At 39.9% G+C, this 72,089-nt stretch overlaps 1 protein-coding gene and 1 long non-coding RNA gene across 2 annotated transcripts; both read right to left on the bottom strand.

The window, feature by feature from the left end:
• Positions 1–30,499: 30,499 nt before the first annotated feature.
• ETNPPL (ethanolamine-phosphate phospho-lyase) lies at positions 30,500–45,029 on the bottom strand. Its single transcript, XM_065690389.1, has 13 exons — positions 44,922–45,029; positions 42,943–43,061; positions 42,623–42,782; positions 41,709–41,783; positions 39,872–39,965; positions 38,766–38,882; positions 36,907–36,989; positions 36,149–36,374; positions 35,101–35,255; positions 34,242–34,331; positions 33,917–34,047; positions 32,966–33,033; positions 30,500–32,096 (listed from the first exon to the last, which is right to left on the bottom strand). Exons 1-13 carry the CDS (start codon positions 44,975–44,977, stop codon positions 31,965–31,967), a joined length of 1,506 nt encoding a protein of 501 aa, XP_065546461.1. The 5' UTR covers positions 44,978–45,029; the 3' UTR covers positions 30,500–31,964.
• A 14,630-nt stretch (positions 45,030–59,659) lies between these two features.
• On the bottom strand, positions 59,660–64,867 carry LOC136007313 (uncharacterized). The gene is made up of 3 exons (XR_010609610.1): positions 64,851–64,867; positions 64,096–64,149; positions 59,660–59,743 (listed from the first exon to the last, which is right to left on the bottom strand). It is a non-coding gene; the product is annotated as an uncharacterized LOC136007313 (long non-coding RNA).
• Positions 64,868–72,089: the final 7,222 nt, after the last annotated feature.

Here is a 72,089-nt window from a genome sequence, read left to right as displayed (position 1 = left end):
GTTGAGTGATCCCGTATGTTTCTTCGGTCACAGGCTATGAACTGAATCTGGTATGATCCTCTGCCAAAGCATGACGCACAGAGAGAACTGGGAAAACAAATGCAGAGCAGAGGACGGACCACCCAGAAATTAGGTGTATGCTGGGTATCAAGATGTAAGAATGCACAACTGGAAATTGTTTCATTTTGGATATGGGTTGCAGGTTTCTTTATTACCCAAGAGAAAATTCTTGCTGAGCACTGTCAAATAAGCTGCAGAGGTACTGTTGTGCATTATAGGAATCCCATCTCCAGTTAAAGAAAGGCTGGTATTTTCTGTAAATGTCTGCTATTCTTTATAGGTAACAGCAGGTGGCCTCTGCTGTAGGGGTTTAGGAATATTTCAGTGAACGAAAGAAAAGTTCCTGTAACTAGTGACAATGCCCATCTGCATTTGGTGCTCCTGTCTTCTAGGGTGAACTGAACTAGATTGTATGGTGGGAGATTAAAACCAAGATCGAAACACTGTGATAAGGGTAAAGCAGAGTTTATAAGAGCACATCTTTCCATGATTAAAAACAGAAGTTTGACCTACTTCCAAATGTAACAAAAAGCATCAGGCTGAAGTGTGGAGGTCTTGATTTTTTCTGTCTGTCTTGCTAGAGAAAACACTGAATCTGTTGCTTCTCTGTAGGCTTCAGTATAATCTGAGTGATGGTGCCTAGTCAGTGTAGTCAAGAAGAGATATATAACCTGTGCAGCTTTTGAAAATAGTATATACATATGTGAACCCTTAACAATCTAAGTAAGCTTATACTTACATGAGTTAAGCTGAAAAATACCTCTAGGTAAAAAACCCCAGACATTCTGGTTTCCTTTTTTTTCCCCTCAGTAGTTTTTCCAGACTGCTGCCAATTGTGGAACAGTAACATAGAATCATAGAATCATTTAGGTGAGAAAAGACCTTTAAGATCATTGAGTCCAACTTACTACTGCTGTAGTTCACCACTAAACTGTCTTGGACTGTGTTGGCTTATGGGGACAGGCTGCTCTTGCACCTTAAGAATGTACAGCCTTCTGAGACCTCTTTGCCTCCCAAGGGGCTCTCTCAACCAGGCTCCTAAGCAGAACAAAATGCCATCCAGAAGCCCAGGGTGCCAATTCTGCTGACCTCTATCCTGACATCACTGAGAATTGAGATATGTCTGGAATATCTGTGCCACCGAAACAATTTTTGGAAGCAGGAGGACATTTCAGCCGTTTTGAGGAGATACACATAAATGCTCTTGCTGGTAAAGATAAGTGTGGTGTTGTACATCCAAATATCAACTTTTAAAAAGGTGTGCAAAACCTGTAATGTTTTTTACAGGTAGTTCTATTTACTGGTATGAAGTAGTCCACACTGATGCCTGAAATAAAACTGACACCTTATATATTCTCTATGTAAGAATTACTTACATATTCTCTATATAAGAATATTCTAAATATATTGTGTTTAATGGAATTTTGCTTAGGAGTCTAAAAGTGCTTCAGTGAACTACTTACAAAGCTGGGTACTTAAAAAACACTGCTTGTTATGGTTACTGTAATCTACTGTGTATTTTATATGCCTAAATATATGTTCTTAATTAGGAAGCACTAGATATTGGACATCTTCAAAGTCACAGTCTTAGAAACTGAGGCAATCCTGTATTTCTTCTGTTGCTCCCAATACAGGGGTCCAGTGTGGGTATGGGGAAGACAGAAATTTTCATTTATTTCCCTGACATGCATAGAAATACCGATACAATGGAAGCTTCCTACAGCATAGCAATGTCTATGAGAATGTAATTGGTATTGCACATTTGTGAATGTGATGACTTTATTTTTCCTTCAGTTTTCCTCACAAAAGGGTTGCAGCTCTGGCCTATTTTTAGAATTTCTAATTGTCTCTTCTCAACTGTGCAGTTACTTTAGAATATTTTTCTTCCAGAACATGGTTAAACCTGTTTGAAGCCATTACAAGAATGGAATTGAACAATTGTAAGAATCTCAGGAGAACATTCTGTAATGCTCTGCAGTCGCATTGAGGCCTTTCAGCTATAGTGATGATTGGAGAAATCTGCTTTTCAGTGACAGCAAAAAAATACAACTAATGTGTCGAACTGTTCTTAAAGGGTAGTGTTTCATGGGAAGCAGCTACTAGGAATATGAGAGTTTCTAGGTGATTTGGTTTTTTTGGTAAGAAATAATATCCTTTTTGTTTGACATGGAAACCCGTCAGCTAAGAACTGGACTGAGACCATGGGCTCATTTTAGAGCAACAGCTGTGGCACTGTAATGGGAGTCAAGCATGTCTGACTTGCCCCACATTTTAATTGGTAATATAGATGTGAAGCTCTTCATTCTGATATCTAGTATCTTGAATCTGCTGAGCTCCTGTTTAATGATATCAGTTTAGTTACTAATGTTCTTTGGGTATAAGATGGAATTTCACTTCATCATGTCACTAACCCGTATGGGTTCTATAAATGCCAAAGGTCTGAGAGTGTTCTACCTGCAGGCTGCAAGAAACAGTATTTAGCTGTGAGTAAATCAGATCAATATGGTATCATCTGCTGCCTTATGCATACGAAAGACTGACATTTGTAATTTCATTCTTTCTTTTGTATTCACTACAACGATCAGCGTTGAGGTGGGGACTGGTATCCCTTTGTTGTTGTTGGAAATCGTACACTCTTAGCTGGAAACAGGAAAAAAAAAAAAGAAAAATTTGGAAAAGACTCAGACTGGTTGTGTTATTCTGGGGGAAACCACAAAAGTGAAACATTTTCTATGTGCCTAAGAACAGGCTGAAACAATTTCAAACTTTTTGCTATTCCTGACAGCTCCTGGATGATAGGTAATATGTTCACTATAGTCAGCCTTCCAGTACCTCATCTGTCTTTAAATGTGGATGGAGAGTGTGAGGGATGGGGGATGATAAAAAATAAGCTTGACTTTAGTCTGAAGAAAAAGCTGGCGTTTGAGAGCAGGGTGAGAATTTTAAGCACCTGGAAGAAAATGGCAAAAAGATGAGTAGCCAACTTGGATTTTTAAAGAACAAGTCATAGGAAGAAAAAAACATACATGGAGAGTTATGGGCCCCATCGACAGGAGAAAAGCAGATGTTTGGGCTGTAGCTTTTGATACTCTTTTGAATGTTATGGAACTCAGTTTAATCGAAGGAACTATAAGATGGATGCTGAACTACTTTGAAAGCCATTTTCAGAGAATGCTTATTGATCAGTGGATGTCCTTTCATAAAAGTGGAAGTATATTTTAACTTTGAAGTCTTTCCTGTGGGTAGTTTTGTTCAACACCCAGTGACCTGGATTGAGTAGGGAGTCCTTACTAAATTAGTAGAAATCATAAAAATGAGAGACTGGAGGGTGAAATAAGGATATATAGTGGTCTTAACAAATCAAAAAGAATGTCCCCCCCCAAAAGTAGACTGGTTTATTCTTCCTAGGAATGTGTACAAAATACCAATGTAACTCAAGTAAAATAACTGATGGAAAGCAGGATTCCTCAGAGTAAATACTTGGGTTCTCCTGCACTGCAAGCTGGAGAGTTTGCCTTTTGTGCATCAATACAACATTACACTGAGATGTTTACAAAACTTTTAACTACAAAGTGTATGAGGCATAAAAGTAAGGAAAGGAGTAATTTTGTTTCTGTGTCAGTAGTAGGTAGAGCTTAAGTAGCAGCAAGGAAGAGTTGGGATAATACTAGAAAAATGTTTTTGAGGGTAAAATAGTTGATTGCTGGAAAGCTGGTCTGTGGTGGTGATGGAATTTCTGCTGTGTGCAGCTTGAAGAACAGGCTAGGCAAATACCTGTTAAAATCCGCAGATACGTCTGGCCTTGTTTTGGGGTGAGTGATTAGCTTCTTGAGGCATCTTCCAGCAGCTGCTCATCTTCATTATTCCATGGCTGAGAACAAAACTTTGGACATTCCAAACACTGATGTACTCTGTCTTTAAAAACAGTTATGGAAAGATCTTTATAAGTAGCTAAATCTGTCCTTTAAAATTATGCCTGCAGTGTAGTTGTAGCAGTCTGAAAAAGTCAAATAGTTATATGACCTGGGCATGTGAGCAAGAAGTAGCTCCATTAACTCCCTTCTGCCAGAACAGAAAATGAATTAGCTCTTGGGGGTAAGGAAAATAGAAACGCATTGGTGAATGCTTAAGGCCTTTTACTTTCCTAATTTCCGTGTTAGTCTTTCACCTAAAACATGTTACAATTAGATGGCTATCAGTATCACAGAATCACAGAATCCCAAGGGTTGGAAGGGACCTAAAAAGATCATCTAGTCCAACCCCCCTGCAAGAGCAGGGTAACCTACAGTACATCACACAGGAACTTGTCCAGGCGGGCCTTGAATATCTCCAGTGTAGGAGACTCCACAACCCCCCTGGGCAACCTGTTCCAGTGCTCTGTCACTCTTACAGTAAAGAAGTTCTTCCTGATGTTAACGTGGAACTTCCTATGCTCCAGTTTACACCCATTGCCCCTTGTCCTATCACTGGATATCACTGAAAAAAGCCTAGCTCCATCATCCTGACACCTACCCTTTACATATTTGTAAACATTGATGAGGTCACCCCTCAGTCTCCTCTTCTCCAAGCTAAAGAGACCCAGCTCCCTCAGCCTCTCCTCATAAGGGAGATGTTCCACTCCCTTAATCATCTTTGTGGCTCTGCGCTGGACTCCTTCAAGCAATTCCCTGTCCTTCTTGAATTGAGGGGCCCAGAACTGGACACAATATTCCAGATGCGGCCTCACCAAGGCTGAGTAGAGGGGGAGGAGAACCTCTCTTGACCTACTAACCACTCCCTTTCTAATGCACCCTAAGATGCCATTTGCCTTCTTGGCCACAAGAGCACATTGCTGGCTCATGGTCATCCTCCTATCCACCAGGACCCCCAGGTCCCTTTCCCCTTCACTACTTTCCAGCAGGTCAACCCCCAACCTGTACTGGTACATGGGGTTGTTCTTCCCCAGATGCAAGACTCTACACTTGCCCTTGTTAAATTTCATCAAGATTGTTAAATTTCATCAGTATAGCTGCTATATTAGAAAAAGAACAATTGGAACAGGAAGGAGCTTGTGATATTTTTAGGGAGTCTTTTGCTGATGAAACTTTCTCTCCGTTTCTCCCTTTACCGAGTTGGAGCAGCAGTAAGACACTAATACACTTTTCAATTACACGTGCTTCTCCAGACCCCTCCTTTCAGGAACTGTACTTCACTGACCCATAGAATTTAACTTCTTTCATGTTTTACCCAAACATGTCTGCCTCCCTCTGCTCCAGTCAGTTGTTAAACCAACTCTGAACTACTGTGTTTCATCTCCTTTTTGCTGTCCTCCTGGCCTGCTCTCTTTTTGAGGGTTTTATACTATTGTCTTTCAGCAGCTACCATCCCTCATTTCTTCGCTGTCATTCTAGTCTTCTGAGTTTCAGGATATCACTGCTGGTTTTGATTGCTCTCTTTCTAACTGCTGTGGTGTTTCTGCCTTCAAAGGGTATTATTTATCAGTCTCCTCAGCTCTTCCACTTCCTTATTCCTCCAATAGTATTTTCTCTTTTATCACATCGAAATCCATCACTTAGTCCCACCAGGCACTTGCTATCCATCAGCCTTGCTCCTCTTGGCTTACCTACCTTTGTTCCTTCTACTCTGACTACAGGTCCTTTTATTTTCCCTGCTGACCACTGTCTGAGCTACTTCACCCTGCACTGACTCCACACTTCATTAGCTCCTGCTATCTGTGACAAAGCTCAACCTCCTGGCTTCTCTCATCCTTTCAGCCACTCTTATCCTCTGGTTGTTCCTTTGACTGTTCCAGTTTTCTCTTAGCTGTCTCATATCTTTTTGTCTTTATTGTTCTACACTCCACACCATCTGTTGTGCTGCTGCCTGCATGAGTCATCCTGAAAACAATAAAAATCCTACTGCATCCCCAGGCATTACACTGGGGAGCCAACAAAGGCACTCCTGTATCCAAAATCTACATCAGCAGCAGTCAAGCAAAGATCCTCCTGGAATTCAGGTACATAATTTTTGTTTAAATCAATGGAAGTTAACTGCCAAATATATCTGAGAATCCTGCCAAAGTTTCATCACAACTCGAAGAAAAGGAGGCAATTGTTTCCTGGGGCTGGATTTAAAAACACCTCTGCAGGGATAACCTGAAAGTTCTTAAGTTTCCTAGTGAATAACTGTTTTTTTTTTCCCCTGCAAACACAATTACTGAGTGTTTTATGAGCACAGGCAACATATGGTCCGTACACAATAGAACAAACTAAGAAAAGTCTGTCACAAATACCAAGATTCATATACACAGTAGACAAGGCAATAAATATGAAATCTCATAAAACCAGGGAAGTGGAATATTTTGTCAGACCTTTTTTAAAGGTACACAAGGCACCCAATGCTTAAAACCACTGCCACTTAACAAAATGATTAACTATATTTAAATCATCATAGCCTAGGCAGGAATAATTTTAGGTATATGAGGAAGGTTTTTCCTTCGAATGTTTCAGAAAGCAGTAGGGACATATAGTGACCTTAAATATTCTCTTGTCTCATCTGAGACCTAGATAAATCCAGTCTATACTTTGATGAAATCGATGGAGACAGACAGGTGCAAAGAGAGAAATCAGGCTGGTAACATTTTGGATGAGTCTAAGAGTTGTGTTTAACTGCAGCTTGTTTACTAGGCTGTGACTGAACAAGCCTCATTTTACCTACTTTGTATGGGCAGTATAAAGTACTGTCTTTGCACAGCTACATTTGGAAAACAAATGTTGTAAATAATACCTGAAGCTAAGTAAAAAAATTCTTTCTAGCTTTAGTATTTCCAGCATCATTATTATTCATTACTCTTAATCTTTTTCAGCCTTGACGCCTTTTAATTTTACGTATCTGCAGTTTCAATCATCATTTAAGCCCTTGGTTCACCACTGGATGGCAGTCCCTACAACGCTATTCACTTTGGGAAGGAAAGTCTTTAAAAGTAGAATGCTGAAATCTCATGCTGCTTTGTACCTGAATATGTACATGATATATTACAGTGGTGAGTATATTTGGATCCATTTTTCTGTTGCTAAAGTATGTGAAAGACTGTTCTGTAGATTTCTTTCACTTAAACTTACTTTCTAACTGAAACCTCAGGGCTTAAAAGCATACAAGAGGATACAAAAGTGCACTTCTATGGCAACATCCTGCCAAAAAAAATCAAAGAACTTTATACAGACTAGGTCAATTAAGAAATCAGTGTATGTTTATATATATAAATATATCTTTACATGCTGACTTTGTACGTACCTCACAAACTGGAAAGAAGATCTGTATTATTGCACAGTTGTATGGGTTACTCAGAATTGTAGTGTTTACATAGAGAGGTGAAAAATAAAGCCTCAGTCTTTTGATTTAACATCCACTGTATGTCTGATGGTGGGGAAGGGATTAAATGGCTAAAAGGAGCTGACTATTTAAATGGATAAAATGCAACAAATGTACAGATAAGAACTAGGTAATATTGAAATTATGACTGATGTCCATAAATTAAAAGTCAGAAATAGATTACAGAGATAGGGAAATCTATGTGTATGGTTACATATAACCATACACCAGAATTCCTCTTGTGTATGGTTATAAAGTGGGGTGAGTTTCTTACTACAAGGTTTTGAAAAAGTTTTCCCCAAAACCTGGAGCTCTCCCTGCCTGCACCTGTGTTGAAGCATAATGTGACAAAGTGTTGATACAGCCCACATAAAATACTGCAAGCTATAAGATGCATTTACCTAAGTTAGGAGGGATTTCACCCGAGTGTAGCTAAAGGCAATGAGAGTCTCTTTTTTTTTTTTTTTGCTTGGATAGAAATTTAAATGACAGTTCATTACAAATAAGTCCTGTAGATGTCTCTTCAACAGTGAAAGGGAGATAAGTAAAATAGGAGGAAGAACGTGTGCATTATTGCCTGTAGAAAAGGCCCCTTTCAACACCCTTTACAGTTGCCCGCATCTAATCATTTCAAAGCATGAATGTCTGTCACACAGATGGCTGGGTTTATGCCCCTTTTACAGGTGGGCTGTTGAGACAGTAATGTGACTAGCTTAAAGTTATGTAGCAGTTTCATAGCAGAGCTAGGAACAAAATTTAGCTCTAATTGTCAGTTCTGCATCCTACCCACAGCATTAGGCACTGTCAGTTCAGCAGCAAGCATTCACTAGAGGTTTCACAGTAATTTTTTTATTCTTGATATTTTCAGGATAACAATGACCTTTTAAATGTTTTTGTCAAAGGGCCCTTTCTATAGAAATGCTTTTGTTTTTTACAGCAGCATTTTATTGTAACTTTCAGCACAGTACTTCCTCTCTTACTCACTAGTCTGTTGGCAAGCACTCTCTTCCATTTCCTGAGTGTAGAGTGTTTCACTGCAGGATCATTCCTGGTGTCTCCTTCACCCTCCTTTACATTTCATATATTATTGAAACAGTTACTCCCAGCTCTCTCCAATTAGTCCTCCGTGCTAAATTTTCTCCCTTGATAAATTTTCGAAGGACCCCTGTCATATTTCCACTTCCATTAGTCCTTCACTTGTGCCCCGTAAACATCTGCTGAAATACGACATTATTCTTTGCTAAGTACACTCTCATTTAAAATTGCCTCAGATCCTGTGGGGCCTCCAAAATCAGAGGACCAGAGTTTTCAGGTCTGGTGCTGAGACCAGCCCAGTAGTGCCTCTCCATCTCCTCTTGCTGCTCATCTGCTTGCAGCTGTCTGCCCAAGTGTAATTTGTAAGCTCCTTGGGGCAAAGGCATCCTCTGTTTCTACCACACTTTGTCCTTGTAAAGGACTCCTTGGTGCTCCAATTACACCCATAGTAGATTATACATTAATTAAACTTTATCAAGAGGAGCCCTACCACCAAATTCCCAACCAGCTGTACTGTTTATCTCCTTCAGATTGAGGTTTCTGATTACTTTCTTTCTAAAGCTCGCTTTGCAAATCTTCCAGTTTTCCATGCCCAGCTTTCCTTTCCCTCCACCCTCCTCGCCAGCTTTCTGCTTGCAGGGAAGTGCTGGTGCCCTCATTAGTGTGGCCCATTTCTTTGCATTTCTGAGGCCTTTATTCAAACCCCCCCCAGCCAGCGACTCTCTCCCTGTTTATTCTGAGCTTTTTTCAGTCTGGCAGCATGCCCCAACACACCCTCCATTTCTGCCCAATCCTTTCCCATGCTGACTCAATCTGGTTTTTGGCCTGCTGCTTGTCCTGAGGTAACCTCACTCACTGTTCTCGCACAGTCACATCCTCTTGCTTAGGAAGAGAGTTTTCCCCTCAGCTGGACGGACTTGATTTGGCAGACTACCATAGTAGCACGCTGAGTATGGGTAGATAATCTGGGAGACAAAGCACGTTCCTTTTTACTGCGCGTTGTGCTAACGCCACAGGCAGAGGTAAATTCTGCACAGAGTAATGCAAATGGCCACATGGCAATGAAGTTACAACAGCTCCAGTGCAGTTGGACACATACATACACTCATCTTTTCTGAGTCCCTGTCCCATCAGAGATGGTGAAGACAAGGAAAATTTGCAGGAATGTAATGATTTAGTACTTAATTGCAGGGAAGGCAGGATGTCCAGTTATTGTTCACTTCCTAGGCTGAACAAAATATCCCTGAAGAAAAACTGCCCCACAGGGTTAGAAAGACCAGTCATTCATGAGGGATTGATTTGGAGTACAGTCCAATGCTTTGCTCCTGACTGAGATACAAGCTTCTTTATGGCGTGAATGCACATGAGCCCAGGGTTTTGCTTTAGCTCACTGTACAGATAACCATGGCCCAGCTGTGACTGGCATCCAGAAACATTTGGGCACATCTGCACAAGGTTTGGAGATGTTGCTTAAGGTTTTGCTGTTGTATAGGGAGCTTTTGTAGAGTGTTTGTATGTCCCCAGTGCACATAATGGAACCATGATTGTGCTTTGAAATTTAGGTGGTGATCTATGAGATGCTGCATTGCTCTAGTAATTTCAGACCAAATTATATCTGCCCGAAAAGCCTCCTGTATTCTACTGTGTTCATTTATAAAATGTAATTGCATGTAGATTAAGTATTAGTGGATGAAATGAGGTTGCTGTAACTCTTGCCTGCTTAGCCATAATGTAATATGCTTGTAAAGCATTTTATTAAAGTCTTATAGAAACTGAGACTCCCTTGCCCTGTACATGTTACCTGTCTCATGGGAGGGCTTGGAAGAGACTTTTTATAGGCAGATATGTGCTATGTCTGTGCTGAAGGAAACATCCTTTGGTCTTAAGGAGCACACTGAAGTTTCACATATGAGCTTTAAGCAGCTCCATGCTAATTGCCCTCCACATAACTCCTGACACTAGTGGCCTTTGGTGATTCCCACTTCAGATTTGTATTTTCTTATTGATTACAGAGTATACTTTTTGAAGTTATTATTCAAAATATATGGTTATTGTTTGTTCTGTGGAAATGCTTAGAGGAGTAAACTCACGTTGGCTTTTTTTGCATTGGCTATACAAACCCATGGATGGCATTGCTGCTGAGCTCACAGTATTTTGGATAGGAAGGGGAGCCTGGTGATTAGAGAGCTCTTCTTCCAGAGATACTGCCTGCTCCACCCCTACAACCTGAAGTATCAGGTGGACTTTCATACACAGTGGAATGAAACTTTTTGGTTGCTGCCAGAAGGTTGTTTGACACATTTCAGGGAGTTCCTTGCCCTGTGCATTTGGCATACTTTCTTATTACCTTGAGGAATATCTGCCAAGGTTAATTCTTACCTTGTTTTGCAGTCTGGGAGGATCTCTCGTTGCTTGTTTTCTCCAGGAACCTCATTGCTCTGCATTTTACTTAGCTACATTGCCCTCTAGGGACCTGTGAATAGATTCCCTGGTGGGAATTGCTTCTGGGCGAGCTGTTGGTATTTATGTCTGTGAAAGTTGGCTGTTTTGTGCCTTGTGAACACAGGCTTCTTTCAAAGCTGGCAGTCTTTATTTTTTGCACTACTCTTATTTGATGACTGCAAGGATTCATGGTTTTGGCTTTTCTTATTAATGCAGTACTTTTTTTGCTGATGAAAGGAAAGACGTGGGGAGTGTACAAGATCTTTCATATGATTACAGTAGAGCTGTAGTAAAACGCAAGAGTGGCCACCAGGCTAGCAGAGGATGTGCGTTATTTTGAATAGCTTCTGTATGTATCATTTGTCTATGTGACTGTTGATATTGTGCATGCAAAGGGTTAATCCAGTCCTAAAAGAATTACACATCTGCAGGAAGGCAGACATTACTTATCTAATTACTGAAATACATAGTCAGTTCAAGCACTAAAACATACTTTACTCTTGAGCCCAAAAGAGGACATCCAGTATAGGACAGAAGCAGAACTATAGCTGCATGAGCAAAAAAGTCTGCTGACTGGCTGAATCAGCCTTATCTGTTGTAACTAACAAGACAGGAGAATGATAAAACCCCAGGGGAAGGGCAGGTGGAGACCAAGATATTTACCTTCTGCTCCTTAAAAAGAAAGCTCTTTTCAGCAAGGGGCGTCAATAACTAGAGGTGATACTCAAAGAGATGTGCACTCTGTGTTGCTGTGGAAGGCGCAAAAGACGCAAGAGATTTAGACAACTGAGATGGAGTCCCACGCTTGTGTTTCAGATGCATGGAGCAGCAATGATAGGTATGTCTCACATGGTGGAGAGCTGCCAGTTGGATGCTGACATGAGTCAAGTTATCCACATGCCACAAGACAGGGACATGCAGAGATGTTAGCTGGAGTGCTGGAAGCGGCACAACTGTATTAGTTTGGCGCCATAGAGATATAAAAACTTGTTTGGTATTATATGTTCACTGTACTGTGCTGTTTCAGGGCCTGAAAATAAGTCACATGGTGATACTTAGGTCTTCACTATGCAGTGTAGACATAACCTGTATCTTTCATTTCATTTGTGAGTAAAGCACTTTAGGTTGAGAATTTCTTTTTGACAAATTTGGAAATAGGAAAGTGGAGCTCTGGAAATAGCAAGTATGGACTGTGGGGGAGTCTTGGAAAGTTGTGCCTTCAGACCTTGAAGACCCTGACAGGAGGAAAGAGCATCATTGCTAGAGTCTGGAGAATGTTTTCAGGCCAGATGTAGTGCCCCTGTATGAAAAGTCCTCCCAGCCAGAGCAGTAGGAAGCAGAATTGAGGTCCAATACCAAAATACGATGACTGTTCACAGAATGACCTCTGCCAGTGTTGTAACAGTTTTCTTCTAGATTTTTATAAGCTTCATTTTGTTGTTATCTCCTTGCCATGTTTTGAGCTTTGCAAGAGAAGTTATATCCTTATGCAGTTTCCCAGTGGTACCAATAAAAATCAGCAGTGTGTGTCAGTGAAATCCTGACCAAATGTGCATTTTCCCTGCAGCTTCATCCATCTCAGGATTTCCTGAGAAACTCACTCTTTCCTTCTTTTATTTTATAAAAAGAGGAGTTACTTTCAGTTGCCTGCACTTAGTAGCATGATGATAATGAGCCATCAAAAGAAGGATAGGGACTTTGCAAATGAGCTCAGGAAACTTTCTGCTCATCAGGGACTCAGCGGCAGTGATTGTGAGGGAAGCTGACAGGAGCTTTGGCAGAGCAGGTGGGGTGAGGAAATGTGGAGCTAGACATGGAGGGATAAATAGAAGGGAGAGAGGAAAGGCAGTTGTACCCTGGGATTTGTAGGTGGTGACAAGAAAAACTATATTTGCTGTGGCAGTCAATAGTGAGCTCGTACATCTGTCATCTTTACTTTTCAGCTCTATGGAAAATAGTGCTAGGACTTCAAAGACATATTGCCTTTTCAAAATGAAATTATCAAGTAGCATGTTTCAGGGAGGATCACTGTCTGCCTTAAACTCATGCATGATCTTTGCCTTTTGCCCTTGGTTTGTTAATTCACTCAGCTGTTTTGTGCACACTTATCAGACATATAAGAGCCAGGCCAGCATTTCCCATTGTTATCAAGGATGATACTTTGAGCTCTAAAGAAGTCACATACATGCGGTAGAGGCTTGTAATTTGTACAATATATTAGCTACTGTTTTCCAAAGCATGAAAATTGGTTGAGCTTTATAACACTTGTAAATAGGGAAAGGCAGTCTTTTAACTGACGGAGACTGCACCTGCAATGAATTATGCATTATGAAAACATGAGGATGTTCCTTTATCACAGAACACTGTTGGGAAATGCATTAACTGTTAACCACCAGTTAACTGGCAGGTCAGGCAGACAAACCAAGGATTGAATGTAAAGGTCTATTACCTCTTACAGCAACCCTAGGTATGACAGCTCAACTGAGAAGCTAGCATAAATCAGCAAGGTCTTGTCAGTATGCTTCCCTTGCTGCTATTTTCTAGTGACTTGGGAAAGAACGTGTTTTGGTCTCTGGAAATCCTAGACTGGCCAGCAGTTACTCTCATGAATACTCAATCAAAGCAAAGAAGTCTTCTCTATGAATAAGTATAAACTCTGGGTCTGCTTATCCACAATAAAAAAAAAAAGTGTGCTATAAAATATGACTATAATATGCAGGGAAAATAGCAGTTGATTGCATTTTAAGTATCTACTGGTAGGCTGTGGCTTTATGAAAAAGAACTTTAATCCCCCAAAGAAGGTCTGAATAAAAAAGAAGGCTAATGATTAAAAGAAAAGAATGCTGCTTGGGAAAAGTATCAGCAACTTATTAAAATACCTGAAAGGCCAAACAAGTCTGTTTTGCTTCTTAGTAAATTTTATGTAAAAGCTTTCAAAATTTGTGTTGCTTTGAGTATAATTGAATGCGATTTGGAGATGAGAGAAAGTAAGTTGTGGAGATATGTGCTAAAAGGAATCCAAGTCTTGTCCACCGAGCTTTCCAGAACTGTCAAAATCCGGAGGTAATATGAGAGATCACAGTCTGGAAAAGTGGCAAGATAGAAGGGTTTCTAGTCACACCGGATGAAGTTCTGCTTTTGGCAAACGGTAAAAGCAAAGTTTCAGAAAATGCTTGAGCCAATGTAACAGTGCGCTGCTTTTTGTTTGCTTGCTTGTTTAATTCTGAATTTTTCTGAACTTTCAGGGAGTTTGTTCAAATCAAACCAGCAAAAAACTAAACCAGGAAAAGAGTGATTAATTTTTTGCCAGCTAGGTTTCCTGACCTGGCTCTCCATAACATCAGCTGAGTGCCCATGTTGGCCAAGGCGGGGGGGGTTGGGAAGACACAGAGAGGGATCAGAGGAGGTGGAACTGCCCTTTTGAGCAGTAACTAGCTATTTAGTGAGGCACCATTTTACAGTATGCCAAAGCCAAAATTGACTCAAGTGCTATGCAAAGAGGAGATTTAAGATGATACTTTTTTTAGCTAGGTGATAAGAATATTCTATTGATCTTTTTCTGAGAACTGCGTTCACCCCTCTGAGTTGTTACATATAGAAAGGAACACAAAGTTTAACATTCCTGTTTGGAATAGTCACAGAAAATTGAAATAGAAAATAAAACCTTTTTGGAGGTGAAGCGAGTGGGATATGGAAACACAGATTCACTCACACACCAGAAATCAGGAGATAGGCTAAAAGATTAAATAAAAAACCAAACCCAAACCCACAACGCTGCTAACAAGTGGCAGCAATGGTCCAGCTTCCACCAAGTCTTTCTTATTCTGCAAAACAGGCCACCAAACACTGGCAGTCAATGCTTTGGTTCCATTTTGATTTCACGGTTGGCACACAGCTAAAACTCCCAGGGAGTTTAGGTGGAGACCCTCCAGATGGGAATGATAAAATAATTCAAACATCTTCCCATTTATCCCATCATTCTTTCTCTGGGTATCTTTTTGGGATTGGGTTTGTATGTGGGGTGATGTACTATGGCACTGTGAATAAGGAATTGCTTTTTCTTGTTAAATATATGTGATGGATTCCACAAGTGGTTTGATCATTCTGTCTTCACCGGGCAAGATATCTGAGAAGTTCACTAAGTATTTTGCCTAAATAAGGGCTGGAGGAAAGGGGCCCAGAATGTGAATTTGGTCCCTGGGTCACCTGTGGATCAGTCACCCAAAGGCTTAAATGGTAAGTTCCTTCATGGCCCTGTGTGTATATAGGGGAGTTTCAGAAAGATCTGCCACCATCCCAGCCTAACAGGGACCCAAGTTTTAATTGCTTCTATCTGAACTGAGGTAAGCCATGGTTTTTTCCTGTTTCTGCTGGGAAGTTCATCAGGCATGTCACGAAAGGTTATCTGTGTAACCCAACCAGCAGCCATCGCGGGATAAAACCAGCCAATTTCACGTAGAGGGACAAAAGGTCAGAGCACTGCAAACCCAATACTGCTTCCAGCAGCTTGGATTACAAGGTTATGGTACAGGGGAAGGAGGAGGATGAAGCGTAGCCTAGTAAACAGTCAGCTCTCAAAAATAGAAAGTGACATGGATCCCAATGGGAGAAACGTGACGCTACAGTATAGTACATATTCACCTGCCATTATCACTTACATATGCTGAGAGAGAGGGAGGGCAGCTGGCTCCAAACTCCTCTCCAAAGCAGAGATGTTTTTAAAGTTAATGTACTAAATTTAAATTTGGCAGCAGGAGAGACTCTGGAACTGTATGAACATTTTGGAAATGCTTAGCTCTAGATAACAATATTTCATGGTCTCCTGGGTTCAATCAGTGTTCCAGCATTTTACACTTGGGTGAAACTGAGTATAGAAATGATAAAGCTCTCTTTCTAATACAGTCTTAATGCATTTGAACATCCTTTTGGTTAAACCAATGCATGCTTTCTTTTCATTTGGTGTATGACAGAAAGCAGGTCTTTGAAGGACTGTCTTCAATCTATATTTGTACATCCTTAAGAAACCTCTAAGTGGAACATGGTTCACTGCAAGAGAAACCCACTTTATGCCACCTTTGATTCATGGGTATCTACCTCCTCTACTGCACCATTTGCAAAATCTTATATAAGACAACAGCTTATGTACTGTTGTCTGATACAAGGATAGGGGAAAGATCCTAGATATGAGATTTACATTACTATTATAAATTGTATTGAAAAGAAATAATGCAGGCATAGATAGTAATGCAGTGTTAATAAGGTTGGCTAGGAAGTCTCAATTTGTTTGACAAGAAAATACAAGACATCAAAGCAAGGAGGCTAGCCAATAGACTATCAACTCTCAGTCTGTGTAAGCAGAGATGTATTTGTCTCCAGGTACATTTCTGTGATAGCACAGTGTGCTGGAGTGCCAGGTCCTGCTCTGCCTCTCACTGCATGTCAACATTGGAACAAGCTATAAAAAAACCAGGTTCTGTTTCACAAATACCTCCAAGGCTTTCAAAACTTTTGAAATCTCCTGAAATCTCTAATCAGACATGACTTTGTTGAAATGTCTACTTGCAGAGCGAAAAGGTCAGTCTCTGTGTTTAAGTTTTTCTTTCTTATGTACACTGGACTTGCAAAATCTAGTAAAAAACGTTGAAACTGATAGTTCAAACAAATGGCTTTGGTTTGACAAAACAATTTCTGAAGCAAAATCTATTAATTAAACAGGTCCAGTGTAGTTCCAGCCTAGTAATACAGAATAAGGCAGCTAGAGGGATGGGTCTCTTACTCAAAGCCCCCTGCACAGAACAGCATTTTTATAGTCACTCCTCCTCACTACATTCCAATCTTACATGTCTCTCCATGGCCCTGGAAATAGTTGTATGGTTTTGGAACTGTTTTGATCTGAAACTTTATCGGCAGTTTGTTCTTGCATAACGACTGTTGATGAGCCTCTGTCCTGTGCTGTGTGGAACTATTTGACTCTTTTCAGGCAAGCCATGGACTCTCCTGACAGGTACATTCCTAGTACCTGGAAACAGTCTAGTGTCCTGCAGCTACCAATATGTTCTCATATATCTGGGAAGATTGCTGGATATTTTTGTCGGAGACCTGCTGTGATTCTGAATAGAGTGAATGAAGCTTCCCTGTCTTAGAACTAGGCTTTCTACCTGTTTTAGATAACCTTAAACAAATTACAGCAATTCTCCTCTAAGTGTTTTAAAGCTTTATTATCTTGTAATGTACATCCAACCTAATGCAGTGCAAGCAGTACTGAATTGGGCTTTCAGGGAACATGAAGACATACTGTGCAAGTGATAGAAATCTCATAAACCATGATATTTGTATGTAAATGCAATGACAGTCTCTAAAAACACTATTATCTCTTCTTTTTATTTTGGTATCCATGACCAAAGCAGTGATTGTTCTTTGCCAGTGTAATGCAGAGATTGATATTTATCAATTATTATACTCTATATTTTAGTAACAGTCAATTGTTTTGGGAGCCATAAGCCTGGACCAGGCTTTTCGTGTTCCAGTTGCTATACAACTAAATGCCAAAAACTTTCCATGAAAATAAATAAAACAATTCAACAGTGACTTGCAGCCATGTAAGGAAATTCACAGAGCAAAGGACCAAAAAGGACAGTTAGGTTTATCTGGTTTGATTTATCAGTGCATTCAGGACAAATCACGCTTGTAACTTCCAACTAAACTGGAGTGTTTATTTGAAAGGGCTGGAAAATAGAAGGAGTTAGACTGGGGATACAACTGGGAAAGGAACTGGACTTAACACTGGTCACAGTAAACATAGCTTCGAGTACATATATAATGTCAGTGATGTTTGGAAACTGGGATTGGAAAGATGAGCTGGATGTCAGCAGAAGATAATTCTGTACCTCAGGACCCACCATAACAAAGACTGCATTCAGGTATTTGTTTTTAAAAAGGACAGAGAAAGAGGGAGAGATCAGAGTCAAAAATTGCAGCAGGGCAGTTCTGGAGTAAGTCTGACAAAACGAGCAATTTAGCAGCAAGATGAGTAGTCAATACAAAACGTGTCCTGATAGAAAACCATATCTAGTGATTTAGTTCCACATTTATAGCTCTGCTCCACAATAATATCAGCCTTTTCCACACTGCTTATTAATTTCCTCAGTCATCAGAGACACAAAGAGGGAGACCCTTTAAATACAGATAGAGAATATTTCTTGAGCACTTCTGCCTTTTTTATTATTATTGACTAAGCTACCTGGTAGTGTTAATAGTAACTAACCACAAACAAATGATTACTCATGGTTGATGTCATGTGTCGTAGCAGGTTGCTCAAGGTTCAGTAAGAAATTAAATATCAAACAAAAGAGTGCATTAAATGCAACAAAACAACTAAATGACAGTTTCTGAGGATTCTGTTTAACTTGTGATCTCGCCACTTCTAAAGGGTATATGTGCTGGCCAGTGCTCCCTCTCCCCTCTCGTTAGCCTGAATCATACATAACCTGGGAAAAGAGCCAGTTTTTGCGATTATAGATTCCATTAAATGCTTGCAAACTGATGAGCAGGGTCAAGAGCTTGTTGCTAATGAAGGGCATGGGCAAGTCACTGAACCCTTGCAGTCGCAAGATGGCTCAAAAAAATGTGAGTCAGGGAAGGGACAGCAAAGAGCAATGTCAGGCATTTTAAAGGCATTTTCAGTTGCTTCTAGCTTGAAAAAAAAAAAAAAGAAAGTTAATTCCTGCATTATTTTGGAGACTTCAAACGATATGTAGTGTTTCTTGCACATCCTGTTACGTTTGTTTTCCCTATGCCTGGGGCCTTTGTAATATGAAAACACAGAAGTGACATACTTACCCAGAGCTTAGAAAATATCCTCTCTCTTCCAGTCCAACATTGTTTCTGTCACACAGTCAGTGTGCAGTCACTAATTCTATAAGCCTACTAGGATGTTATATCACCTCCTATGAAAGCCTTTGATGAAGGTGACTCAACGAACACAGTAAGCAGGTTATCCTGTTGCATAATTTGCTTTATAGTAAAATTAGACATGGACTCAACCAAAAAATTTGCTTTGAGATCCACATTTTTCTGACACTTGGATTTAAAGAAAAATTGTATGGGGACTAAACTGTTAATTTCTGTGCCAAGTCAGACTGCCAACTGATGAAGAACTTAAGGCTTGTATTTTCAATCTTAGAAGAAACAGAAAAAACAGTAGCAAAAGATGTAAAGGGCAAAGAGCCTAATCCATTTGTACTAAAATATACAAAGTCCTAATCATTAGTCACCTACTCCTGTGACCCAGAATGGCCCACATCAGTGTTGGCCTCCAGAGCAGGATGTCTGCATCCAACCTGCCTATTGGAAATGGTCTGCTAGTTGCACCAGCTTCCTAACCGCATCCATAAAAGCTTGGAAGATGTACCCTGGGCACTATCTGGCCTGGTGGCCCCATAGCTGCGTACAAGACTGTGGTGTTTTGGAGGGAACTGTTACTTTGGTAGGACAATTTCTGGGTTTTGTAAATCAGAGCCAATTGTGTTTTTACAAGTAGCCCCTGTCCCTCTGACAGCCTCTTTGTCTTGAGGGCTTCACAGGGAGGTAAGGGTCTCTCCTGTTGGCTTTTTTGTCTCCTTGAGCATGTCTGTGAAGAGCTTTCAGCAGTGAGCAGGTGTGAGTTTGCCTGACAAGCCATGTGCTCCAGAGCACTTGAGGTGGTGTGACAATTTGTCAGTGGGGTGATGCAAGGGGAGAGTAATACTTCATCATGGTGAACAGCACTGGGAGGTGGTAAAGCCATGTGATGCAGAAGACACCTAACTCTACAGCATCCTCTACGTGGGCTTGGCAAGAGGTGTGCGGGGTTTAGGAAGTAAGGCTTAGCCTAATGCTGTGGCCCATTAAGGGTATTTTTATCTCTCCCAAGTTAGTAGGTCTATGCAATAGTGGTTCTAAGTTTAACAGATGAAGCAATGCATATTGGAGAAGTTCTTCACCCAGAAGGTTATTTTAAACTCTACATTTTTAGATGTGTTCCTTGAAAGTGTGTTCCACCAGAAACTGTTACTTTGACCATGTACATGAAGAAGGATTAATTTTTTCTGAAAGATGGTTTCTTAAGTGGTTTCACTGAAAGGCATTGAACATACCCTGAAAATAAATGACAAATAAATATCCTAATATGTTACTAAGTTTTTAGAAAAGCTGATGATCAGTGGAGGTCTTAACTCATAATTTTTGATCATTTGTTTTTGGCAATGAATGAACCAAATCCATTTTACAGAATGGCCATGCATAATAAAAGTAATGCTTACAAACCAACTCATTTTACAGTGTAGCCTTCCTTGGCCAAACACATGTTACCTCTTGAGGATTAGCTATAATCTTACTTTTTCTTACTTTACTCATGATGAATTTGGAGAGGCAGTTATGTTTGTATAGCATCTAATACAGGGATTTTGTGTAATTTAAACAATCTGCTGAAACTCAATTTTCAATTCAGGTTAACTGTCTTGTACCCAGGTATTTAAGGATGCTCGAAATCAGCATATAAGGGTTTGAAGGTAAAAGGGAAGTAGAGGTTCCTAAACTTTGGTATCAAATATATGATTTTTGGAAAAAGTAGATGTTGCTCATTAAATTCAGCATCAGGAAAACATGGTAAAACATGAGTGCTTGAAAGGTTTTGCGTACCAAAGGTTTTGAGCTTCTGTGAGCTATCTGAATGGAGAAGTGTTTCAAAGTATCTATTAAAACTAGACGTTTTACGCATGATAGTACAGCTGGTATTTGACTCAAAACCCAGGTATTTCCTTCAGTGCCATTGCAAATTCTGCCCTGAATTCTTCCTTCTGGGAGTGTGACTGGCCACAGTGGAGAAAAAGAGATTCTGTTGTGTTCAGGAGAAGGTAGAAGGTGGACTCTGGGAATCAATTCCTGGAGCTTCACTGCCCAGAAGCTTTGTGAATGGCTGCTTCACTGTAGGTCAGGAAAGTGCTTTGGACACTGCTTGCCAGTTGTGGCTGCTTATTTCACTCCAGTGTGTATGAATACAAAGCTGAAGCATGACATTTAGCAAAGCACAATCCTTTGGGCTTCTGAACTAGTGTGGGAAAACAGAGGATGGGGAGGAGGAGAGAGCCCACATGGCAGGCAGAGGTGAAGTGTAAGTGATAGGGGCTCAGAAGGTATTGTGGGGGATAGCAAGGAGAAGTAGAGGTAGCAGCAGAGAGGCTTTTCTCTCCTTTTCTCTCTCTGTGTATGAAAAGTTGCACTTATCTAGTGAACAAGCTACTATGTATATCCCTCAGTCACTGCTGCCAAGAGAAGAGGAGTTGCGATGGTTGAGTAGGGCAATGTGTGCACGGTGGAGGTCTCTGATAGGATGTGGGGGGCAAAGCGGAATTCTTTTTTCCAGATAAATGGTAAACATAATTTCTCAGACACTTATAATTGATTATTTAACTAGAAATTAATGCTAGGAATGAAGTGGAGCCAGCATGATTCTTATTTACAAGCCAACCTGCTGACTCTTTCAACCAGCTTGTTTAATTTATGTTAGTATTTTCTTTTTATGATATATTAGTGTAAGATAGCCTGAAGTGCAAACCTACACCCGATCGGTAGCCACCAGCTCACATACTCTCACATTAGGCTGTCTATGCACTTTGAGGGTAAAAGCAGTAAACTCACATTTTATGTTTCATACAGTAGCTTGAATGCATGAGACTGGGGATGCAGGTGCATGAATAAAGATACTGATCCAAGGCTCTTGTGACTTGCATAACGTCGCTGAAGCCAGAAGTGCCACAATAATTTATACCAACTGGGAATATGGTCCATTCTAACAAATTTAAGAGATGTCTAGCTTAATGGAGCTAATGAGCAAGCAGAAGCTTGACACACCCTTTCATGTGTAAAGCTCCTTGAGGCTCACATATATACATGCATGTTTCGGGATGGACATACACACTCTTCTCTCTGTCTCTCTTACTCTGCAAGATTTCTCCGCACCTTTGAAATGCTCAGATCCCTGAGGAAATGTGCTTCCCTGGCATTTTAAAAGAAAAGAACAGTCTATGGAGGCAAGGAATTAATGCAGGATAGGTATCAAGACATTTCCCTGCAGTGGTCATAAGGGATGTAGATGATAGTGTCTCCTAATCTGAAGCAGCTTGTCTTTTTTAGATTGATCCTGCTGTTACAAATCAATGGTAGTCCCTGAACTCAGTCTGTATCATGCTCTGGCTGGATACTTTCATGTGAAATAAAAGATAGATAGCACATATAGGTTACCTTAAATTCATACCAGTGGCTTCCTACCCAAGCCACAGAAGGTTTCAAGTATTAACATGCCTAATGAAGTACTGTAACTGTTGCTTTACACTGAGATTTTATGTATCTTAAAAGGTATTGTTTGCTGCCAGCCCTCTTACATTCAGTTCATACTGCTGCTGAAGCCTAGAGACACTCCTGCTGGAGACACTGCATCTCTTCTTTTTCTCATTTTGTTTTCTCAAACTGAAAATCGTCATCATTGGCATGTTCAGTAGCTCTTTGGGTCTCATCTTCAGCAGCACTCTTCATTGGCAGAATCCAAGGATTATCTAAGTCCTGGTGTGGTGATTTATAGTTGCAGCTCTGCCAGAGTAGTGAGTGCCTCTGGTGGGCATCTGTATGAGTCTGGTATTTAATTTGTCAGCAGCAGAGTGCACCATCCGGTACCAGATACTGTCTCTGTTCATCTGTGAAGCATCCTAGAGTAATGATTTCACAGAGATGAGATGAATGCACTTGATAGAATTTCTACCAAATTTGACATACTAACTCATTTATATAGACTCTATGCTATGTGCAGCAGGACAGTTTATGCCTCATGTGGCATAACATCCATCAAAATAAACTTTCCTTCTGCTTCTCTTCCCCCCCCTCTCCCCCTATTTAATAAGCTGAATCTGTACTGAATCATCTCTATGTAGCTTGTGGCCACAGAGGTTTTGATCTAGTAGTAGCCAGTCTAAAACTGTCACATCAAATTCCTGGCCCCAGGTGAATGCTTTGTGGTCAAAAGCACAGTACTGAGCTTCCTGCCCAACTAGCTGAAGGCTAGGATGCAGCTTTGTTCTGAGCACCAGCTTTTAGAACAGTCAGAACAGCCAAGGAAAAGAAATACAGAGTGCCTTGAATGATCTGGAGTCATCTATTGCCACTGCTTTGACTTTTTATTATTTTAATTTTATATATCTATCTTTTGTTCAACAGTTGTGCCATGCATTCCCAATAGAAAGAGTTTCTGGTGAGCATTTCCTTTTTTACTTTATGAGCCTGCTTGGAAGGGGTTGATCATCCCATTCCACAAGGGTTAAAAGTCATCATGTAAGCACTTCTGGCCTGCTATGTGGTACTGGAAATGAACATGTTGGGTGTTTTTCTTGCAGGCAAAAGGAGCAGAAAGCTGTCTAAAGAGCCACTGATTGCTAGTGTCATTATTGCTATGTTCAGAGGCTCTAAAAGAATATGGGAACTAAAATCTTGTGCAAGACTATGTATCTCTCTAAAAGTACTATTATTGGCTACTGTAGTGATTCATTGTGCAGCTTTAGTGTCCAAGCTAATCCTCTGCCTATACCTTGCAGTATTATTGAGACAGAGCTGGCTATGCAAGTTACACAGGGGTCTTGGGCACCATGGTCATGAAGTTCTGAACCTTAGAGGTACAAGCAGAGGCCTCAGATACCTGGAGATCATTAGTTACAACATTTGCTGTAGAATTCAAGGATGTCAGAAGGAATTAATCAATACAGTCCAGAAGGGCTCCCTTCTTTTTTTACTATTCCCTTTATCCTTACTGCAGAGCTGAATGAAATGTATGCCAAAAAGCATACTGAAAAGGGAAGGAGAGAACAGGGAAAGACAGTATCAAATTCAAGTACTTCTAAAAAAAGGCCTCTCAATTCTGGTATGTGTCAGATCCCAATTCTTTCTTTCAGAGTGGATTAATCTGAAGTGGAATGAAGCAGACTGATTCCAGAAGAGGTTTTCACACACAAGTTACTTTACAGTAGTTATTGCAATGTACATGTACTGTGTTCTGGTCAGAATTAACTTGTAAGTACAGGCAAGACCTTCCATTAGACTTGAGCTAATTGCAAAAACATTTAATGAAGGCAATTAGTTATAAGATCTGCAGTGGCATCTGTAGTTTATTTTGGTTTTGCTCTTCACAAGCAATTTATGAGCTGGCACTAAACCCCTATATTTTCCAAGTAATAGGGAACCTTGTGAGTTCTTCTATGATTGTGTTTGCCCAAGCGTTTACACCAGAGCTTTTGATGTGCCTGATATGAAAATTGTTAAGGAATAATGAAATCTCTGTAAACAGTAATCATAGCATTACAGATGTAAATTATTTCTGAAAAGCCCACTGGGTCATGAATGTTTGTGACTTTCACAAGGAAAAACAAAGAGAATTGCCAAAGACGTAAGGCTACACATCCCCATTCGCCTGGATCATGGCCATCACTAACTTCATTATTATGTATTCGTCCTTCAGTGTACATTAGTGCTGATATCTAAAGCAACAGGAGAATGAAGTTCTCCATGCATTTTGCGTCATTTCAAATCAATGTTGAGTTTGTCATTGACATTTCAACGTCAAGCACATCTCCCTGTTCAAAAGATGAATTCTGGCATGATCTCCTTTAGTTAATCCTTTTAAAAGTGCTTAAACATCAGTGGTAGTATTTGGCTCTGCATGCATGATTTCTGGGCAACTACTCAAAACTTACTAAGCAATAATCTTTTTGTTTAATCATTCACTGCAAACATGTTACATAAAATGGACTCATAACAGAGTCATGAGACTCTTTTTTTTCCACTGGTGTTGTACAAGTGATGAGACTCGAAAGATTTTGAAAGCTAGGCAGTGCAAAATTAAATTCTGCTGTGAGAAACAAGAACTGTTTCCAAACCAGTGGAATTTGATGTCCTAGTGTGTCTTTTCCCATGTGAGGCAGTTCATCTTTTGGAAAACCCAGATGGTGAAGAATTGATGTATGTTGTTTGGTTCAGTAACAGGTAGGGCAAAGCAGATGTGGTGCACCATTAGAAGCTGCATAGGCTTTTACGGAGCCTAACCAAGAGAAAATGCTTGTGGGCTGCCAAAAAACTTCAGCTGGTTCAAGAAAGCAGTCATTGCATACACACTGGGACAGACTCCTAAGTATGAGTTGAGGCAAAACTGCTGCTCTAAGGCTCTCAGCAAGTACATACTATGGACTGGATTATAATACCCTCTAGATAGGCATTAGCAAGAGAGACATAGGGAAATACACTGGCACTGCTATGTGCTCTGTTGGCTGGCAGAGATTTCTCCTGCCTGTCCTTGTGCTGTGCACTTAGAAGGTTCTTGAAGTCATATGATTCTTCTGCCTCCCTGTTTTTATTTCCTGTTTTCCTCTTGCTTAAGACAACCTGCTGCCTATGGGCTGGAACGTGTCACCACTTTCTCCCTACACAATCCGCTCTTCATGCCTATGGTTCAGCTGTCATGAGCCTTCCCCCTCGAGCAGCTTGCTGCAAGCCATGTTCAGCAGGAGCCAAAAGCAGTGTCTGCTTTGCAAGGAGACATTGCAAATAAAGTGGCATTCGTTTAGAGAAGCCAAAAAATAGAGATAGAGAATGCAGGTGTGACTGCTAGGCCACTCTGCAATAATTAATGCTGTATTTGAGAAAGCCTTGGGGTTTATTGTGTGAGTATAAACAGCTTAGCTGAATAGAAGCCAGTCTGGAAAAACAGGAAAGAAAGAATAAACTTGAGGTAATTCACCATTCAGCAGAACAGAGGGATTTTTACTGGAGCCAGAGCTGCCACCTTTGACTTCCAACCCCCTAGCAATTGTTCTAGGAACCTGCCTAGAGGGGGGCAGTCTGCGGATGGGCTGAGAGAAAGGAGACTAGGGAAGCTAGCTGTGCCTCTTTCTCTCCAGCTACTTTTTTTGGGGGGGGAAGGTGTGAGAAGAAAATCAAGAAGAGGGGCAATTTTCATCCTGGCAGTTATTCTTGAAGGCTTCACCTGCAATTACTAAGACCCACCCCCTTCATAAATTTCTTTCTTTAATCTCAAAAGCATGCCAAACAGTGATTCCCTCTGCTTCACATTACGTTTATTGAACATAAAGAGATTGTGTAACAGATAAATTGCTTTGAAATGGGTCTGTATACATGCATTAATAAGTGTTTGTAAATATATAAAAAGGTATATACACAGACACACCCCTAAATATATACTTTACATGCGCACATATTATTTATAGAAGAAATTCCTGTATAAACAGCTGCTATTTGTTCTTCTCGACTGTTCTTCTGGAATGTGAATTTGCAAGTTTATACAGAAAGCAGTATTGTCAGTAGCTGCCAAACCTTTTGAGGGACAAGGAGGAAGAAGGTGAAGTTTGATAACTTCATGAATGTTGGAAGAGAAAATAGAACAGTAAATATATCTGGAGGTTGGTACCCAGCGGCACATGAAGGTTTTTGCGGCTTTGGCTGTCCTATGGGGGCATGCAATATGAAGTGCTTCCTTAGCATGTTTTCCAATGTGCACCATCCTCCTGCTCTCAAATCTAAAGGGGGCAAAGATTTATAGTGTAAGTTAAGTGTAGTAAAAAGAGAACTGTGTTCTCATCAGGTTGTAGGGAACAAATAAATAGGGGCACAAAGGAAAAGTGTTACTGACTTCATATGAAGCCATGCGCATTTGTGGGCTAATATTTTCATATGATGCTCATGGGTAACTGCAAATTCTCTTGTGAGAGAAAAGAGCGAAGATGCCATCTTTACTGGCATATATGTATACATTTACACATCTATGTCAGAAATAAACATTACTTAGACCAAATCTAGCTTACACTTGAAGAAATTTTTTCACTGGAGTTTCACCACCTGTAATCACGTCCTCATTTGGCTGTGAGTACAGAAAGCAGCATTAAATGCAGTGATTATTTTTTGCATAGATACATGCATAAGTTGGAAGAGACTCTGGTCCTGTCTAGCAGAGACTTGTAGGTCTCATGTACTATAATGGTGCTCTTCAAAGGTGAATGTGCAAAATACAGTCTGTTCTTATAGTTCAATTTATTTATGATTTGTATGATCTGTGTCTTGCCTAGTAGAAAGTAGAATAAAGCTGACTTAGTTGAGAGCTAATTAGAAGTACTGTGAACAGAAATCTTCGTTCTCAAGAGCAAGCCACTGGAGCGTGTTAGTAGCACATTTTCCAGATGAACTCCTTTCATGTCTTATTTTGTGACTAGAATGAAGAAACTAAGTCATGGAGACCAAAAGCTTTCTTTTTGCTTAAGAAAAAGTGCCCTGTGCCAACTGAAAACATATTTACAGGTCTTTACACTTCCTGGGAGATGCTAGCCAGACTGCTGACCTCCCTGTTGTTCTGTGTTTGTGTCCCTCCTGTTTCATTATATTTCAAATAAACAGTCTCTTTGTACTGCACATCATAGGGCTTTAGTTCCTGACAAAGCCACAAGCAAGTAAGTAATAAGAAGAGGTAACTGCAAATAAGTAAATTAAGGTAACTTACTCTGATTTGCAGTCCTATATAATTATGATTGTGCCTGATACAGTGATTAACCTTTAAAAAACATACTGAAGGTTATTACAGCTGCTTTTATACGTGGAAGTAAACAGAGACAGAAAGATGTCAGAATTTCATGTGATTACAAGACTTTCTGCTCGGGCTATTATTAAAGAGTTTTAGCAACATTTAGTGCTGTACTGAAACACATTTCTTCATGTTTTTCCCCTTCCACTTCCTCTACTTTTTTCTTTTTTTAATTCCACATTGTTCTAAATGTATGTTATTGTGATATTTGAGCAGTGTTTATCCTAATGCACATGAATGGCTGTGAGCAGAGGTGAGAGAGACTGGAGGTTGTTTTGCTTGATGCACATTGATCCTGAGTTGTGAAGCTAAGTGAAGGCTTTAAACTTTTGGTGCTTTGTATCCACGGTCTTAGACCCAAATATGTTTCCTTATGAAATATCATCTTGAAGAGTTCTGCTGCGTAGACATCTCCCCTTACGGCCTTTGTAAGATACCCTGCACTCCTGGAAATTGAAGCCTTTAGAGATGACATGACACAGTCCAGTGACAACACAAGTCAGTGGAAAATGCAAAATCATAGCTTGTCTTTTCTAATTCAGCTTTTCTGCTGAACCACAGGCACAACAAAATCAAATGGTCCAGGAGGGAAAATGCAAATGTGTATGGGTGGCAGAGATAGGGAAATCCTGTCACAGTCATTTGGTCTTATCTTCCCTTGCCTTATTTTCCCTTCCCTTCCCTGCCAGAGCTTGGATGGCAGCAGCACAGGCCAAGTCCAGGTTGAAAAGGGATACTACTAGAACACCTGCTGAAGTCATTACTGAGAAACATGGAAATTTAAACTAACCTTTCCGCTGCTATGAGCTAATTTGCTCTACTTGCAAATGATTAATTTTTTTTTTTAAACAGAAATGCATTGAAGATTGCATTGACAAATATAAAATAAGTATTTCAGGCCTGTCCCTTGGTCCTCTTCATTCATCTCCCCTTTTTTCTTATATCATCATAGCTTGCTTCTTCAGGGGACTTCTCCCTTCTGGACTTTGCTGTGGCTGTGCTGTCTGTCAGTTCAGAGACACTGAGCTTAGCAGCTATGAAGGTTATAAATGTATTTTCTGGTAAGACTGTGTTGTTTGTCTAAGAAACCATATACCTAGTAAGTCACAGACAAAATATAATATTCCTGCATAATTCTTCTACTCAGTGTATTCCCATTGCAATGTTTAATGGAGCTAAGGCTTTGGCTTTTTCACCCAGATGTGGGCATGTGGCATGCTCTGTTTCCCTGGCAGTTCGGTGGTGGTGGTGTGTTGATGTGGCAACTTTTGATCCTGATTCTTCTTCCCAGAACAGTACTGTCTAAAGCACAGCTTTCTAACTCCACACAGGTTCAGTCCTGCTTGCTTTTGTGCAGGGGACTTAACTGGCAGTGGTTTGAGACTCTCAGAGTCACTCTTTCATTAGCCTTCGCAGCAAGCGCTCTCTTTTACCCTTGATTTAACCAGTCTATTCGCTTGAAAGTCTTAAACGTAACATATAAAAGTGATCAAAACAGTGGTAAACTATGAGAATGCAATAAAACTACCTTGACTCAGGTTCCAATAGGATTATGAGCTAAAGTGAAGATAAAAGTAACTAACTCTAGTATGTGATGCCTACGTGGGATTGAGTCCTGCCTTTCTCTTACCCCACCATCTCTTCTTCCTGCTACATGGCCTGTGCAGGCTCAGACCTCCTCCATGAGTTTGTTCATTAGCCTTGTAGAAAACTGATGGTGAAAAAAAGGATTGTTTTATTTTTTTCTGCAACATCAGTGGGTTGAACTAGCTTACAGAGACATCTGATGAATGTAAGGGCTAGGGTGGAGGTTGAACCATATGGCTAAACCAGGAGAGGAGAGGTAGAAAGAAGAAAAAGGGAAACAGTTGGAAAGGGGCAAAAAGCCTTGCCTGTTCAGTGGAGGGAATATATTAAATCAAATCAGCTGACTGGAACTACTTTCTCTGTGTTAACCTTAATTATTTCTGCTTCCACTCTCACATTCTTTAGTCAGTCTCTTTTAATTAGTAAGACCTTCACAGTATCTTGCAGGTGGACTCTGAGATACTGCACGAACATTAACAATGATATAGTAAACCTAGCACATCCAGCTCTACTCCTGGTAACCGTTGGATTGACTCCTTTAATTAAATGATAGTGTTTGGGTTGGTTTTTTTTAGTGTGTATCATAGACTCAATAGCCTCTCTCGTTTAAAGAAAATAGAAGACAGTTGTTCTAGGTAACTTGCATCTTGCATACCAACTTGTGAAGCAGAAACTGGGTGAAAACCACTAGAAAATTGGAGCAATCATTGTTCCATTTATTTCAAGCATGTGCAGAAGCAAGACACAGGTATGGTAGAGGTAGAGGAACAGGCCCCTGGTGTTTATGAAGGTTTAATCTTCACCTCCCGCCCAGATTTAGGCTAATTGGATTATTTCTTTTTTGTTCTTTGACATGCTTTTGAAACTCAAATGTTAATGACCTGCCACAACAGCCAGTGCCATAGACCATGTAGACAACTGGTGGTCTGTGTGTCTTTGAGCTTAACCCTTCCAATAAGTTGTACAAGGTTTTGCTTGCTGGGAAGTGCTGCTATGCGCAGTGGATGAGGTGTAATAAGTAAGCAGCCGCACTCCATACAGGGACTGATCTAAACCGTGCCTTTGGACACATACCAAATTATTTTGACTTAAGGCCTTTGTGTACTCTCATGTTCGGAAAGACTTATGTCTTCCTTCCTGGCACAGGGCTAGCAGGAGCTGAATTGTGGCAGCTGAGGCAGCATCTGGCTTGGAAGTTAAGACCTGCCAGCAGCTGAGGGCCCTGTAAGACCTTGGAGAAGCACAGTTCTGCTTTGGCATGGAGACAACCCCCAGCCAAAACTGAAGTTACTTCCCTCATCAAATAGGTGTTACTGAAGAATAAAATTAAAACAAAAAACCTCTTTGTGGGGGAAATCATAATTACAAATAAGAAGAGATTTATTTTTATGGAAGAATTATTCAAGGATCATGAAACAGAAAATAAGCCAGCCTGAAGATGCTGGAAGATGTTACACCACAAACATCAATATTAATAGAGCAAACTGTGGAAAACATGAAATTAGATAAGGTGCTCAATTTTCAGACATATCAATAGGGTCATTAGCAGCAATTACAAAGCAGCAGAACTCTGGGTATTAAAACTGAAGTGGAAATAAATACACTTTGTCCTTTTTTTTCTGAAGTACAAACCATTTGTAAAACCCCTAGGATCTTCTATAGCATGGAGTTGTACATGTATTAAACATAAGCCGGTCTTGTGTGCTCTCGCTGAAATTTAACACTGACAAGTCAGTCTAAAATATCTGCAGCACAGTTAGTCAATGTTTGCATGCATGTTTTATGCAGTGGTCCTCTCATTTTAATGATCTGTCAAATATTAGCATAGCTATTTACGTGTCAGGATCCCATGCAACTGGCATGTGACTTCGTCACCACTGACAAAAAGTAGCAGCACTGCTACAACAGGATCAAAACAACTTAAGATCCATGGGAATGCAAGCTGGGTTGTCCCCGGGAACCTCATTTTGAGAGACCCTCAGGTTAAATTCAATCAATCAGTATGTCTGAAATGACATATATTCTACTTGCATTTTTTTTGGACTGAGAGGGTTCAATATATAAACTTTTGGGTTAAAAAAAAAAGAAAAAAAGATAAATTCTTACTCTCTATAAATAGTTATCTTTATAAAAGTTGCTTTATCCATAGAAAATTAGGATCCAGATTCATAATTTTCTTTGCACATAAAGTGAGAATGCCCTGCATAAACATCATGCCTCTACACACACAGTGGTAGACTCTTGTTAGAACATCATTGACATTAACAAAGCTACACCAGTTTACATTAGCTGGGAATATGGTCCATAGGACCTAAGTTACACTGGAAGATAATAGTGATTTCTTTCTCAAGCACTGTTTTGTGAATTCAGCCATTAAAACATGGGAGGTAATTAACATCTCAATATTAAATATTGAAATTTAAAATATTGTTAAAATAGCATGTTAAGCATATAATTTTAAACTTTAATAGGATTGCCATTTGCTTGTATGGTTAAGCAATTCAGATTCTGTGTAACACAGGTAAATGCACAAATTTCACAGAGTTTGTGTACCTATGTCAAACCTGCCATCAGCACCAAGGTATTTATGTATCATCATCACTTGTCCGCTCTGTCACATCTAGATTTCAAGCCACATGGTGCAGTTGTCGTTCATGTCTTTCTTTGAAAAAGTATTTTAAACTCCTACTGAAGCTAATAGGAATTCAATCAGCTTATGGAAGGTAGGACTAGGCTTCAAACAGATCACAGGACTCTGATTACTGCACTCTTCTTCTCGAAAGCAATCCAGACACAAATTCAAACTGAATGAAGAAACTTTCCTTCTTCATGTTCTTATTGTTTCACTTGGCAGTGAGCATTTTCTAGAATAAAGCCCATTTTCTTGTCTGCAGGCAGCTCCATTCATATGGCTGATGCTTTCATTTGCACCTTCTGATTGAGAACTCCCTTCAATTGTCTGAAACAGAAATGAAATGCAATGAAGACATGTGCATGTCTTCCAACCAGCAGTCACTGGACTTGGTTCCCATTAGGTAGCTCTGACTCTCCTTTTTCAGTGGCACAACTTTTTAGCTTTGAAAGAAATTGAACTGAATGTATATAAATGTCTGTAAGAGGAGTCTGGCACCCCAAATACAGTACAATTTAGTTAACCAATAATCCATATGGTCTCTGCCTTAATTACTACATCCCTAGACAGCACAGATATTGCCTTCACACTATTCACACTATCACTGAAAAACTCACCAAGGGACAGCTCAGTGAGCTTTCCTATAAACATGGTGGGTGCCAGGTTTTTAAGGCTGTGAGAAATTATAGATGATTTATCCAAAGGCGCGGCTGCAACCTAGTAAATCCTAATTTGGATGCATGTCAGCCATTCATACTCGGAGAGCTATGGTGGAAACAAAATCCTTGGCATTCTCCGAAAACTTGGACACCTTCCAGGCTGAAGGCTTGCTTAGAAAGCCAAATATCCATTAGTGGCATGCAATACCCAGAACTAGTAAAATTGTTGACTGCTGACTTCACAATTTTGTGCAGTCCAAAGTCTGGCTGCTCTTGTTTGCACAGAAGGCAGACAAGGTGAGGGGCTCGTCTACAACACAATTCTTGTTGTAGGTCTGTATTACTCAGCTCTTTTTAAATCTGCCCCAGTAACACAATCCTCTCAGGTTTCTAGTAACGGGTTATGTTCTGAGCTCAGTTTCAGGGCACAGAACTACTCACACCACCAAAAATGAAGGTGTGCTCTACCAAAGTAATTTATACTTGCTTTGCCAAACACCTATCTGAATAAGAGTTAAAAAAAATTTCAAAACATACTTTTCTTTTACACTGTGCATTTGCAGATGCATTATTTTCTGTCTTCATTCCAGTGGCCTCTTCAATTTCTAAAAAAAAAAATAATAAAATCGTTCAATTAAGTATAAACTGGGGTAAGTAAGCATACAGTCAATTTAACAGCTGGCTGAAGTAAAGAATACCTAATCAGCTATTCCTCTGAGCATTTATCACACAGAAGAATAACTGAAGAATGATGAATACTTCCTAAAACACTTCTCTGAGGCAACGTGATTAACGCATCTGGACTGTGTAGCTTGGGGGTGTTTAAAGAAAAGAATGAAATTAGAGGCCTGACTGTAGCACGGGGGTTCAGACAGACCTTTCGGAGCTGAATTCTCCCTTTGTCCAGCTGGTTCATGCTAGTCTAACTCCAGTTGTTACAATCTCAGGAGATGGGAGCATTCAATGTCAAATGGGCTTGAAGAGTCCTTACGCTAATAGTATACCTAGTGTACATTATTTTTCCCTGGATTGGTCCCCATGTAGGAGATAAATGGAGCCTGAAAACCCTCAGGCTAAATCTGAGTGAGGCAATCATGTTCCAGTACGCCTGTTAAAATGAAACAAAAAGGGTAGAGCACCTTATGGAAAGTATCACCAGTGTTTCAGTAGTGTCTTTCAGGCCTGTCTGAATGAATATATATGCTCCTTTACATACAGCATATGTGACCAGAAATGAGTAGTAACACTATGATTGTAAGAGAAAGGATCAAGAGCAGGATTTTGGCTAGAAGTCTGGATGAAGTACATATGGAGTTTTTTGTTTATTTATAGCAATTGGTATTAAGAACAGCAGTTTGGACAAGTGGTAAGAAAAGTGATTGATTACTTTCTCTTGCGTATAATGGACTAGATTATGGTGGCTGGTGTTTCTAAAGGGTCACCTAGAAATATAGAAGAGTATTCCTTTGAGCACCAAAGCATACATACCTGTGAGAAGTGCATCAATTGTCTCCACTACGTGTTTTGCATCTTCCATAGTGAAACACATTGGTGGTTTAAATTTTAGTATATTTCTGTGGGGTCCATCTGCACTAAGAAGGATTTGATGCTCCTTCAGCCTGTGGAAAGAGGAAACTTCTGTGTTAGGCACAGTTATAAAACTATATTGTGACTGAGTTAGACTTTGAAACTTTTCTTTTTCCTTGTGCTATGTTATCAAAAGCTACACAAATTTAAACTGAAATTAATGACTAACTGCTGGGGAGTACTAGGAGGGTTTGATCACTGCACACAGTTTTTAAAAGCCACTTACTTGTAAATAAGGTGAAGGGCTTCAGCTGTGGCTGGCGTTCTCTTTTGTTGATCTTTCACCAGATCCACTCCAACAAACAATCCAACACCCCTGGAGCAGAGAAAAAATACAAACCAGTGAAACCCAGTGTCAGTAACCCCAGCCTTCTGCTGCAAGAAAATGCAAAACTTGTTTCTAAAAACTACAGTTCCCTTCCCTGGGGCACAAGGGAGAAAGAGCAGGAAAGAGAGGAAGGTGTTCTCTTTGGCCATCTTTTGGCACTGGCTACTTCAGATGATCAAGTGGGCTAACAGGTATTTCTGGATAAATAAATTTAGCTGGTTTATTAAAGCTGTGTGGCCAGTTAAGAAAGACAGAATAATATTCTTTCTCTCTTACCCTGCAAACCTCAAGCCAGGGAGCCGTGGAAGACAAATAACCAAAACTAAGAACTAAAAAACCATCACAACTCAATGCCCTCTTCCTCCCCCAACCTGAAGGCAGTTTTCATGGTAGTAACATGAGATGAGGAAAACCCACACTAACATCTCCAAGCGAAATGAACCAGACATTTGAACAAGGTCCAACATCCCAACAGTGCACCGACTATTAGGCTATCGCATGTGGATGGTTCTTCCTCCTGCTCTCTCCAAGAGCTTTTCTAGTGACTACACTTCAGAGCTGAATTCTGAAGCTGAATTCTAAGTAGATGGATGGACAACTTCGAAAAATATACTGCCTCCCAGTATCAGTTTTCTGTCGTCCATTTAAGAAAAGGTGTAGCATAACCATGACATAATGTTTCTGTGTTCCCAGCACCCCCAACTTATTTTTCTAGCACAGTTACTATTCTTCTCTGACGTTGCTGTAAGGCACCCACCTGACATCTCCCACTAAGGGATGTTTCTCCTTTTGCTCAGCCAGCAACTCCAGGAGATAATTTCCTACACGGGTAGCATTTCCTTGGAGATCTTCTTGTTCTATTACCTCCAGCACAGCCAAACCAATAGCACAAGACACTGGATTGCCTCCAAACTGATAGTAAAGGCAAATAAGAAAATAGAACCCATCAAGAAACATTCAACTGTGCCTATTCTTCACTTCTCCTCTCCGGATTGGCAGGTCATGAGACATGCTTGAAGAGGCAGAGATTTTATGCCATGCAGGCTGTGGAGCACCATCCCCTACACTCTGGGCAGTGTAAGAGGCCCAAGAGAGGGGCTACCATTTCCCCTGCTTTGAGTTTCAGTAATTTGAAGATTTCACTGCTGAAGTGTTCAAGCTGCTCTCATGGTTTGCCTATTACATGTGCAGGCAAAATACTCCTGTGAAGAGCAGTGGGCGGGTGATAGATCTGCTATTTCTTGAACTAGCGGGTATAAACTCCATTAAAAGCAGGGGATGCAAGGTAGCTGGGAAGAAGGCTCAGTCACAGGAGTAGAAAGAGGACTTGGTAAACGAGAAGAAAGCTACTTCTCTGTGGCATGCATGCAGCCCAAATGTTTGGTGGTAAACAGTCACCTTTTCTTCATTAGGGTTTTGTTAGGTGACAACTGCAGAGCAATGTCTGCCAGGGTACACGTGCCATCAACACAGAGCCTGTCCTAGAAAATGAGATTTTACATGGCCAGCATTTTCCAGAGCAGGGAGAGAGAGAGAGAGAGAGGAAGAATTTATCTATCTGTATGGATGTGCACTGAAATGCATGGCTTGCCAGAGAGCTAGTCCTGGTTCATATTAAGATGTATCACTTGATACAGAGCATATTTAAAAGCCTCCCCACTTGCTTTTACATGTTAGACTGTGGTTGACTCTCAAGTAATGTGATGCAGTGATGGATGCAGATGTCATCTAAATCACCTGAACAACTTCTAACTGCTAAATGCAGACCAAAATAAAAGAAGGTAATCTTTCACCTACAAACTTACTGTATTGAAATACTCCATTCCAGAAGCACCAAAACTTTCAGCAATTTCCCTTGTTGTGACCACACAAGACATAGGGTGGCCATTGCCAATGGGTTTTCCCATGGTGACAATGTCAGGCACAAAGTCTTCGCCTTGCAGCTGGAATGCCCAAAAATGTTTCCCAACTCTGCCAAAGCCAACCTGGACCTCATCAGCTATGAACACTCCACCCACCTCACGCACATACCTGAAAACAAATAGAATAGCTTCAATGACTAGTGCTGCAGTACATGTCTCAAGCAGGCAGTCTGGGACAGGGGACCTTCTACTACAGAAATTCTCCAGTGAGAGACCAGGTTAGGAAAAAAGAAAGAATGCGGCTGCTGAAACACAGCTATAGCTATTTCAATTGATAAAATTTTCAGTTTGCTAAATGTTAAGAAAAAAATCTGATACGTTGATGCAGAATAGGGCACTGTAATGGTACTGCAGGATTTTATCTATGAAGGTTCAGCTTCATCATCCATCAAACTTGTGGCCTAAGTATTAAAGACAGAAAAGGAAAGACAATTATCCAGCTAAAAACAACTGGTCAGCTAATGTTCTATAAAAAAAAAAAAAAATAGAAGTGGAATCATATTCTTCAAAAAGTAGAAAGGAACCACAGATAGCCAAACCCAACAGAGAGGGATAGCTTAATTGACTGCATAAGCCTATAGAGAAAAACCTGTTTCTTTAGCTCATTTTCCAGTTACGCCCTTTTGAAGTGATGTACGTACTCTGCCACTTGCTGGAAGTAGCCCACAGGTGGAATTACTTGGCCTCCACAGCTCTGCATGGATTCAGCTATGAAGGCAGCAATCTACGAGAAACAAACTCAGGTGAGAACTGTGCTCATCCACTTGGCCTTTACACAAATATCTAACAACCTAGAAATACGTGTTTCGATGTGAGCTTTAATTTAACCACACAATTGGGTTGGACAACTGAGGCCTCCTGAGAACAGCTATGGCTAAAGAATTTATTCATTTTGTAATCTGGGGTGCCCAAATTTGCAGTAGCCAGGGCCACCTTTGCAACCTGATAGGAATACAAGGACCTATATTAAGCCCTAGTCCTACAGCTGTTGAAGTGGAAGACACTTACTGATGTCAGTGGATGCTGGATCAGGCTCCTGGGAGCCCTGCAAACTTATTTACAGATTTCAATTTACAGGAGACACACAACCATGTTGCGTGTGAAACTCTTGTTTCCCCACAGAGGGTAACCAGCAGAGGTTAATTAAACTTGCTTAATGCCAAGGCTCTCCCGTAATGCATACATGTGGTGATCAGCTCTTTTTTCTATCCTGAACACCAGCTAGAGGTGGGCAGAAGCTGAACTGTAAAATGACCTGAGGCTACGCTTTGGGCACCCCTGCATAATGCAAGTAACTACACAAGTAAAATGTCAACATAAGGCACTTGACAAAAGAGGAGAAAAATGCTATAGATGAAATAATTCCAGTTGCTAGGAATGAAAAAGAAAGTTATTTGAAGTCAGTAAGGGTAAGAGCAGCGGATCAGATACACTGGAACATCAAAATTCGTTTCTTGTCAACAGCAGAGGTCTATGCAGCAGAGATACGATATTACCCCAAAGTCTCGGCATAAGTCTGCTATTTAAGGGATTGTATCCCCACACCACTTGTGAACCCCTCCCTGAGCATCAAGAGGTCTCTCTGGGCTGGTGCAGTCTTCCTGGAAACAAGGCCGAGCAGTAACGTGTAAAGAACCATACACTATATTTGAAGAGGCATGCTACGGCCAAAGAGTACGAAGCTTCGCATAGCATGTGAGGCTTAGCCTTTAGCACAGCTTGTCCTGCCACAGGTCTATGTCATCAAAACCTAAGAAATATGCAAAAGAAAGGAAACAAGGGAAGAAAAAACAAAACTATCCGTTAGTAGAGAATAAAAAAAAGTTGATGAAGAAACTAAAAGAGTGATGTAAGTGCACTGGACTAGATGAGAACATGCTGTTCCAACCCCCACTGAAGTCTTCTGGGACTTCAGTGGGCTTTGGATCAAGCCCTACATGTCTCAAAACTCTAAAGCCATCATACAAAACATTAACATGCATTTTAGGTAAACTCGTTCGGAAATCATCTGTTTTTATCAAGGTCATATTGTAAACGATTGGAAGGTATACATTTTTAGATGACTACAGAGTTACCTTAAGCTACTAGACCTGGAAACGTATCAAGATGTTATCCAGCATATTTACCCCATGTCCTGGAGACTTTGATATATCCTTGCTAGAATTTGTACAGTTTCTCATCTTACCTCAAAGCTTGCCCTAAGATATTCACAATTTACTGATTCAATGCATGAAATGATAAATCAAACTGCTTTGGTTGTATCTGCTTATTTACATCTGTATTATTGATCCCTTCATTGTTGCCTAGAAATACTATGATAAAGAGCATCAGGTAGAAAAACGGGCTAGTATTTTGAACACAAAACCCAGCATAGAAAATGAAGGATGGAGGGAATCAAGCAAAACTGAGTAAAGAAACATGTCCTTAGTTGCCTGTTTCAAGCCCCCATGACACACTTAAGAGATGAAGCCTCAGCATTTACAGAGCACAAACCACACACCTTACGTCCATTCTTCTGTGTTTCTTCAATAATCTTTTTCACCTCTTCAGCATAAGCACTTGCTGGATCTGGGTGGTCTTCTCTGTATTTCCCTCTGTAGATATCTGGAGAAGGAGCCTGAAAAGACCAATTTTTGAATTATTTTTAAGCCCATCCTCCTATGAAACATTTACTTTCTTTTCTACTACTCTGCATTTTTGGTCTTTCCACACAGAAAAATAATAATAGTACAGCCTGAATTTCTGCATGGAATTGCAAAAATGCTTACAAGAGCTTAAACTCAATCTAGGCCTGTGATGTGTTCAACAGCTGCTGAAAGAGCCATCATCTACATCGTCCACCTTTCAAGACCGTCCCTATATCATCCACTTTTCAAGACTATCCCTCCTGTTCCCCAAGACACAATACTGAGTCCTCATCCATCATCTTATTTCAGATTCTTGCAGAAAGATCCATTTCTGGAACTGGAAAATGGGGTTTTCCAGTCTGTGACTTCCCTTCCAGTATCCTAGTCACAGTACAAATCTGTATGACCTTCCAGCTTCTATGAACTGTTCAGTAAATAAGAGAAAGGAGGTGGTATAAAAAGGTGGATACTACTTCAACAGTGTGCTTAACGCAAGGAGGTCTAGCTAGGAAAGACCTGCTTGGTGTACACCTCTGGGCTGAGAATGATTTTTGCCTAAGATATCAAGATCAGGCAGAAAATCGAACTGTACTGCACTCACTTGGATACCTATGAGCACTACACCCAGATCTGTGTGAACCTGTGGTGTCTCCCTTTCCAGTTTTTGGAAGTAGACTCAAATGTCCTGCATATCTTTATCCAAACCAACACAACAGATAGTGGCTGACTGCTTCAAACTTTGCAACATATAGTGCAGTGACTCAAGAAACTTGTAGCATTCTGAAGGAAATCAGTCTCACAGCTGAATGCCCCCTTAGAAATCCAAAAGCAAACAATTTTACTGTATTTAATAAACAGCCAAGTGTATGTACTCTAGCATCAGCAAAACAGAATGAAAGTGTATTTACACCAGAAGTGGGTAATTCAGTATGCTGCATAATGAGCATAAAAATGACAAAAAGCAAAAAACCACACTTACCACATGCACAAACTCCTTCTTGCTGTCCTTTCCCAGCTGATTAAATTTATAGGGACTGATGTCAATCAGAGATGTAACATGGCCATGGTAAGCACTGTATAAGTGTTAAATATCGAAGTCACTTTTCACCAAATGTATAAAAGAGCTAAATTTACAGCTGTGCCCATAAATAATCCAGAATAAACAACCGTATCTGCAACACAGTACCACTGTTAAGTGATCGTGATTTAATTTAATCAGTCTTTCTCTCAAAGACAATGTGAAATTGCCATTGACTTTAATTCACTAGCAAGACTGGAACCAGGAGGCTTTTTCTTGCATTAAATCAAGTGCCGGCATGGGGATAGACCAAGACGACATTCCCTGGACCACACTACCTCCAAGGTAGCTGTCCTAGGAGCCTTACCTAGCAGCAGAAGGATGGGTTCAGCTCCCTCATTTCCAGCATGTGGGGACCACTCTGGCCAACTCAAGCTTTGCAAACTAGGCCCCAACACCACTGCAGAGACTCTCAAGAATGTGCACTGCATTTGAAGGTGAGGATCTTCTGCAGCAGCAACACACTGCTACCTGCCCTGAAGACCCTACAGGCTAGAACGTTTGGCTGAAGCCACTTTCAGGGTAAGTATGAATATTGTTTGAATATAGAAGCCTTATATCACAGAGTATTCTAAAGCTGGTTACTACCAAGCCCAATTGATTTAGAAAAGAGGAAACAGTCTTTTGAGCCTAAAGCATGTAGCAGCTTCATTCAGGGAATAAACACTTTATTTCAACCATAAACTTGAAGTGAAGGGAACCTCAAACCACATCAAAGACATGTCACAATCTCTTAACAGCACACAAATAGGGTGGAGAGGATGTGCTTGAACTCCTTTGTGTTCCTTATAACTTTCTACTAGCTAACAAAATCTGCTAATGAATACAAAGAAAGGACAGAAAGTCTTCCCTGACTGGGATGGTAGCTATGGTATACAAGCCTACAGTGTGGGAACCAGGGCAAAGAAATATCTTGTGGTGTTCAGAAAGATGTTGCAGTGAAATTGTGACAGAGCCAGCTCCATCCTCAGCCTTTCCTGGTGGAAGCTACTCTCAAAGGCTTCAGAGCTTGGCTACATGAGTCAAGGAGGGCTAACAGTGATCTGAGAATGGCTGAGTCAAACAAGTTTTGTACCGTTCAAATAGAGGCAAGTGCTCTTGCAGTTGCTCTGGCTGAACTTTCTAATCACAATCTGAGAAGAAGACACAAGCCTACAGCTGCATCTCAGCAAGGGAAACCCAGAGACATGGTTGGCCACCTTCCCCACGGGTGGTGGCTTGCTCAGTGCCTCCCAATTTTGGAACTGCTTGGTTTTGTGCACATAACTTGTGTTCACTGAAAGAGAGCTGAGCACCAGTGCAGCACTGCTGGAGAGTTACAGGATTTTTCTTCTTGCCCACTGAATATTTACTTGTACAAAAAGAACCACGTCCAGTAGAGTGTGATGGACAGAAAGCCCTTTTCCAGAGCAGCCCTGTGGCCAGACCCATCACTAATGTTGGAAACCCACATTCAAGACTTTGGCCTGAATTGCTTCAGGAGTCTCTGCGGGAAATGCCCTGTAACAGGTGATTGACCTTTTGAGGTACTGACAAGCTTATTTTTCAGAGATCTTCAAGACTTGTGTTTATCCAAATGTGGAAAAGGGATTTCCTGACCTGTTCTAATATGAAAGCAACAAAGCTTTTCTTTCAGCAGGCAGTGGAGTACAAACAGCAGGGGGTTACTACAAAGCCACTTCTGAAGTAATGGCAGGGGTTGCTGGCTGCATTCATATAAGCTGCTCTATGTACTTACTTTTCAAGGGTGATCACATCTTGATGCCCATGGTACTGCCGAGCCAGTCGTAAAGCAAGATCATTTGCTTCAGACCTGCATAATAACAGATACAGCCACAAAATAGTAAGAAAGGGCTTCCAATTAAAATGGTATTCTCATACAGAAGACGAAGCACGGGATTAATGGATATAATAACACAGCAGGCTCTGTTACCATACAGATTACAATGCTGAGGTTGAGACTAAATGCCATGTAAGAGGGCGAAGAAAAAATGGTTCTTTGTATAAACAACAAACAAAGAGATGCTTTCTTTCCTTCCCTAGTTTGCTTGTAGACATTTACCTCCTCTTGGTACAAGTGAGACTGCTTTGCAGCTGAGAGTGCAATGCAGCCACAAACCCTCAGAAAGCAACAGCATGCCAACCCCATCTCCCACTCTCCATGACATCTCTGTCCTCCCCAGTGCTTACACCATCAGGCATCAGAGAATGTAAATCTGCTCCCCAGATGAAGACTCAAACTTCTAGTCTGACCTGTAACAGCCCCTCTGCTCACAAGTCCCTGCAGGTTTTCTGTTCTGGCAAAGTAAGCGATCACAGGGTAAACGGACCGCCTAAAAAAGACTACTCCTTTCCAGGTCATACGCCAATTTACAGATTGCATTCACTACTCTGTATCTAACATTTACCAATTTGCAGTCTAATTTGCTTTTCTTGCTTTTTTCCCCGTTGTGTGCATAGCTTTCAGCAAACCAGTTTTATGTTTTAGCTGTCTTGCATTAAGTACATTAAATACAACATTACACCACTGGAAATATTTTTGTTGCTTATTACTAAGTCCTAGTTAGTAAGATTTAGATCAAGCTGTTCTGAGTGTCCATCTCAACAGCTGCAAAGTAGTCATAATGGAAAAAACCAACCAGTCAGACATACCCAGAATTAACAAAATAGCAAACAGAGAGCTTCTCGGGCAGGGTGGCTGTGAGACGCTGCGCGTACTGAACAAGGTTGTCATGCAGGAACCGGGAGTTTGTATTGAGCAGTTCCATCTGTTTTGTTGCAGCCTTTATCACATATGGATGACTGTGGCCAACTAGAGAGGAAAATAATTAGTTATTACTAGCAAGCAGTCAGTCATTGAACCACAAGGAGATTCAGAGAAGCACTGTGAACATCATCACTTGGAAAAAGCATGTTCTGATCCCTATCAGAAATTAAGGAATAGGAACAGTCTTACAGGTTAATCTGCTTACCATGTGCAACATTGTTGATACAGTCTAAGTATTTTTCTCCTTTCTCATCAAACATATATTGGCCCTGAGCACGCACTATCTTCAGAGGGTCCTTGGCAAAGAAAACCTTGCAGGAAGGTCTAAAAACAAAATTAAAAGTTATAAAATAACATCATTTTAGATTTCTTAGTTGCTTCCCTTCCTCTGAGTGTTGGGGAGGGATGCTTTTTTGGCAGCTCTGGAGACAACTGCCTCCCTCTGCAATGAGCTTGTGAGTGGTTCAGATGGTGGGTGTCCTGGCTTAAATCACGACAGTGGGCAAGTGGGGCTCTTGCTGAAATTAAAACCAGCCCCTGTGCCCCTCCTCAGGCACAGTGGGAACAGAAGTAGGTCTTTAGTAAGGGTGTATTTAAAGCATGATTCTGTCTGCAAGTGGTTTTCACAGGAGCACAGTGACTGCAGGTCATTCCAGGTCCTTCTATGTCCTGCTGTGTTTCTAGGCTGTAGCTTGGTTTGTTTACATGCCTTACAAACATGTACTGGCAATTAACTCACTGGGAATAAAGTTATGCTGTTAAACATTGTTTTATACTATAGCCAAAAACTCATTACGCAATGGATGACTACCATATAGAGGTCACATTCAAGAACAAAACACTAATGCATTGCAGGCTTTATTTTCAGAGGTACAGAGCAGGTCTTAAAACCCTCACTATTTCTTCCTGACTGCTTTGGATAAAATCTTTAAACCCAGCTTTTTATAAGAACCTACATCACTTCCAGCAAAATTCAGACTCCTTGTAAAATTACCTAAAGTACTCTTTCCCCCTCCCAACCCCCAGTGGGAACATGCCAATGTAATTATGTTGAATGATATTACTGAGCAGAAGGAAAGCTCTCTGAACTTTTGGTAACGTTGACGTGACCTTGGATAAGCACAGTTGTTTCCAGGTAACTCAGGAGCTATTGTTGGGTATTTTGAGATTCCGAACTTGTAAAGCCTAAATGTGACCCCGAGAAAGTGAAGTTGTTTCTTTCTCACAATTTCTAGCCCCCTTGCATAGATCTTTCTGACACCTTCAGCTACTGCTCTGGTACACTTTAAAAGCAATGCACACCATCATCATCATCGGCCAGATCTTGAACACAGATTTTTCTCCTACAGCAGGTCAGTCTGATTTGTGAAAGTTTCTTTTTGGTTGCCCAGCACAATCTGATCCTTTAGTCCTTGCCCAGGCAAGTCGTGTAATACTGAGCTCGCCCCAAAGAGAGGCTGATGTGTCAGCTCCATGAAGATGACTTTTTTGAATCTTTAGTGAACTTTCTATATATGCCACACATTTAGGATGCAATCAGCAAATAGCCAGTACTGGTTTTAACAATCTGGACTTATTTTCACTTAGCAACACCTACTGAATAAAAGAATTCTAGCTGCACATTCTGGTGTAAGTAATATTTCAATACAGTGGGATCAGGTAACTGCACAGCCAGGAATATTGCTCAGGTCATAGCTGCTAGCAGCCTTCCTGCATTTCTTCCACTTAGACTCAGCTTAAGAAAACTCCTTGGATTCATTTAACGGAGACGTCTGTTTTCCAGGAGCATGCAGTTTATTCACACACACACATCGCCCCCCCCCCCCCCCCCCCCCCAAATAACCAAACCAAAACCAAACCCCAAAACCCTGCACAGCTGCATTTTAGACACACACCTGGGTACCACACTCAGGTTGCTTGCTCTGATCTCTGAAAAAGTGATGTAGGCTTTGATGTACTCTTTAACGACTGCACCCTCCCACCGCCGCGGGAATTAGAGGCGGACGGAAGATCTGGCAAGATGAAGGGCTGACGAGCCGTGTCCCCTCCCGGAGGGAATGCCCAGTCCCCAGCAGTGCTCAGCGGGGCCGTCCGGGCAGTGGCACATCCTGGGGGGACACTGCAGCTGCCTGAGACCTTCCTCCACCTCATCCTCCCGCCCCCGGCCGCGCTCCCAGCCCCTACCCGATGTGCTTCCTCCGTAGGGCGAGGGTCTCAGCCTTGCTGTAGCGCTCCTCCATCCCGTCGGCCCGGCACAGCACAGTACTGCACGGAACAGAACGGCACGTCTGGGGGGTTCGCCGCCTCTTAAACCGGCTCTGCCCCCCGCCAAACTCCTCCTCCTTGCCTGCCCCCTCCCGCCTACCCCTGCGGGACGGGACGGGACGGGACACGACGGGACAGGACTGAACAGAACGTCCTGGCCACTCACTGCCCTCCGCGGAGCGTCTTTTCTTGCGGGGCCAACTCATGCTCGCTGTCTAGCTACGCCCCCCGCGCCTTGGAGCTTTTCCAGCGGTGCCGAGCGGCACGAACTTGCAACTCAACAGACTTGCTGCGGAGGAAGGGCCGGCGGCCGCCCCCTCTCCAACAGGCGACAGGCGACGGGCCTGCGGCTGCTCGCCTTTCCCCGATCACCGGCCGGGCAGCGCACTTGTGCGGCACACATCCCTAAGGGGGGCACCAAGCACTTGATTCAGTCCAAATTAGTGTCATAATCCAGGGACTTTTACAGGTCCTTGTCTTCCTGAACCTGTCCGTAACTGTAGGCTGATACTAGTATACATCTATCAAAGCCAGTACCCGTATTTCTTGTAAAGTGGGGCAAACTAGGAAGAGCTATGGATTTCTATGTTTTTATACACATAAGTAGGAAAGGGGTCTATCCCTGGTGCTCTGATGCATTGGTACACTCTTTTTCAGTCTAGGCAAGACCTAAGTATAACTAGTTCCATGATCTCCTTCTAACCACACTGTTAACAAAGAAGCAATTTGCTTGAATGTGGCATTGCTTCATGGTTACCCATAATAACCCTCTCACTGGACATCAAAGGCTGTAAGAAAAAGAATGATTTCACAGTGAAGAAGGGCAGAATTCACGTCAAAAGGCATTGCCTTTCAGAACAGTGAAGCTCCTGGTGGAGTCCCATAGCTTTACCTTCTCCGTGCCAAGATGCACTCTCTCCTCTCCTGGAGGCTGCTCCTTGAGCTGCATGGGCAGAGAGCAGCAAAACCTGCGCCCACATCCCCGCTGCCCCATCTGTAGCTCATCTATGCCACCTGCAGAGCTATGTTTGGAAGAGATTTCAGAGAGCATATGTAAAGCCACACAACTTCCTGTGCTGATGATGCTTGCCTTTTCTAGATCAGTATCCAGTCAGTCATCCCAAATTTTGCAGATGGAAGAAACACTTCCTGATTTTTACATATTTTGTGTCTCTGCCAGTAAGCCACCTTTCTGCTTCTGTAGTCAAGCATTTCTTTTCCTACAGGCATTTTCTTGAGCTTCTTCAAACAGTGTTAACTTTGAAGCTCTGCAACGTTCACATTCCTGCTCCATTGGAAACCTTGCCTCACCCAACCAACAGAACAGCGCTGTTACAGAAGTGGTAGGAGGCGCCAGTAGCAACACCTCCACATCCCGGCAGAGACAGCAGCTGCCCATCTTCAGTGCCTTGCCCAGGCAGAAGAAAGCACGGACTTTCAGACAGGAAGGAGCTGTCAAAGCTGTCAGCTAGGGCAGTATTGTACAGCCAGTAACGAGATTCACTGGTGAGTCTCAAAAAGATAGCAGGCATTTAGATCTGCTAGCATCCAAATCAAGGCTAGGCTAGAACCTGCCAGGAATGCTTTCTGCAGTGCTTTTCCATTTTTTGCCCATATCTCTGAAAGGTAGGGGGTAATACTTAGAATAGGGTAGATGTGGTTCAGTTGTACATGTTATATACTGGACCTAACTGCAATCCCTTTGTGACAGTAATGTAAAGGAAGGCTGGAACGTTGGTACTGAAGGGCAGCACATGAGTCTGTGAGTCGAAGGGCATCTCAGGAGAGATGATTCCCCTGCACCCGCCAGTGCCTGCAGCCTGCTGGTGACCAGCACAGCCTCGTTCCTCCTCTGGGGCTACTGGGAGCGGTTACATGAAGAATTTCAGTTGTCTATGCTGCCCTGCTGGTCTTGCTTGCACAGAAACCCTGGACCACAAACAGATTTAAGGGATATGCAAGCTACTGTGCTTCTAATCCTTCACAGGCACGCATCAGCAGCCAGCCCTGCTTGTATAAGGAGGTTTTGTTCCAGGTGTAACAAAAGCAAGTTTGTTCACAGCTGGATTAGCAATTGCTTGAGTCAATATTAAACTTCTTAAGGAAAGATCAGAGTGGCAGGTGAAGCAGCTTGTTGTTGGGGGAGAGTTGCTTCTCTGTTCCTTCACAGCCATGGAAAGAGGCTTAATAACCAAGCAAATAGCCCGCCCTCTTGGCTCATGGTTCTTGCATGCGCTTTTGATATTATCAGCAGGATCAAGCCTGCCAAGTCTCATGTGTAGAGCAGAGGTCTTTCCCCTCCATTTAGCAGTGTGATCCTGCTTGAGACAAAGCTTTCCAGCATCTTGTCACTTGACTGGTTTAGATGTCTCCCATTTGGCCTTGTACTGCTGTGGAGTAAATACTAGCAGCTCTTTCTCCATGATGTAAAGAATTATTAAAATAGGTGTGTGTGTGGGGGGGGTCATAATTTCTTTTTTTCTTTTTTTTTTTTTTAAGAAACATGGTGCTTTCTCTGACTGATTTCTGAACATTCTAATTGATTTTTCCCCCCACTTGGGTATGGGTTTTTAGCTGGCAGGGTACCAGCAACCAGCAGCCTGGTTCCCTGCGTGAATGATGAAAACGAGTAACTGTTTCTAAGAGCTATTCGAAGTATCCAAGTAAGGTGCTTTTGTTTGCCTATTTAACTGTTTAAGGAGTTACTGTACCTCTGAAAAACAATCTGTTGCTGCTTCATCCTGAGAAACAAACCAATTATAGATCGTCAGTGGGAAATGATCTGCATTGAAGATCCATTTCGGTACAGAAAGGTAAAGACTGATGAACCATACTTACCTGCACCTTCCCAGGGATAGCCAACTGTGTGATATTTATGCTGAAAGAGGAATGGACTTGCCTGCAAGTTGATGTGGTGATCAGCCCTGAGTCAGTCGAACACAGAGTGTGTTAATTGCATACCATTGGGAAGGCAGGGAAGAGTGAGGTTACGTTACTGAGCTTCACGGCCGCATCACTTTCCAGAACCATTTGCTTACTGCTGGGTCCTTAATCATTTTTGTTGAGGATCATTTTGATGCTGAATGTTCCATATCTTTAAATGGAAAATGTATCATATACACATCTTTCTGATACAACCTAATTGATGTAATGGAGTGAGAGTTGACATTTTATGTAACTTTTTGGCTGTATTTGCTTTTATCAGTTTTATCTCAACCAGCATCAATTACATCACAACAATCTCAGTATGCCAAAGAGAAGAGAGATCCTAAAAACTTGCAAAATGTTCCAAGTTATTTGTTGGCTCCAGGAGGGAGCAGCCAGACAAAGGTATGCCAGTGAGAGCTCATGACAGCTCTGCTTAGGTGTGTGTACTTTGAAAACTCAGTCAAGCTGTAACCTGCACATACAAAGATAATCAGGTTGTTTATTAGTTATTGAACATTCTGCCTTGGTGTAAGCACATGTAAAAACTGCATCTTAGTTGATGTGACAGGAACACTGTCTGCCTTTGGTCTCAGATGCAAACTAAAGCAGCTTGAGTACAACTATACTAGCAGACTGTGATCTCTGAGGTTTGTGTACAGTATTTTCTTGAACACTACAGGTCATGTAGATATATGTGTATGCATGCAAATATTTATATATACATGCATATAGACGCATACATGCATTCAAGCTCCAAGTTTTGAGCAAGAATCCCAAACCACTGTATTTTTCTACTGCAGCCAGGGGAAGGGACAGGAGAATGCCCTGTGAGTACTCTGGCTGGAAACTAGTGGAAGCTAACAGAAGAGAAGACAAATTAGTGACCCTGTGAAGACAGAAGGACTGTGGTTGCAGGAACATGACTTGCTTTGGCATGTTCTTGCTTGTTTGCTTTTAATACTTATTTGGGTCTGATTGTTACTACTTGCTGGAGCATGAATGCTTTGGCAGCTCCTTGTGTGAAGGAATGGCAGAGGGAAGTCATGTCGCATGAGTGCAATAAGATGTGAAGGCTATATGCTGTTGGTTAGCTGAGGTTTGACTTTACAGGCAGTAAAAGGACCGAATGGGAAACCCATGGACAGTTAGCTCTAGCTAACTGCACGTGAAGCATGGCACAGAGCAGCTGCAGTTGGCATCGCTGGGTGCTTCCTTGGGGATGCTGGGCAAGTTAAGCTGTAAGTATCTCATCTAGGAAAGGGAGCAAAGGTATTTTTAGTCCCCCCAAGAGTCTAAAACAAAGCTAGATAAGATTGATGGACATCTATGGAGATTAAGAGTAATTAAGAGTTAAAAATAGAGGTCAAACCCTCCCAGTGCTTGTTCTCTTTCTTAGCCGAGGGTGACTACATTTCTTTGAGGTGAAGGAAGGGGAAACAATGGGGAGTGTTTTGTTTGTCTGAAATATTCTGGGACTTAGAAAACCCAAGCATGTAAATAATGCTTTGAAGTGATTACAGCTGCTGTCCGATCTTCCAGGTTTTTTCAAAAAATCTCCTTTGTTCAAGGAGATTCCTGCAAAAATGTGTGCTCTTAGACCAGGGTGTTGACAATATGCCATTTTGCAATAATTATTATGCTCCATCTTTTATGAACAAACTGGATTTGTGGTGAAACAGACCCTCGCATTTTCTAGCTTGCACTGGTACTTGACATTGTCTGGGCACATGTTTATTTCTCAGCAGTTCGGGTTTATTTTTCACCTTCAGTATTACAGAAAGGGGAGATTGGTGATTTTCAGCTTATTTATTTTGATCGTAGTACATGTGGACTTGTCTAAGCAATAATTTCTATTTCTGGTCAGTATGTAAATCCTTGCAGCTTTTCCAGAGCAAGGAAAAGCTCTAATATTTGCAGCAAAGTGTTTCCCTTACATCCTTTTGTGGATGCCCGTAGGCTGTTCTGCGTGTCTAGAAAAAAGAAGACTGAATGGACTCAACTTTAAAGGGTTAAACAACATGGGGATTTTTTTATTGCACACTATAGGAAAATGGAACATGTTGCAAAGGCCCTGATTTTTGTGTGAATGCAAATACTGACTGAAACGACCTGTACGAGATTTCGAACCACAGATTGGCGCAATGCAGCATAAATTTCTTCCAATCCAGACAGACTAGAGCAATGGTTTGCACCAACACTAAGAACTTTATAACTATGCAAAATCAGCACCAGTGGTTGGATTAATATTTTAATAATTACACACTTTTTACATTATGAAAATAAATCATAAATAGTGTAAAAATAATTCTGAAGATCAACTTCTCACAAGCAAGAAACAAAACCTGAAGTACAAAACTGAAGGAAAACAAAACAGTATTCAATCAAAAAACAAGGAGAGATTTTAATAATAAAACCAAAAAAGCATGCTGTTTGATCGGGTTCAATTAAGTCAAGACCAGAGGCCACAGGAAAGTGGTAATTAATAACAAATTAAAATGGGTGATTAAAATCTTGTAATTCTTTAGTCAAGAGGTCTCGTGACATATTTACAGTGCTAAGACACTCAAAATATTTCTAGTATTGATATTATGATACTGACCCATGTGTTTTTCCCCCCAAGCATTGTAATCCTTACCAAATTACTTTTCTTTGTATTTTTATCTCTTCTACTGCACTTATGAGACCATTTGCAATAAAAAAATAACAGCACATATAGATGAACTTAAAAAAGTAAAAAATACAAATAAAAATATATAATATTTTCCAAAGGAAAAAGTCAGATACATACATCTTAGTAACATTTTTAAAGTTGTGTGATATTTTCCCAAACATGTACAATAATATAAGAATATCCACATATATGTTAACAATATGTAAAACATTCTTCCACCAACTCAACTCTTCATAATACTTCTGAGAAGTGTGCAAGTACCAATGGTATCTGGGAAATTCATACAATTTCTTTTTTTTTAAATAGAAACAAGTAAAATGCTAACGGTCCCAGGTTAAGTTAAGGCCCCCTGTTTTCCAAAGAAAATTAGATTTCCAAGCAGCATTGGTAATTGGATGCATTTAAAAACAAAATTAAACAAAAACGACACTTCAAATCCTTTTTTTTTTCCTTTTTTTTTAAATACAAACTGCACTTGCTCTGTGTAGCATCTTTCTGAAATTCTGTCGGAAATGATGGTGGCAGGCACTTGTATCTAACAGCATTTAATGAATCCAACCACCATGTAAAATACTTCAGTACAGAGGGTGCAAGAAAATCTTCATTTGTTCATCATAGCAACATTCAGATCCATAAAAGGAAGTTGCAGAAAGAAAGAAAAAAAAATTAATCAGGTGTTAGTTTTAATTCTGGTCACTGAAATCAAACAATTTTTTTTTTTTTTCAATTACTAAAAATTAGGCTTCTTTTTGACCACTACCTTTGCAGATATTAGTGGTTTGTGTAACTCTCCAGTGTGAATTTTATGTGTCTCATTAGGTAAAATACAGAGATTTAAAAATGCAATTTAAGATGGTCAAGCAGCAGTGGTGAGGAAATTTGAAAGGAAAGGTCAACTGCTGCATGCCTTGAACATCTTCATCACATCCAATAGACTGGGAGTATCTCTGCAGTTTTTACTCACTGAAGTGGTCTTGATTCAATCAAACCCCACTGTTAAAGCTGTTGATACTCCCCTGGTTACTAAGCACCAGTACCTAGGTCCTTCCTTCTGCATGTGTCAAATTGCTTTGCAAGGGAAGAATGCATCACTCATCCCATTTCCCTGCTAGGGAAAGGGAGGTGCAGCCAACTGAAGAGCCCAGGGTTCCAGGATCCAAACCACATCTCCTGACATGGCCCCCAGCCCTATGCAGCATCACCTCGCCACAAGGACCAAAGGTCTGCTCATCTCATTTGGGGTTGCATTGTCTCTTCTGCTGGCTTAAGAGAGTAACTGATGCTCACATGCACTCTTCCATGAGTGTAATGCTCAGTGGAGCCAATGCTAACTTTCCACACTGTACAGTAATCTTAAGAATTATCCCTTTTAAAACTCTATACTTTACACATGTGCAGGTATATGGATTTGATCATTCTGAAACTCATTCATACAACTTACATGGTAGACTAAAAATATATATATAAACAGCTGGATGAAGAGTGTCATTCTGCCTTGCTACACTATCAGAATGTGACATTAAATTCAGTAATAAATAAAAATATAAATCAAAAAAATACATTGTTCCATGAATTAACATTTCATGCTTTACCTCAGGAAAGCATCCTGAAAGAAAGCTTCCCCATAGCTAATCTATGAATATGAAAACAAGGACCGTGTATGTCAGACATATTCCATACAGTGCTTCAAAGACTTGCTACTTCTGTAACAGGACTTCTGCACAATGTGGTTATAATACACTGGAGTAACAGATGATTACAAAACCCGGTGTGAAACAAATACTGAAAACTCTCAAAAGAACAAGAATTAATCATACCTGAAAAGGTCAGGGATACAGAAACTGTGTAGACCAATACCACTACAGATTTCTATAACTGAAAGGACTGGTAGAGGAACTACTGTTCCTGTCACAAACTAAACAAAACAAATCATATCTATCTGGAGGAATGCTACTAAAAGATACAACACACAGGCGGTTCAAACTATAGCTTTGCCATCGAAAGAAAAAAGGTATACTAGCACCAAAAATAGTACTTTTAAAACAAAATAAACATGTTGCAAGTCTTCACAGGGTGCTTTTCTTGGTTAAATATTAAACACAATGCATTATTTTTCCCCTTGTCCTGAACACGCAACTTACCTACATAGTGTTAGGTTTCAAGTCAATCTTTGAGATGCAAATATTAATGTCAAATCTATATATGTAGTTTAATGTCAAATTAATTGTTTTATGTCAAATTAAATTATTTGCTGTTCACCCATGGTCATTTAAATGGAATGAATCTTCGATCATATTGAAAAACATAGAAGCTTAAAAATATAAATTAGATTATTTTTGGGGAAAAAAAAGTATTCCTTCTTGGTAGGAATTCAATAAAGAAATTGCAAGATTGAAAAGAAAGTGGGTAAAGGTGCTGAAGTGTTTCTTCAGCAGGGTCTCAGTGTCAGGGAGTTAAAGGAAAATTGAGTTTTGACTAATGCTTAGCAGCAATATCTATAAATATTTTCTGAATGAGGAAATGAATCAAGATTCTGCCAGCTTTACTGATTCATACAGAAATGGATGCAATGAGGACAGTTTAAAAATATAGATACACAAATTTAAAAAATGAGAGTGCTAACGACACTGTGCATTTAATGGCTCTTTATCTTGTTGCTCTTTCTTAAATAACCTGTGTTTTTGGACAGTCTTGATGTTGAACTGCTGAAACATCTAGCCAGATAAGAAACATCCTACTTGATTTAGCATTTGAATACTCTGAGGGCCTGTATGATTGCCAGTATTTGCTATTTCATAAAAACATTCAACATCTGAGTATTCACATCTCTAATATACAAAGCCAAATGTATCACGTCGGAATATAGGCATAAGAAACTATTTTTCATTAGGCGGGCAGCTTGCTTCTCATCCTGTTGGATTTTGGGATAGTGCTTCCTAAACAAGCAGACTAAAACTGTCAAGTTGAAGGGCTTATGTGGTTCTCCTCTTGTGCCCTTTCTGGAAAGTTCCTCATTCACATTACTGCTGTAGCACTCTGATTATTAGCACCTTATATTCAGTCTATGCCACGTGAAGGATTTCACTATTGCAGCAGTGATTATTCAAACAGGTCAATACTTGCATCTCTGAAAATGTAAGCAAATAAAACCATTTTCCCTTATATCTGTGAACACTTGTTTATTTCTTAGTATTGGAAAGATGGATCTCAGCAGTGAATATATATATATATTCAGTATATATACATCTATATACTGTTGGAACTTTGTTTTTATTAGTAAGGTACTGCTAGAAGGAGGCCACAAAATTAATTTTTAGTTTTAAAAAAATCTGTGGAAGATTTCCCCTCTTGAAAAGCTCTTTTTGTCTCTGATACAGCAAAATGACAATAAAGATTTAGGAAAGTGAAAGATGGCATTATAGTGGCTTTTCCATTAATCTGAGATTGTGGATCAATATGAAAAGTGCAACCACACCAGGTCTCCATCTTCACATGATTTAGAAATGATGGAGTAAGCAAAAACATGCATTCCAAGAAGGGTAAGGTGCCAACACATGGATGGACGCAGGTTGTCTTCAACAGTCTGCGTATGAAAAACAACTCTCAAAAACGTAATTAAAAAAGTTTGTGATCATCCTGCTATATACACTAGGAATGGGAGTGCTATAAAAAGAACTTCCATGTGCCAAATATGGCAGCATTTCTCATAACCTAGCCTCTCAAACTAACTACAGTGCACCATATGAAGACTCAAAACTGGAAGAAATATGGCAAAAACTACAAATGTGCACAAATTCGGTATTTCTAACAATAAAAAAGTGGAGAAGCAAAACTTTGCCCATGTTTCCCTAGAAAGCTAGTAATCTGAACAGAAATGGAGAAATACCGACACCCTTAACAGTGTAGTGCGGTAACAAGCGTGCAGTGGTAATCACACAGACTTGTTTCTCCAATGTTTTTTGAATAATAATGTCCAGTAAGGTCACTGTAACAGCAGAAAAAGAACAAGATCAATTATGAATATAAATCAATTTGTGAAACACAAAAATAAACTATTTTCTTTTTTTTTTTTTTAGACTTAAAGGCTTCGAAGACTCTAAAATAAAAACCTAACACTGAAACAAGATGCATGTCTGGCTTGAAGTATTTTCTTCAATGCCAACATCACAAATGTTGAACAGATTATTGAAATGCATCCTTTATGGCAACAGTTATGGGAAAAGGAAAGAAAATTAACCATAGCTTCCAAAATTCTGCAGAGAAGTTCTGCTAGTTTTTGTAATTTAAACTGAATCACCTGAACATCACACCATGGTACACATGTCTCTGGTCAGTTCCATTATCCTCCTCCACTGGAGGATGTTCTGATTCATCCTCGCCTCAAGAATGCTATTTCCTCCAGCAGTCCCAAAATACAATATGCAGAGCACATACTCTGTCCATCCTTGGGTAAGGTTGAGAAGCTTCTGGCCTCAGGTGGTGTCTGCCATGGAGAAACGATCCCTGCAGCACCACTGTAACCTTTTCAAACAACCCACAGAGAAGTCTGGTTTCTTCTTCAAACTTCTTTCCTTCTTGATTAAGGACTCGACAGGGCCTGTCGTGAATGTCTTCACGACCGTGAGCAGTGCAAGGCAAACTGATGCTGATTAACAGGCGGGACCCCCTTTGATCAAAGGGGCCAAGTAACCCGCAAGACTGGAAGCCATCCACCTGCAGCTGGAACTCTATTCTCCGAAAATTCAAGGCCTCTTTCTATCCTCCTCTGGTTTATCTCTTTTTAGCAATAAGCCATGGTGTGACTCCCTTGGGATGACAAAAGGAAATGATTCAGAAACTGGAATCAAAGGTCACCGTGAGCAGCCATTTAGTACATAACGTGATCACACAACAGGCAGGTTTGGCACACAAACTCATGCTTTTAGTCTGTACAAGCAGATGTGGCATGGAATCAGTGAAGTATTTAAGATGGACATGGAAGCCAAGTCAGTAAACTTCAGTGGCGGCTGGTACAGTACATTTCGTAGCATTTTGCTCTTATTTGGTCACAATTTCTTGTAAACTAGTTCATGGCACTCATTGTCCATGCAGGTCGACAAGCCAAATATAAGAATTTACAGAAATAATCAGATTTCTATTATTGATCATTGTACTGAGATCTCTCTCTAACGCAAGAGAGAATCTTTGCAGATTTACCCTGCAGTTATATATCATCTAACTGCAGATGTAAGTGAAAACCAGATGTACACATGGACTATTGCAAACAAGTAAAAGCAGCTACATGTAAACATATCTCAGACTTGTAAAATCAAATTTTCAGTTTTCAACTATAAATACAAAAAGTGGAGCACTATATACACAACTTCATGCTTCTATGGTTAGATTCATCACTGCAGAGACAAAAAAAGATACAGATTAATCCAATTAGTAAATTGATATTTCAGGTATCTGTTCCAAATACGTAGATACGGCAGAGTTACAAATAATACGGATAGTTGTTTCCTCAGCATCAGCTATTCTTCAGAGATAAATGCACCCAGGGTTTCACTTATGCTTTCTGTTTTCTAATGTATTACATGCCAGTATCCCTCCACCTACATTATTCTGAATGCTATGGTTTTAAATCTAGCGCTGCCTAGGTTAAGTCTTTACTAAAATAATGTTGCCAGTTAACATTAGCATAGAACGTGACAGTCAGGAGTATTTATTGAAGAATAGAAAGGTAGGGAAAACAGAAGGGCAGGATGCACTGCTCTTCTAGGTATCTCAGAAAACTGATATCATAATAGGTCAAGATAGATACTTGATAAAAGTGCCCATGAGCTTTTACAAAGAATGGTAAGCAGTGATCATGTGCAGAAGTCAAAGGATGTGTGGGTCTTCATATGAAGCAGAAAAGTCTTGGACTTTCCAGAAATCTAAAGCCAACTATTTCTACAATACTGCATCAGTAAGTTATTACTTCTACATGTATATTACTACCTCATCATGCCAGCTACTGTCGTGGGAGGTCTTATTTTGCAATGCTGCATATATGTGTCTAAGAAGCTTTGAGGTATATCCTGATTGTGTTCAGTATGACTGTGACAGGCTTTTCTGTGTGCCAGAGAGGTACCGCCCCTGGAAAATAAAAGCTCTACCCATCCTACCTTTTGCCAACAGCCAGGCATTGGTAATCCGTCGGGACCCTGTTTCAACAGGAGCAAGTAAAGGAAAACAAATAAAAAGTAGAGAGAGCATAGTTAAGTTTGATAGGATAGATATTTCTTCAATATCTGTTAGAACAGCTAAAGCAGCTCTGACTTTCTAGCAGATAAGTAGCTACCAGTTTCTGAACTACTTTCTTATTCTCAAGGTGAAAGTAAAGCCAATTTACACTGTAAATACATATATGCGCCCCTCTGCATAGTGATTTTTTTTTCCTAAACCATTAGAATATCTTCATTGGTTTCTTATTGCTGTTAGAGCTCAGACTGCATATTATTTAAAATACATAATAAGATATAATAATTTGTTATTCACAACAATCTGTAGCTGACTGTAAAAATCAATGAGCAACAAAATATTATCACTTTTATCTGGAGGGTATTTGTGTCTAAAATCTGTATTTAATGGGCCCCTAGTACAAAGTAAATCCAATGATAAGTCAACAAGACTCATATTTGAGTAGAATATTTTCTGTTCACTTTCATGCTTAGCTTTTGAATGAAGCAGCAAAATCTTAAGGCCTGAACATACCTCAAGTGACAAAGTGGAAGAAAACAGCGGTGGGCTCAGGGCAGTACAGCAGCAGTGATTATTTTATCACTTGGACAATATAGCCATCTAATTTCTTCTTACGTTAGTGAGAGTCACTCCATTTTCTGTCACCACCCTACTTTCACATATCTCCATGCATCCAGTAAGATCAGAGCCACCTTTTGACCACAGTCATACTTGTTTTAATGGAACTAATTTCAATTTACATGGCTATACAGGGTTTATCCAGAGAGTTATATGCTCAGAATTAGGAGCACGTATGATGTAACTAGACTATACATGAGCAGAAAAATAAAATCTGGCCTTTACATTTTTTTAGACTATAGAATAACAATACTTATTATGTGAATTTACATTTGAAGATAGTGGTTCTTGAGAATTTTTGAATGTACCTGCTATTCTATGATTCTATGCAATCTGATGGAAACAGCTTGCTGTCTAAAGCAAGAAACAGTGAAGTTTTCTTAGCAGCTTATTCTAGTCATTACCTATGAATGGAATATTTTTCATCTATCAATGATTGTTAGTGAATCTCCAGATATAAATGATAATATAGAGACAGAGAAACATTTTTAAATTGCAAAAGCATGCTTGATTATCCCCAACAAAATATGAAACATGGTTACCATTAATTGGAAGCAAACAAAATGTGCTATGGAATAATCTTAATGGACTATATATTTAAGATTAAAATTCAGTAACATCAAATTAGAAGTGCTATAGTTGAAAATAAATCTACTTAACATTCATCTTAGAGAACCGTGCTTAACCACCAAACAGTATCAGAACATGCAGATCAAATTTTACTGTGAACAATTCAAAAGAAACTCTTCCTTGTATCTTTAGGAAATGTGTATGTTCTGTTCTTTAAAAAAAAAAAAAAAATAAAAGAAAAATAATTGAAGCTTACTTTGCCATTAAATAAAAATCACTGTTGCCATATTGGTACAAGGGAAAGGGTCAACAGGTAACATTTTAGTATAGGTGGGAATTTGAACTCATGCTAACATAGGGAAGGGAGTGTTGTGTGTATTCCAGGAAGGTAAGTTCCAAGGGTAAGACCATTAAATTGAAGACGTTAAGTAACAAAGACAGTGAGGGTGTGGGCTGCAGACTGTTATCTTCTTATGAACCTCAGGTAAGTTTTTTATTTCCAGATCTGTTTGAAAACTACTTGATGAGCAGGCCAGACACCAAAAATATTACTTGCGTAAGGCCTGGGAGATCAGGCTCCAGCTTGGCTTACTGGAAACCTGTGGCTTGATTTTTAGAAATAATATTTACATCATTTTGTACTCTCATTTTGACCAAATCATGAAAACATGCATCTAAGACTGCACGGATTTGAAAGGAAATCAGGGGTGCAGAGTAGCTATGGGACCAGGCTAAGGTGAAGAACTGAGCCAGTGCAGACAGTAGTCATCAGACTTGATTAGCAGTGGAGATTGTGCTGGGTTTCTACAAAGACTTGTGTTTAGGGTGAGTAAGGTAACTGGTACTTTGTGAGGGAAAATAACAAACCAGTGAATCTCAGGGAAAATGTAGGAAGGACACAAACTTATAAATTGCCATGTGATGTGGGAGCAAACTGCTGAGAGTTAGGTTTGAGGTGTCAACAAAAAAATGTGTGTTCTTTGATTGCAGTTACGATCACTGAAGCAGCAGGTTTGTCCATGCACATGCGTGTGTTAGGTGAATAATGTAAGGTCAGCTCAGAAAAACATTACATTGAGAATGGCTGACTACAAACAAAGGAACTGCATGCAGGGTTGGTAGGAAAGAGAAATACTGTACCAATTGGCAAGGGGCATCCAGCCCATCCAGGCCAGGCTGGCCTGGCTCCCCTTTTTCCCCCTTAATTCCACGGAATCCCTGTTTGTAAAGATTAACTTGCAATGTTACTGTCAAGAAAATACCTTCAGTATTGACTTATCTGGAGTGAACAAATAACAGTAGAGAGGCAAGAGGAGCAAGCTGACCATCATGGCATGATTTCAACCTGTGGGGCAGTGAATTTGGCACATCCCGTGCTTGGTTCCTTTCTAACATGTTTGGCAGAAAATAAACACCAGTAAACCCCAAAATTTGTCCTGAAGGTCTGAAGTCTATTGCTTTAAACCAAGTTAGGAGGTTGACAAACAAAGTCTGCTCCAGAATTTGCCAGAACTTGAGATCAGGCTGCATTAACAAAGGGCAGCAGGTGACACAGTAATTGCTGCTTGCTCCTCTCCCCTCATTTTTATTCCATCAGTCTACAGCAGGACAATTGATTGTCCAATACAGAAGTGAGACGTACCAATGGGCAAGGTGCATCTAATCCAGGAGCACCCTGTTCTCCTTTCTCCCCTTTAGGCCCCTTTTTGCCTTTCTTTCCCTTTTCCCCCTGTGGATACAATGGTTTGGATAAAACAAGTTTCATTCTTTTGGAAAAAAAATTCAAGAAAGATTGGTTTAAAAGTTTTGGTTTTTCTTTATAAGCCAATGGAGAGCTGAAAGGACACTTACCACTGTGTTCTGGTTTGGATGGTGCATTATGTGGAAAAATAAATTATATAATCACAAGCAAGAACTGCAATCGGTAGGTATTAGTTTGTGTTGGTATCAGCATTATGAATGTTTTGAATCTTAGAACAGGGCTTGAAATCATCGATTTCTTGAGACAGAGGCAAATCTGCGAGTCTTCCCAATCCACAGTCCAAAACGAGAGCTCTTCTGTTTGTTCTAAGTGGTAGTACTGAAGTGCACATGGACCCTAAGCTGAATTTTTTCATCTTTCCTACAAAATTTATCACCGGTCAGAAGTAACTTTGTGAGAGCAGAGTACATTAGCATAGTCTCTCTAGAAAAGACCTGTAGCATGGATGCTTCACAGGGATGGCTGGTCTCTGGCTAAATTCTACCAATAGTGTCATGTTAAGGGTAAACTTAGCCAGAAGCATTTTTTGCAGAAATGACCCTTTTCACTCTGGTATGAGTTTGGGACAAATCCTGTTCTCAGTGGTGTCCACAGAAACACACAGACATCGCTGAGGGTGCACTCCTGTCATTCCAAATACAACACGACCATTTCAAACCCTGTTACAGGAATCAAAACATCTGAACTGCTTGATGGAGAGATGTGCTATGACACTTTTAATGATTTTATAATGTATTGGTATCAAAGTAATAAGTGATAATTAGATTCTTTATTTAAACATTCCAACTTTTAAATGTTCTCTCTAACGCAGGCAACATTCCATCTACTTATTTTACTGAAATCCAGTCCTTTGATTTCACATTGAGTTTTCCTTTCAAATGTAATACTTCAGTGCTTTAATTACTCATAGAAATGAGTAGACTCCCCTCAACAAAGCTATCTGCAAAGATGACCTCACCTTCAAGCAGTATAAGATGTTCACAAAGTTCATTTTATAATTGATTTCACACCAGTTATCACAATGGTAAATGAGTTTCAGGATTGCTCTCAATTTCATAAAAATCAAAAAAGGTTCTGTTAAAAAAAAAAATGGAACAAATTGGACTAGGATTGTAAAAAATGGGATAGGAAGGATGAGTAAATCAGGAATATCACAAGGAAATGGGAAAAATAGTCATAGGAAAATTAGTATGACATTGGAGAACCAGCAAGCGAGGTTGTGGCTATTGGGTGGATTTATTTTGTGAGGAAAAGGGTAAAAAAGACAGAGGAATTGTAAGGAATGGAGGTAGAAGGAGAAGGAAGGGATGCCCCTTTGGAAGGAGAGACAGATTTTGGTAAAGCATAGTAAATAGACATTTAACTAGTTCCACGCCAGTACAAAAACTAATCCATTAACAAGAGACAAAAAACATTTTCCACAATTAAAAAATAATTAGTTATATCATATTTAAAAAAAGGAAAGAAAGCACATTATTCATTTAATTTCATAGCATACTCAACACATTCAAATGAAAAAATCTTTTCCATGAACAAAACATACTGCATTCATGACACTATAAAAGCAAAGTTTCATGTCTATCTTTTCTGTGTGCCAAAAAGTCACAGGTAATGTTTAGGGAAACAGCAGCTCAAACATTACCCTTCTTTACCAAATTATAAGACTGTGATGTAAAAAAAGCCCTACATGTCAGGAACTGTGTGTTGGCTAAGTTTTCATCTTAAACCTTCAGAAACACGACAGTGTAGCACAGAAGCCCAACAGTTTCAGGGTCAAATCTCATGTTATTTGTGCTCGATGTAACACCAATATATTTGCTGTGAGTACACGCAAGCACAGAGCACAAACATACTCCAAAATTATTCTGAAAGTGGACAGTACAGTTTGGTTTCTACTATTTTTTATATTCTTAGGACTTGTATTTCTCTATGTTGTTGTGTTACAAGCCATCAGATATCTATTTAAACATCCAGTTTTGCAAGGCAAATCTGTGATCTTATTCAGACCAATGCAGCAGTCATCTGTCTAGAGAATAGTCTGGATTTTCTGAGTACTTTACTACTTTTTGCCATGCACTGAGTTCTTGTCTTTCAATCTTCACCTCATTAGTCTGAACTACTGAGGTGCACAGGAGTTACGCAGAATCTATATGTGGTGAAGGTTAAAAAAAAAATAAATTCCTTCTTGCCCTTCCTCAGTGCCTAAACAAACACAAATTTGTGGCACTTCTGTAATACTGTTATAGTTGTGTCCTGGGTTCAGCTGTAACAGTTATTTTTCTCCTTCTTAGTAGCTGGTGCAGTGCTGTGTGAAGGGGCAGTGAGCGAGCAGCTGCGTGGTTCTGTGTTTCTGGCTGGGCTTAAACTGCAACAGGTTGGAACATCTCCAATTATCACACACACAGATTTTCATCAATGCAGAGTGTAGGGGGGCAAGGATGATGCCTTTCCAGCCCCTGTTGTAACACATCATACTCTTCTGTCAACAAGAGACACAACTGCACATTTAGGATCAGGGCCCCCTTCCCTCCCTCTCCGCCTAACACAATCTCTGCCATTTCTTAAAAGTTTTTCATTTCTAAGAGGGTTTTTTTTTTCATATAGCTTGAAAATACAAAATCAATTGTACAAACCTTTTTTGTGCTTGGTGCTCCTGAACTATATTTTTAAATGACTAATTAGAGTTAGAACACTTTTACAAATTATTTTTACAGCCAAGTTAAGCAGACATTATAATGCAAACACTGACTGACTTTCACTGTAGCACAACTACTGACAGGCTAAAATAAAAATCATCAGTCTAGCAGTCATCTCAAACTGAAGAAATAAAGTTTTACTCCCTGCCTATCATAGCATGTGAAGAAAACAAGCGTCTGATCCTCAACAGAATGTCAGAAATGATGTATATTTTTGCAACGCAATTTAAATTTCTTAAGTAGTGCCCTGGGATTAGAAATTTGCTAATCTCAGTGTGTACAATGTCAGTCTAAGACAATACTGTAAGGAATATTTAAAAACTAAGAAAACATGAGCTAGACCCTTAACTTGTTAACTGGTTTATCTGTAATGAAGTGGGTGCTGCTACACCAATTTGGTAACAGATAATTAGTAATTTACATAAAAAAAACCATCAGAACTGAGAAAATTTGTTATAATGAAACCTTCCATTAATTGCATTACTTTGTCTTTTGAGAGTCAGCCTTCCACTTGGAAAAGGAACTATTGATGTAGCAAGATGCAAGTATTCCTTCATTTCTGGAAATCTGTCAAACCCGTGCAACAGAAGCCTCCTTGACAGAGGTGTCAGCTATACCTTCTCTGATTTTTCACTGAGGAAGACCTTCCTTTGCCTTCTAATTTTCTTTGAATAGTCTGAGAATTTTTAAGACAGAGATTCCATCTCTGCTCTCAATCTGAAAGTCCATAAGATAACGTGGTTTCTGACATATATGTCAGACTTGTTAAGTACTTTATCCCATACATTCTCCTCAAGAAACAGGTTTTGCCTGTTCATTAATTTTTAGGGGGTTGGAGCACTAGATTTCCTAGGAGATGTGTCTTGCAGCCCAAGAGAACAGGGCTACACTGGCAGCCTGAATTGTAACCAGACTCCAAAAAGAGTCTCTGTCTGTGGCCACATGCAGTTCCTCACATGATTCCCTTGCCCTTTTGCAGCTGGAAGTTCCATGTTTGAGGTATTCAGTCAGTCTCTGGGAATAATGAGCTAATACCCAAAAGCAGCATGCTGGACTCTAGAACATTAATACGTTTTTACATCCTGAGTGCAAGAATCTGAGCTGTCCATTTTCACATGATGTATTTATGTAAGCTAATTGTTTTACCAGCTTTCCACCTTTTCTTCCAGAGATCTTTTAGGAATCTGATGGCTGTATTTTGTCTACCTATCTCTAGCTGCACATGGAAACACAGAATCAAAAGGTCTGATTGGAAGGGACTTCTGTGGGTTGCCTGGTGTAACCTCCCACCCTGAGCAGAATGATCCGTGACCATACAGTAGGTCAGACCAGACCAGGTCCTGCAGTGGGTTCAGCTACCTCTCTGGGTAAACTGTCCCAGTGCCCTCCTAATGAACAAGGTTTTCCTAATAGCCAGTCTGAACCTCGCACGAACAGCTTGTTGATATTACTAGTTCTGCCCATAAATTTTTGTGTTTTTTCATGATTTTGCTCAGCATCTAGCTGTGACCTGCCTTTTGGCACACAGTAAAAACAAAGATAAGTTTTAATGGGACAATTTATAGCATAAAGACAGCGGAGCTGACTAGGCTGAGGAATCGAGAAACAGTTAACACTGGTCACCTTTTCTCCCTTTTCTCCTATATCACCCTTTTCTCCTCGAGGACCAGGGAAACCCTATAAAAACAAAATGGACAAAGATGGGTCTACTTTTATTCACATGCAGGTTAAGCTTTCAAATACTCTTGGAAAATACAAAAGAAGATGATTTCACTACATGCTGTATACATGTATATGTGTTACGTGTGCACACATGCACGCACACAAGACTATGTGAGACAAGGCATAGTATTTGGTAATTTTGTCAGCAATGGAAAGAAATGTAACTCAAAATGGGAACAGTCCATGCAACATAGCATATCTACATTCTGGAAAAGACTCTTCCAAGCTAGGGCTTTCAGTGTAGGACTAGAGGAAAAGGCTTTCAGTAAGTCTTTTTAGCATGCCAAAGAAAGAACTTATGTTTTGAAATACATCCCTTACAGGTTATGGAATTATTCTCTTTAATTAGGATAAATTTACTTGATCAAATATTCTGAATATTTTCTTACCGAGTGCAGTTTTTTCAGCCTACTGACTTCCAAAGGACCACCTATTTGTATTATTAAGCACTGTATCTGGTGGTGTCTGTCAATTAGGGCTGTATACTGCATAATCTTTGTTTTCTCTATCATAGAGAAAGAGCAAATGCTGATTTAGCACACTCTCTATGTACTGCATGCACACTCGATGGAAACAAAGTTGTTACACTCAGTAAGCTATTCCTTGAAAGATGCTTACCTACCATTGTGAGTGTATTGATCATACATATTACTTACATCAATGCCAGGCTCTCCATCTTTACCCTGCCAAAGAACCATATAAACTACATTAGTGTCCCTAAACTACGATACCAATGGCTGCCTTGATGCCTGACTTCTGTGCGCCCTCTGTACAGCAATACCCCACGATGTTAAGGCTGTTAGTGAAGGACATTTCTGCCAGTGTTTAACATTTTGAGGAACTGATAACTTGACTGTAAAATTTTGCTTGACTGTAAAAGTTTTTTTGTATGCAGATTCCAGGAGCAAGCTAAAAATACAGAAAAGCCTATTGTGAAATATTATGTTTAATTTTTAGTTCACAGGACAGGGAAACATAAACTGTGGGGGTTTTTTTTATTTAACTCACAAAAGTGACCCTCAGATGAACATGATCTCAAGCTAATTTAACACTCCGTGCAGCCTGAAAACTATCCTTAGTCATTGACTCCTGATACAATTAAATGGATCCAATTAAACCACAAGTCTGTATTCCATCTTTAGTTAATTAAACAGATTAGACTGGAGAGGGTACAGAAGCATTGCAGATCTCTTGCAAAGGCTGATTGTGCCTGGCTAAGCACATTTACATGGCTTTTCTTGTGTCAAAGTACAGAACAGGCATGTGTATATGTACACAACTGACCCAGTCATCAGCAAACAGAGTAAGTCAGCTGTTTTATTTGGGCTGTCCTTGTAGGCCAAAGGAAGCTCTCACTCATATTTTAGAAATGGATAATAATCTTCAAACAGTTGATTTAAAGCATACCATCTCCACCTACAAATGATCACCAATGAACTTCCCAAATTGCTTCTCAGCACACGGCACAGAAATGAAAACAAAACTGGTCTCTGAAGTGTCAAATAAACCAAAAATATAATGGTGAAATCAAAGCAGTTTATTGACATAAAGAAAGCTGCAGCTTTCCACGGTTCATCCTGAACTCCTGCCACTGTCACATGGTCCGCAGGCAGCTGATTGCCACAGGGTGCAGAAAGAGGAGCGCTTGTGTTCTGGGTTTCCTCTCTCTTGCTGGTTCATGTCAGATTTGTTTCATTACTTTTGCATGACCATGCAGGTCAGGAATCTAATACAGACCAGTAAGCTTGCACTGTCAGGGATTATTATTATCTATCTTTGCTTTTTCCAAATAACTGTATTGCTAGGTGAAAAGCAGTCATAAAGCACACAAAGTTTAATCAAGGAGTGATGAAAAGCACAACATGTACAAACTATGTGCAACTTACAGGCAAGCCGTATGGTCCTCTGGGTCCGGGGTCACCTATGGTTCCCTTTTCACCCTAAGAAAAGATTACAGAACAAGCAAACAAAAACATTGGCTGAATAAGATAGAAATGATCTCTACCAAGTGCTTTAGGTTAAAGTTTATGCATTCCTAAATCTTTTGAGTGAAAAATAGCCAAGATAATTTACTTTTATTAAATGAATAAGGGTGAAAAGAGATGTATATTACTTTTGAGGCAAAATGACTTTTCGGGCATATGATATTACGTTTGGTTTTAAATACATTTGTAACTGAAAATATTTTTTTACACTGAACTTGCACTGATTTCAGTTTTAAGCTTATAACTCAATAAAAAGCCAATGTTGTAATGAAAACTGAGGACATACAGCATCAAGCTTCACCACAGCAGCTGAGATGCAGCACAGTGACAGGCAAAAATGTGCCAATCAAATGTGTTTAAGCAGGCAGTGTTATCAACAGTGACATTGTGAAGATTGTCCCATGCACTGTATTGTGTTGCTAACTGTTCTGTTGGATTCTAGATTAGTGATGTTAATACCCTGGTTTATGAAATCAAAACTGTATTAATGTGCAAGACAAACAAGTGCAGAGATCAATCTGTACTTGAAGTTTGATCTCATTTTGCTCAAAAACCCATGGAAAAATTGCCAGTTTCCAGAGGGATGCTGCTAAAATAATTTTGCAAGTTTAATATAGAACAAACTTTTCCAAATGAAATAAAATTTCAAGGCAACAAATTTCAGGCTGACTGTAGTAATCATCTGTGCTTTCCAATTGTTCTTCATAAAGATTGATATGGAGTTAAACTTCCTGAGTCAGCTAACATTAGCCCAAGTAACTGCGAGCACAGCCTTCTGTGAGCTTGTTAGGGAGGCAGTGTTGGTAAGTATGTATTTGAGGCTGTGATGCCACCTTCCGAATAAAGTCCAGCAAAAAGCCCTACTCTCTTGAGACAACTAAATTCCTCCAAGTGTTGAAGAGATTAAAAAAACAGTCTTACCACCTCCAATTTTCAAAGCTTCTACCTTCAATTTGTTATACAGGGTTATTAGTATACTTTCTTCACCTCCTTTCCTTAACATGACCTAATGCAAGGCTTTGTTCAAGGCTCCTAGCCTACCGAAGTGCTGTTTTTCATCCTAGCAGTTGCTGCACTTAAGTTCTTGAGACAATGTTGTGTACAAGATCCTCCAAAAATCTAGGGTATTTACTAGTCATTATTAATTCATTACTCTGTTATTAAATATAAGACAGAGATGTAGATGTGTGCCTAATTAATAGCAGTGATCAGTGGCACAGCCAAGTCCCTTAGCACAGCTCTGAAAATGGGCTGCTAAGTCTTAATTTTATTGACTGGATGATATAAAAAAGCAGGCACTGGAATAAACTGAACTTGTTTTTGAGTAACCACAGGAGTAAGAAGTTTGACAAAGTAACTGACATTTGATCTATTTTAGATACTTTACATTTTTATATGGTGAGCACTGTCTGTGCTCACTTTACTCTAGTGGTGATTACATGTGTAATGTCTGATCTTTCTGGATTCTGATAATCTCCAGCCATTTCTGAGCAGCACTTTGGTAGGATGCCCTTGCAGAACAAGAGGAGGGAAGTAACAGCTGATTTTCAGAACAGTAAATCCCTTGTAGCTTTAAATCTTTCTTCTGAGAAGAAACTGATGTGCTGACCCATGTATGTAACAGCTACAAAAACGTTTGATCACTACTTGAGATATGTCAAGACTAGTTAAGCATCTTTTTTTAAAATCTCCAACAGCAAAGATGACTGTACAGAGTTCTCTCAAGATAGGCCTATAACATTGCTAAACATATGGTAGACATAAAGATGCTGAATGTACCAGTCTAGGAAATAATCTCATCTGTTGTGTAAGAATATATTTTGGGAAATGCATCTCCCAGTTTTTTTGCCTCCAATACAAAGCACATGTTGAAACGTGTTTGGAATATCAGATGAGGTCCTGAATGTCTATGGATTATACAAGATTGAGGAACCGTCATAAGCATACTGCCCTCAGCCATCATGATAAAGCATTTCCTTTAGGGAAACAGACATTTGCAAACTTCAGTAAGGTTTTTAATATCTTTTCGTATGACGATTCATCAGTGCCCAAGGAACAGAAACCATAGCCTTCAGTTTTGCCTCCTATTTCATTTCAGTCTCTTGAATCACGGGTGAATACGAACTACAATTTGCATGAATAAAGCTGCATCATTTGTGTCTCCATTAAGACTGATACAGAGATTTTATAGCACTGTCATGGTGACAAACATTTTAACCAAATTAAACCGAATGCACTTTCCCTACCAGTAGAGAATGTGCAGAGTGATGACGGTGTTCCATCTGAGAGCCAAAAACAAAGCTCAAAACCAGTTCCTTGCAATCAAGGCCAGGGTTTCAGGAGATTAGCATTTACTTAATTTTGTCTTTCAGCTTCTTTTAGATAGACAAGAATTTGGATATACATTACATCTGCCATTAGCCTTCAGGTTTACATGTCCCCTTTCCCTAGTAGTAGTTTAAGATGCTCATCTGTTTACTGATATACTCAATTTTCTCTCAGGAAAATATACAAGTGAGATTAATAGGTACACAGCCAGATTCAGAGGCCTATTATGATCAACTCCTCCATTTAATGAAGATGGTCTCAGTAAAACCTGAAGAGCCAAAGAATTTAAGGACTGTAAGACATCAGCCTAATAAATGATATTAATTCAAACGGTTAATCGCCGTTTCTATTTCTACCAAAAGAAATGCACAAAAACACAGTGTTGGAAAGTTCATCAATATCATGCTTAAGGAGGGAGGTGTTAAATCCTGTGTCAGCTTTTAATGATCAATGAATAGTTTAAAGTTTAGAGAGAAAATTACATGGTTAAGCTCAGACAGTGAGCTAATCACATCTGTTCTAAAATTCATGGTTTTCTATTTTCTAGTGACAAGCACTATTTTTCTGGTCTACGTTTTCACCATCTAAATAAGTTTTGTTCAAAGACTCAGTAATATTTTCTATTTCAATTAAATAGCTAAATTGGAAACAAAACAACTAACCCTAATTTGCACAACAGTCTGTTCTACCTAAGAAGAGTAATTCAGCATTGCCTCAGCTGCAGCCTATGCAAAAATGACTTCTGTAAAAGAAATCATTAGGCTTCAGTCTGATTATACTTGTTTTCCTTTACTTTTAAGGAGGCATAAATATACAGTGACCAGCATTTTACATGTATTGTCTCAAAAAGAGATTGCCTTTCCAAATGTTAAATAATGTGGATGTAAGAATGTGGTTATGTTTCATATTAGAAATCCCTAGTGCCCTTCTAGGTTAATATTGGCCCAAGGTTTTTCTTATCAGCATGGACAAAATGTGATCCTGTCCAGTGATAGTAAGCAGCAGCACCATGTACCATTTTTAATTAAAAGGCAGTTTCTGAAATCTGCAGGCAAAAATGTTTTTCTTCTGCTTTCACATAAACACATTCAAAAGTTGCAAATCCAAGGTGTAAACCTGCATTAAACCCACATGATTTGTTATTTAGATAATGAGACATATATCAACGCCAGGCACCTGCTAGATAATTATTCTACAAACAACTTCTCTTCCCAAACAGTATTGAATAATTAAATGAACAATTACAGCAATAAACTTGCTAGTTGGTTGCTTGTTAAAAACCCCTTCCATCTTTCTTGTGAACTTCCTCCCATTCATTTAGCTACACACAAAACGCTGGGTGAGCAGGATTTTTTTGCACACTTTAGTTTCCATAGTTTTGCAGATCTGACCCTCTGTGCTCTGTGCAATTATTGAACCAATTTATATCGCTGCAGTTCCTGTCCCCTTTGTAATTACCGCTTGTCAACAGCTATGGTAGGGCTGATTCGAGATCCAGGTGTATGACTTATTATGACCTTGGATACTTTCATAAGGAAAACATAACTACAGTTCTCTTCCATACATTAGAAGAATAGTTTATATTACAGCACATTGTTTCTGAAATAAATTCCAACTGGTAGTACATACACATATTCTTCAAGACAAAAGCTTATGATCCAAGGATAAAAGGACAGTATTTATATATGCTTCTCCATCAAAATTATTTCCCAAAGTTCAGAAGATGATGTTCAACTTTATCTTCACAGAGCTGATAGAAGAAAAAATTATGTCCTAATTGAAAAAAAGACTTACCTAAGACCTTCAGACTGGTAACTAGCCTGAGTGGTGACTACAGGCTACTGTTCCCATTTTGAACTGTGTTGTATGTCTTTATATATTTCTCAACACAGAGCTCTTTAAAAATGACTCATCAAGTCATGCATACCTTTCTCAGGTGTACTGCTATTAAAGCTAACTGGACCTGTGCTACATGGCTGCGTCCTTAATATATCAATCTGAAGTTGTTTTATCACAGCTGTTTTGTTAAAGTGAGAAATTCAAAGAGACATAATTCTAGGCTGGCAACTCCTTGGAGGATTTAGTTAGTATAAGGTATCATCTTTCATTTTGTTGTACAAGTTGATGGTAGTATTGTTAAAGATGACAGGCTCACAGTTAAAAATTAAGGTCCTTATCCTATTTCCACTGGAGAAAAATTACTATGAATATTTCAAGTAAAATAGGAGGGCTCCTATCTTCTAAGCCTAAAAAAAAGGGGGGGAGGGGAGAGGGAGAAAAGTTTAAATTATTTTTTAAAGATAAAAATTAAGTAAAAATTGGGAAAAAATGCTCTTTTTTTTTCCCCCATTGCATATGTATCTAATCAGATCACACTATCTTCTTTTCTCCCAGTTTGTCCTCTCAATCCACTTACATTAAATAATGAAACCAACCAAAACGATGTTCTGTGTAGCACTGTGAACTTGAAAGTCCTGTAAGTTTCTTATGGATTAATCATTACAAAATAGCAGCTTCTCTGAAGTTCATGAGTTACAAAATCAACCTTTAAACAGATAAATGTGTATAACTAGAATGAACATACAGTTCTGGGCTGATCCTTAAACAAAGGAGATACAGTTATATTTAACAACATCCTGGCACACTGTAAGCAGCCATATGACATTTTGCCATGGCAGCGGTTGCTTTGTAAAGAGAAGCACACAGAACATATACTTACTCTCTCTCCTTTAGGACCTGCAGGGCCATGGGGACCAACTGGGCCATCAACACCCTACAAAAGGAAACAGAGGTTAAAAGAGAGGTCTTGTTCTTACAAGTCCATAATTTTAATAACTGTCTTCTAGCCAAGAACTAACATGGAATCAGTCTTCACCGGCAGAAAATTCAGACTTAATTGTGATGGGACATGGGCAAACAAATCCATTTGGCTTCCAAAACTCCATCTATAAGCTCTATGGCTACGATGTAACCCATCTTTTTTTCTAGTTGGATTTTCCTTTATTCATGGAAGTAATCAGCTTTACAAAAATTTTAAATTTATTGAAAAATTTCCCAGGAAAAATGGAAAGGCCAAAGTTATGAGTTTGCTTTGGTTTGTTTTAATATTGATTGTTTTTTAAATGGAAATATCCACCTGTAAGGTGGATTTACCTGTTACACTCATCAATAGGAATCTTACAGAAGCCTTCAAATGCATAACTCCATCCTTCTTTCACTTTATCCATTTCTTTATCATTATTAAAAACAAATGATTTAATGTTTATGTTTAATGTGAAAGTGCCTGTGGCAGAACCCTGGCCACAGAACGTCCGCATCTGTTTCACTGATTCCATATTAGCATTGAACAAGTATGTTTTCCTGTGTAAACCAATCCCTAACCTTACTCAGGAAAATAAGCACCCCAACCAAGGCAGCTGTCCAACCAAAAATCAAAACCAAACTGCCTTTTTAAGATTCAGAGCTCCTTCTACAGAGGGTTGTATTCTCCTTCCCACTTGTATCACTCTAAGAGTTTGCTCAAAGTCCCCTCTTATGCACCATGAAAAATGCCTGCGGCATTTGGCCTTCCTTCCTTTATGC

The sequence above is a fragment of the Lathamus discolor genome, chromosome 1 (assembly GCF_037157495.1).
Source record: "Lathamus discolor isolate bLatDis1 chromosome 1, bLatDis1.hap1, whole genome shotgun sequence".
Lineage (NCBI taxonomy): Eukaryota > Metazoa > Chordata > Aves > Psittaciformes > Psittacidae > Lathamus > Lathamus discolor.
This window is presented reverse-complemented; position numbering and strand designations above follow the sequence as displayed.

Bases quoted from the DNA above. Each gene is read 5' to 3' on its own strand.
- ETNPPL (XM_065690389.1), bottom strand. From the start codon at position 44,977: ATGGAGGAGCGCTACAGCAAGGCTGAGACCCTCGCCCTACGGAGGAAG. The intron at 36,375-36,906 runs GTACGTACATCA...ATTTGTTTTCAG, and splicing joins TACTTCCAGCAAGTGGCAGA to GTATGTGCGTGAGGTGGGTG. The intron at 34,048-34,241 runs GTAAGTGGCTTT...CTCTTTCCACAG, and splicing joins GCCCTTCACCTTATTTACAA to GCTGAAGGAGCATCAAATCC.